General features: G+C 40.0%; 1 protein-coding gene across 1 annotated transcript; it reads left to right on the plus strand.

The window, feature by feature from the left end:
- Positions 1 to 41,522: 41,522 nt before the first annotated feature.
- Positions 41,523 to 56,707, plus strand: LOC109241164 (calcium uptake protein 1, mitochondrial-like). Its single transcript, XM_019407886.1, has 7 exons — positions 41,523 to 42,027; positions 42,130 to 42,197; positions 47,171 to 47,394; positions 55,143 to 55,226; positions 55,608 to 55,821; positions 55,955 to 56,251; positions 56,344 to 56,707. The coding sequence occupies exons 1-7, from the start codon at positions 41,706 to 41,708 to the stop codon at positions 56,557 to 56,559; spliced, it is 1,425 nt and encodes a 474-aa protein (XP_019263431.1). The 5' UTR covers positions 41,523 to 41,705; the 3' UTR covers positions 56,560 to 56,707.
- The last annotated feature ends 7,749 nt before the right edge of the window (positions 56,708 to 64,456 follow it).

Below are 64,456 nucleotides of genomic sequence, written 5' to 3' on the forward strand. Positions count from 1 at the left end.
GTCAAAGTTTTGCTACAGACTTATGGGTAGGTGGGGGCCCTGTCCCGACCATGTTATATCAGTAATATATTCTCAGAGGCTTTGTAGACATAGTTTTATTATGTACAGCATGTCAGAGGCCTTGACTTTTTGTATGTATTCATGTTTTGAGTATGATGGTTCAGTGATACAGCACTTCCAACTTACAGTATACGATACGAGTTGTGGCCATGCAGGCCCATGATATATACATAAAGAATGAGTTCATCTAAGTCGACCTATGTATATTCTAGTGTTCGTCAGACAATCGTGAGTAACAGAGTGGTTTGCTCGGGCTACTATGCCACGATGTGCCAGCCATGCCTCCCCAGTTTGGGGCGTGACAAAGTGGTATCGGAGTAGGTCGTTTCCTAAGGAGTCTAAAAAGTCGTGACTAGTAGAGTCTTGTAATAACCCGACCGGTTGTTTTGAGAATTAATGTCTCGTTTGGTAGCTTAAGGTGTCAATTAGATCCATACTGTGTATTATGACTTGCATGTGTTGTCGAGTTCAATTTTCAGATGATTCAAGATTGATTTGGAAGAATAATTCTTGTTCTAAAAGTTTAAGAGAAAAGAGTTAACTAGAGTTTTACTTCTATGAAGACGACTCCGGAATGGTACTTTTATGATTTTAAAAGCTTCGTATGGTTATTTTGTACTTAGGCATATGTCTGGATTTTGATTTGGATGTATGTAGGTTGATCTATACATTTTGGCAAAAGTATGAAAGTTGAAGGTTTAGAAGGTTGAGAGATTTGACCGGGAGTTGACTTTGTTGATATCGGGTTCGGATTTCATGTTATAGCTTTGTTGTGTCATTTGGGACTTGCATTCGAAATTTGACATCATTCCGATTTGATTTGATATGATTCAGCATGAGTTATAGAAGTTGAATATTCATAAGTTCATCAAGTTTGAGTTGAGGTGCACTTCGTAGTTTTGATGCTTTTCAATGTGATTTGAAGCCTCGAGCACGTCTGTGTTGTGTTATGGAACTAGTTGGTATGATTGGATGGGGTCCCAGGGGCCTCGAGCGTGTTTCGTATGGGCTACAAGCCATTTCTTCATGCTTTAGAGTTGTTGGTTTCTGGTGTTGCTGATTTCTGGTAAGCCTGTTGCTCTTCGCGGTCGTGAAGATGAAGCCGCCATCGCGAAGTGATTTTGGAAGCTCATCATTTCTTCATCGTGCTCGCGACTGTATGTACGTGATCGTGAAGTTCCAGTTGGCCGTTGGCCGTCGTCCGCTTTAGCGTAGCGATAGAGCTGGAAGGGGCACGAGGAGATTTGTTGTACGCGTTCGCACTTCCCACTTTTGTCCTAGTTTCCCAGCATTAACCGCTCGAGTACTTTGAGTTACTTTTCTCAAAACCAAATCTCCGACTTTGAAATATCAAATATTTGCTATGCGGTTGTAATATCTTTCCATTCTTTACTTTTTTTGCCACCATCCTCACATACACTAAATTTCGATGTTCTTCAAGAAAATCCAACTTAATCAGCATTGCTTCATTATTCACATCCTCATTTGCTCGGGAATACCTTACGGTCAGTTCCCCAATCTCCACCGGGATGAAAGCATCCGCACCGTACACAATCAAGATTCACCCGTGCTTGACTTCACCATTTTTTCGATATGTCCTTAGTACTCCTCAGTAGCTCTTCTGGCCAATTACATTTTGCGTCCACTGATTTCTTTTTAAGGTTTTTGGATTATAACTTAGTTGGTTGACTAATATTTTCCATTAGCACTTAGATGATATGGAGAAGATGTAATTCTTTTAGTCTTCAATCCTTCTAAAAACTTTGTGACTTAGGAGCCTATAAATAGCGGCCCATTGTCACAAACCAGCAAATGATGTGATCCCATATGAAATCAACCACTGCTCTCCAATACTTTTGTAAGCACCTGCTTCAACCCATTTCATAAAATAATCAGTTAAAATCAAAAGAACTTTACCTGTTCGGGCACCTGTGGTAAGGGACCAACTAAGTCCATTCCTCATTTCATGAATGGCCACGGTGACACCATCGAATACAAAACTTTGCCGGTTGATGCACTAACTACTCATGATGCTGATATTTATATTACATTTTTTCACAAATGCCTTAGTGTCTTGTTCCATTCGAGGCCAATGGTAGACAGCCTTATCAATTCGAGAACCAACGAGTATATACCGTAGTGATTTTCACATACCCCTTCGTGAACTTCTCTCATTACATAGTCAGACTCCGGTGTCTCTAGACACCGAGCCAATGGTCCTTGAAAGGACCTTTGTATAATTGACCATCAACAAGGCAAAAATGAGCAACCTTCATTCGTAAAGCTTGGGAAGCTTTAGGATCTTCATGCAGTTTTCTATGCCTTAAATAGTCTATAAACTCATTTCTCCAATCCCAAATTAGGTTGGTAGAATTAACTTCACAATAACCGTCAACGTCTAATACCGAGTGCAACAATTGAACGACTACACAAGAATCAGTTCCTTCCATTTCTGTGGATGACCCCAAGTTAACCGATGTGTCTTCCTCCATGTTTTCTTCCCTTGGAATGTAGATGATTGACCATTTCCTGAACTGAGAAAGCAATACCTAAACCTTATTCAAGTATTGTTGCATGTGATCCTCTTTGGCATCAAAGATTCCGTATACTTGGTTTACAACCAGCTAGGAATCACATTTTATTTCAATCACCTCGGAGCCTAGTCCCCGGGCTAATTCAAGTCACCAAAGCCTCATACTCGACTTCATTGTTAGTCAGTACAATTCTAATGGACTATCTCACGGTCTCTCCCGAAGGAGTGATTAACACTATCCCGAGACCGAATCCTTTTACATTGGAGGCCCCATCCGTAAACAAGGTCCATACACCAAAAATAATTTCCAATAATAAAACTGCTTCCTTACCAGCTAAAGGCATCATACCGGGACTAAAGTCAGCCAAAACATGTGACTTGATTGCAGTCTGGGGTTTATATTCAATGTCAAATTTACTAACTTCGACTATCCATTTAGCCAATCGACATGATAATTCAGGCTTATGAAAGATGAGTCATCACAACGGCTATGTGATGACATTGAAAATAAGGTCTATGTTTTCGAGACTCATCTACGATAGCTAATGCCAACTTTCTGAGGTGCGGATAACGTGTCTCTGCTCCTGACAAAACTTTAACAACATAACAAACAGGAAATCACATACCTTCCTCGTCTCGAATCACAACTACAGTCCCCGCAACCTAAAAGACTGCCAATTATTTTAACAACTACTCTCCTTCCTTCGATTTTGACAATGGCGGAGGGCTATACAAGTACCTTTTTAGGTCTTTTAATGTCTGTTGGCATTCCAGAGTCCACAAAAAATCATTCTTCTTTTTCAAGAGTGAAAAGAATTGATGGCACTTTTTCTAAGACTTCGGAATGAACCTACTAAGTGCCTCCAATCAGCCAGTCAACCTCTGAACTTCCTTTACATTTGTCATTTACACAGGGATCTTCTATGGACTTGATCCTGATATGATTCACTTCAATTGCTCGTCGTGAAACCAAAAAGCAAAGAAACTTCCCAGAACCAACACCAAAAATGCATTTTTCAGGATTGAGCTTCATGTAATATTTTATTAGAATATCAAATGTTTCTTATAGATGAGCCATATTATCTCCTACATTAAGAGACTTAACAAACATATCATCAATATAAACCTCCATAGCTTACTAATTTGTTGTTCAAACATTTTATTAACGAGTCTTTGATTAGTGCCTCTGGCATTTTTATGCCCGAAAGGCATCCCGTTATAGAAGTATGTGCCAAAATTTGTGATAAACGAGCTATTTTATCTTCTGTGTGCATCCTAATTTAATTATACCTAGAATATGAATCAAGAAAGCTCATTGACTCATGCCCAGGCATAGCATCAATCCTTTGATCAATGTTCGGCAACGGAAAAGAATCTTTAGGGCATGCCTTATTCAAATATTTATAATCTATACACATTCTAAATTTATTATTCTTTTTAGGAACAACCACTACGTTAGCTAACCAATAGAGATAATTTACCTCTCGAATTGAACCTATATTTAGTAACTGGTTACCTCTTCTTTGGCAAACCTACTTCTAACCTCTGCTATTGGTCGTTTTTTCTACCCTACTGGAGGGGAGTTATGGTCCAAACATAGCTTGTGCGCAGTCACTTCCAACGGAATACCTCTAATATCCGAATGAAACCATGAAAATGTTAGCTTTAAGAAAATCAATAATTTTAAGTCTTAATTTAGAGATCAACCCCGTTCCCAAGTGGAACTTCCTTTCGATGAACTTCATGAATAAGGCAACTTTTTAGAGCTCTTTTGCGGGTTGATTTGGTTTAATCCATTTAATCCGATACCTGAAAAGACCTCAGTACCTGATAGAAATCTAATGAATCCTCTTCTCTATTTTCTACAAACTTGATGGAAGAGGGTACCGGCTCCTGTAATAGCTATTTGCATGTTCTTTTTGCCTTGTACTAGACAAGGTAAGTGGATTCATTTCTCTTACAACTGGTTGATCACCTCTAATTTGTTTGACACCTTTCGGTGTGGGGAACTTCAGCAGTTGATTGTAAGTCGATGGCACAGCCCTCGTTTCATCAATTCATGGCCTTCCAAGGATCAGGTTGTATCCCATGTCGCCATCTACCACTTCGAACAAAGTGGTTTTCGTTACGCCTTCGGCATGCGTGGGTAACAACATCTCTCCTAGAGTCGTAACACTTATTAGGTTGAACCCAGCAAGAAACTTTATTGCTGGAACTATGTTCTTGGTTAACTTTGCTTGCTCCAAATCTCTCTACTGAATAAAATAGGTTGAACTAACTAGATCAACTAACACGTGTTTAATTTTATAATCTAAGCATTAAGCGATGTTACCAGATCATCATTATGTGGCAAATGAAGGCCACTAACATCCTCTTCCGTGAAGATGATTTCATCACTTTTCAATACTTCTCGGATCCTCTTACCATGAGTTACCGATATCTTTGTGTATACGGTAGAATCGGAGGGTCCGATTTCTCGTAATCAAGGCACTTCGGAAGATCATCGCGAAGGCTCGAGGTTCGTCGACGCTCGACATTGAGAGAATGTTGACCCCGGCTATGGTGGAAATGGGGAGTTCCCAAGATACACGACTAGGACTGACAAAGTCAAGTGGGTTGTTCTGAACCCAAATTAGGGCGTCATTAAGCTGTCCCATCCCCATATCTATGTAATTAATGTATTTTGTGCTATGTTGGGATTTCCCTCCTATATAAAGGGAGTCTTTGTCATTTTGTAAGGGCCCTGCTGTTGCGTCAGTTGCTCCACACGAAATATAAAAAGAACATTCTCTCTGCTCTCTTACATATTATCTTTATATTATTGCTTTCATTTACTATCTTCATTATTGTTCATCATTTATTGCTTACCATTGGCCATAAAGAGTTTGATTTTATCATAACTGTTAGTCATACTTTGATCACCTTCGATAGCTCATAGTTGAGCCCCGGAATCGACCTCGAGGCCCCTGAGTTGACATGCTCGAGGCCCCGATTGTCAACCTATCAGTTTGGTTATCACCCCATTCCCAACTCTTATTTCATTTCTAAGTAACACACATTGCTTCAACTGCTTAACAACTAGCATAAATATAGATCACGTATTTTTAGAGTCTCATAATCAAATTTAATTGTTATTACCATTTTCACGATAAATGGTTTGGCGCCCACCGTGGGGCTAAAAATATTAGTGAATATTTTCGTGCTGGTTCCATAACACAAAAAAGTTATCTTTAATGCTTTTTCTTGTCCAAAGATCTTTGATTTCAGGTCGGGATGTCTGATTCAGTAAACAATAACCTTGAGAACCACAGAGAGAATAGTGTGGCTGTTCCAGGTGTTAGTGAGCCACCACGTAACCTTGAGAATGCATCAGGACCAATTCCGGTGGATGAAGTCTCGCGCGACACTCAACACGTTGAAATAAGCTCCCACACTAACAGGAGCATACACCAAGGCGACCAACAAAAAGCCCAAAAAACCCCAGCTCGAGAAGAACGGAAGGTTAGCCTTCATGTTATTTTTGAAATTTGCAGGCACAACAGCTGGCTATTGCTCAGCGTCAAAGCCACCAGAAAACTCCAAGCACAGTAGCACCGGGGACAGCTCCCCCGGCCGAACAGGTACCGAAGAGATCGAGCAATAACGGGTCGACGGCCGATCCTATCATCGTAAAGATGCTCGAGGACCTCACCAGAAAGATCGAATCGGCGAGAAAATGATAGAAGCTAACGATACGAAGGTCAAGACTTACAACTCCAGGGTCGACCGAATTCCAGGAGAGCCCCCGATCTTGAAAGGTGTAGACTCAAAGAAGTTCGTACAGAAGTCGTTCCCATAGGAAGCAGCCCTAAAACCCATTCCAAAGAAGTTCAGAATGCCTGACCTCCCAAAGTATAACGAAACGTCAGACCCCAACAAGCACGTGACCCACTTGTGTAGTAAAGGGAAACGACCTAAGGGACGACGAGATCGAGTCCGTCCTGCTGAAAAAGTTCGAGCAAACACTCTCCAAAGGGTCAATGATGTGGTACATAACCTGGCCCCGAACTCTATAGACTCATTTGCCATGTTTGCAGATTCCTTCATTAAGGCACATGCTGATGCCATCAAAGTAGCAACAAGGAAATCCAACGTCTTCAAGATTAAGCAGAGGAATAATGAGATGTTACAAGAGTTCGTATCTCTCTTTCAGATAGAACGAATGGAACTACCACCGGTCTCTGATGACTGGGCGGTACAGGCCTTCACTCAAGGTCTGAACTTACGAAGCTTGGTAGCATCAAAACAGCTGAAGCAGAACCTAGTCGAGTACCCGACCATGACTTGGTCGGATGTGCATAACCGATACCAGTCAAAAATCAGGGTCGAGGACGACCAGCTGGGGGCCCCCTCGTGCTAGGTGTACCCAAGCAGGCTTCGGGAAAAGGAGCCAAAACCAAACAAAGAAAGATATTAGCCATACACCGAAGACAAAAGGAACGCCCCAAGGCGTAACCCACCTCGCAATGATCGAAGGATAGACCGGAGACAGAATCCTCGGGCAGATCAACAGAGCCAGGTTTGAAAGGATCGCGGGACCAGCAGAGGTACCTCGCTTATCTAAATACAACTTCAACGTCGATGTGTCAGACATCGTGTTCGCCATCAGCAAAATTAGAGACGCCAGATGGCACAGGCCTGTACAGTCGGATCCTTCACAAAGGACTCACAACTTAGTATGTTAATTTCACAACAAGCACGGCCACAGGATCGAGGATTGCCACCAGCTCCGAGAGGAAGTAGCCAGACTGCTCAATAAAGGTCACCTCTGAGAATTCTTAAGTGACCGGGCCAAAAATCAGTTCCGAGAAAGAGAGGTGGCCAAGAAGAACGAAATGAATGAGTCGCGGCTGTTATCACTTGATCTTGGGAGGCATCGATGCTCCACAGGAACCCGTGATGAGAAGGACGAAAATATCCATCACCGGAGAAAGCGAACCCCGGGGTACATACCCGAAGATGCCCTCACATTCAGTGAAGAGGACACTGAGATCTCTTCTCAACCTCACAATGACGCACTGGTAATCTCTTTCCTCGTAAATACATTTCAAATAAAATGAGTACTCGTGGATCCAGGTAGCTTGGCCAACATTATCAGGTCGAGGGTAATAGAGCAGGTCGGACTGCTTGACCAAATTGTGCCTGCCACTTGAGTCCTTAACGGATTCAACATGGCGAGTGAAACAACGAAACGAGAAATCACCCTCCCAGTCAACGTGGTCGGCATAACCCAAAATGTCGAATTCCATGTCATTGAAGGAGACATGAGGTACAATGCCTTGTTCGGGAGGCCATGGATACACTGCAAGAGGGCAGTACCATCCACCCTCCACCAAATGATGAAATTCTCAACAAAGGATGGGATTAAAACCATCTACGGGAAACAGCATGCGACAAGAGAATTGTTCGCAGTGCACGATGTGGCGCCGGCACAAATACCTCCACCCGTAAAAGAGCCTAAAGGCAATCAAACCACATCTTTGGTTAAGCCCAATAAGGCAAAGTAGAGGACCGTAGGTGACTAAGACATATTGGACCTCGAGCCTTCGGACCTCGAAACTTCGCCGACGCATCCCACACTAAGGTATAACCCTCTCCCTTTTCATTTTATATTTCACACTAACCCTTATGCAGGCGCCCGATCGAAGCAGTCGAAACGCTAACCCAGCTCGAAGACCTTAGGGTCTTAAAGCATCTGTTGCACTCTTTTCCTTCGAACGAGTTTTTATCCCAAAATGGGTTTTACCGACAAAGTTTTTAACGAGGCAGCATTCGAAATGCTACCTAAGTAAGAATCAACAAGTATTCATGGCTTATTTTGCAATCAACCTCGAACACTGGGGGGGCATCCCCCCGGAAGGCCACCGATCGAAAAAACCAAGAAACGCCAAATGGGGTCCCGATAGGAAAATGATGTACTGGGCCAAACGGTCGAACGAACCGTGTTCGTATAGCCGGACCCAACGGCGAAAACATGTATACTTGTACCAAGTAATCAAAGGATACCTTTTATCAAAGCATCTCACACTCCTGAAGAAGCTCAGCATTTTTCGCAAAAACATCCCCAAGGCCGAAAGTATCCCGAACACTCAGGGACTGGCATCAAAATCTCAAAAATCGCATGACCTCAAGGTCGGAATCGCCAAAATCGTAAGCCCTCAATGAAGAAATACCAAGTTTACATGTAACGGCTCACGAGCAATAATACCCTCGATGACTGGGGGACTGCCACCAATCACCATTCATCAAAAAAACCCGAGCCTATAAGACCCCGAGCGGGCAGACTCGGTCTCGTAAGACATACATAAGGCAGCAACAGCTTCTGTAAGACCTCAAGCAAGGCATGAACCATACTTGTACCATGTATCTAAAAACTTTAAGACCTCAAAGGCATGAAAATTTTGTAAGACCTTGCTAAAGGCATAAACCCGATCTCAAATTTTAGGCTATATATCGAACTTGTAAGACCCCTAAAAGGCATATCCTCGATCTAGACGCCCAAACTACTTCACTTAGGATCAAAAATGGCTCCAGCCAAGCGCAAATGACTATAGTCATAAGGCTGTACCAGCCAAACTAACGCGACACGGGGACGCCCGACCGTCGCTACAAAATCATAGGCCTTCAATTACTTCGAATCTACTTCGAAAAGAACCGGTTAAACAGGCTACCCTCGACATAGGCAAAAGAGCTTCGACCATGTCAGCTCCAAATCACAGGCTTCGAGATACTCAGCCTCCGAGCTAAACCTCCCGAGGTTCTCGATCATCGCCACACAATGACTTGTAATCGAGGTTCTTACCAAACCGTCGAGGAGTCGGGAAAAATTTACTTCAAAAGGTCCTTAACGAGGGAAAAATAAATCCAATAAAAGGTCGCTTCGACCCGAGGCGTAAGAGCCATTATCGCCAGCCCACATAAAAGGCCACATCGGCCCAACGCGTAAGAGCCATTGTCACCAGCCCACATAAAAGGCCGCATCGGCCTGAGGCGTAAGAGCCATTGTCGCCAGCCTGCACAAACACAGTAACTTGAGGGTCGAATGAGCTCGAGTCAAAACCCGACTCGGAGACTGAACCCAAAATGGTTAATTAAAAATGCCTAAGAGCAAAGCGTAAGAGCTTAAACGCCAGCTTACAATAAATGGTCACTTCGACCTAAGGCGTCAGGAGCCATTGTCGCCACCCTATGCAAACAAAAAAACTTGTGCGCCAAATGAGCTCGAGCCAAAACCTGTCGGAGACTAAACCCAAAACACTTGATCAAAACATGTCTAAAAACAAAAGCTGAAGAGCTCAAACGCCAGCTTATTCTAAAGGCTCGCATCGGCCGAGTACATAGAAACCTACGGGCCAGCCCGATGAGCCTTAGGGCCATATCGCAAATCTAAGGATTCCTATCGTTTGAAAATACCAGTTGACTCGACCAAATTCGAGATAGAAAGGGATACAGAAGAAGTAAAGCCACAAGGTTTTCTCTTATGCACATGTACAAAAAAAAATGCAATCTCCATCTACAAACATGCTTTGAAAATGCTACATACAGATGGCAAAATCTACGCCCCTCCCCTTGGGGCTATGGCCTGCCGGCCTCATCTTCGCTTTCTTCGGTGTCGGACAGAAATAACCGAGCATCACGCTCGACCGCCCTCGCTCGCGCCAACTCTTCTGAGAGGTCAAAACCCCTAGCACAGATCTCCTCGAGAGTCTTTCTTCGAAACTTGCAACGAGCATATTCTTTGATCCTCTCTTCGCGGTTGAGGATCCTTCTCAGCTCAGCTTGAGCATCGGTAGCGTCCTTTAAATCGATCTCCATCTCCTAGTTAGCCTTAGCTTGGCTCATTACGGCTTCATCTCGGGCATCAACGATCTCAGCCCTGACCTTTGAAAGCTCGGACTCGAGCTTCATAATCACATCTGTTTGGGCCAAAGCATTATCACGAGCTAAGCGGAGTTGAGCCTCCAAAGCGGGAACTTCAGCCAGGACACCCTCCCCCTCTAAGGCCTGAACCTCCGCCTGAGCTCTTAGCTCATCATGTTAACGTTTGGCTCGGCTAGCTTCATCTCGAAGATGCTCCAAGGCCTCCATTTTTTTCTGCAACTGAGATAAATGAAGTGTTAGCCACAAAATCTAGAAGGTAGAACGCACACTCACCCGGGACAGAAAACTACCTTCTCCTTCAAGTAACTCCCATAACTCAAGCTCCGGCTCACCTCATGCCGCAAGTGTGCCAGCTCGGCTTCCTTTTCATCGCAAAGGAGCCTAAGGGATCTCTCCTCATCCATAGCTTTCCACAGCTTGGCTTCACAATGAAGCAGCCCAGACTTAAGCTTGTCAAAGGCCTGCAAAGGAAAACTCAATAAGGAAGGGAAGACGTGAAACTCAAAAGAACTATGTCGAAACTCACCACGAAGTGAAGTCGCTGGGCTTCCTCAAAAGCCGAGCGCATATCTGCTAATATAGCTCCCTCAGCTCTAAAAGGATCGACTCCGGTCGAGGCAAGGTTGTTCGAAGTATGCGACCCCGAGTTCTAGTATCCCTCGATGTACTGTGAACTGATAAAGAAGGCGACAGCAATGGGGAAACCACCTTTCCCAAACCAGGAACCACGGGCGCGGCAGGCTCGGACGATGACTCCGCGCCGAAGCCCCGGTCCCATTTCACCTTGCTTTGAGCGCCATCGCCCTGTAAAGGCATCTCTCGCTTATTGTTGTCGTTCTTTAGCTAGAAGCTAGCGACCCTTCCCCCTCTACAAAGGAGCGCGGCCTCGCTTCGGAAGGCTCTCCGATGCCTACAACGGCAAGATTAATACGCAGAATGGAAAATGCCTCTCCAAATGAAGGAAGGGAAAGGAAAACATAGCACAACACGCACCGTGATGTTTCGCTTCCCATCTGCCCCAGGAAAAAGCTCGCCACTTGCGCTCATCACAAGTCGAGTGGGTCGCCAACTTCCGAACCCAATCCGGTAGATTTGTAACGTCGCCCGGTGCCCATGAAACCGCTGCAGAAAAAGAAAAGAAGGCACGGTTACGAAACCAGCTTTCGCCGTACACAAAACCAAGAGGCCACGAAGTGTTACACTTACGTGTGTAATTCCATTCCTCAGGAAATGGCATAAACTCTGCAGGGATAATGTCAACAGTCCAGACTCGAACGAATCGATTCATCCGCTCCCGGTCTCCATCTTCCTCATCGTCGACAACGAAGGGCCTGGTCAACCAGCATCGCAAGGTTAGCAGACCTCGATGGTGAAAGGGCCGATACAACCTAATAAGATGACTGAGCGTAAATTCAAGACCTGCCTTCTCCGCAAAAAATCTCATCATCAACACTATTCTCCAAAATGACGGGTGGATCTGCGCCAAGGTAACTCGATACTTTAAACAGAAGTCAAGCACAACCCTATCAAGGGGGCCCAGTGTGAAAGGATACGTATACATGTTCATGAATCCATCGGCATGATCCGTGATGCCCTCATCCGGGGAAAGTATCTGTAACACTACTTTCTCCCCCCAGCCGCAGTCTTTTCTCACTAACCTAAGATGCTCTTCTCCGATCAAAGAAGTAATCTTCAAGGTATGCTCGTGTTGGTCCTGAATACCGGAGGCGGAGCTCTCCCCTCTGCCTGACACACCCCGATGCAACAGTCATGGCGATGGCAAACTCAGAGAACTAAAGCAGGAATTGGTGCGAGTACAATTGGTACTGAAATGATGAAAGGCTTAATGCAGGAAAAGAAGGGTAGCTGCTTAGAATGATGAGATCTCTAGAAGAGCAAAAACAACCCTATATATATATATGGAAAAAATGGCGACGATCTGCCTACCTCAAAAGCCGATCAAAAAACACTGACCAATATCGCTTCGGGAAGATACGCTGGCGTAATCGCCTCGATAGCTTTGCAGCCATATCGTACATTAGGCAATGCCATGCAATGTTTCGGGAACAGAGATCCCTGTACCACTGTAAGTCTCGAGGTGGTACCCGACCTCGAGGACCTCGATCAAAAGGAATATAGGCTCCAAGAAGCCAAAGACATCCTCACCAGTCCCGAGGTGGTACCCGGCCTCAAGGACCTCCATCGAAAAGAAGTTAGGCTATAAGAACCCAACGGCTTCACTGCAAGTCCCGAGGTGGTACCCGACCTCGAGGACCTCCATCGAAAAGAAGTTAGGCTCTAAGAAGCCAACGGCTTCACCATAAGTCCCGAGATGGTACCCGACCTCGAAGACCTCTATCAAAAAGAAGTTAGGCTATAAGTAGCCAACGGCTTCAGTGCAAGTCCCGAGGTGGTACCCGACCTCGAGGACCTCCATCAAAAAGAAGTTAGGCTCTAAGAATCCAACGGCATCACTGCAAGTCCCGAAGTGGTACCCGACCTCGAGGATCTCCATCAAAAAAAATGTTAGGCTCCAAGGAAATAAGCATTTAAGCTCCACCCATATGGGCTTGATCACAGAGTACCACCTAAATTCAGGTAAAACCTCGTTCAGAATCTACCTGTAACGCCTTAGGGCTATCTACGCTAAGTCCAAAATAGGTTTCCAGGTGACCCGGGTTTGAACGAACGCCCGCTCGGTGACTGCACTCGAAAGCTTAAAGGCAGTCCCTATCCTCGGACCTCCGAGCAAATTTCCCCCTGAAGATTACCGCGAGGTCTGAATGATAAATCATGGTCTCAAGGCTCAAAACATTACTTTCATTTAACCCGAAGTAAGGGTCACGACGACCCAAGTTTATCGGTCCAATCCAGGCTTAGTCTGAGGAAAGTCAAAGGGTACCACGGGGAGCCATATTATTCAATCAAAAATCATGAAAAAATACTTATACCTGGGCTCTTTATCTACACCAAACGGTATAATCATGCATTCAGAGTCTCTATAAGCGCAAATAAAAGGAAACATAGCAAACACCACAGACAAAATTGGGGAAACATCTTTGTATTCATTAACACTTGATTACGAAAGCCCACGAGGGGTCCTTACATATGGTTACAAAAGCCCACGAAGGGTCCTTACACAGAAACAAAGAAACAAAAAGGTGTACATATATGATTAGAACTCAGAGCCTAGCCTATTCTCCAGGGAGCACCCTCAGCGGCAGAATACTCAAGCACCACTTCCTCAACGATCTCATCTCGGTCTCCCAAAGTAGCATCTTCAAAGGAGAAGATGAAGAAGAGGAAAGTTGGAGGAGTAGAAAGGGATGGAAAAAAAAAGCCATAGCCCGCCAAAAAGCAAAGGCTTTACCCAGGCCTGAAAGATCATGGCCCGATAGAAGACTTGGCGGGCGTCGGCCTCGCTTGCATGGCTACTTTGAATCAACTACTTGCTACATTGTGCCATGCAAGCTACCGGCCAGAGGCACCACTTTACCCCACAGAAAGCAAAGGGGGTGAAGTGCCATACCAGGCCGGGGTAGGAGGTGAGCAGCGGTGTATAGTCCGAGCACCCTCATAAGTAGCAGTGCATAGTCCAAACACATTCCCAAGACGGAAGAGATCGGCCTTCCTGTCTCACCATCTCGAGCCAGAAACGACAGCAGTAACAACAACAACAAATCGATGTAATTTCGCTCGGCAGGAGAAAGCCCTATGAAAGGGTCGCGACATGACTGATGAAAACGCCGCCATTCGGCCTTGAGACCGCAGGGCTCAAACATGGAAAATGACAATGGATGGGGATAAAGAGAAGAGAAGGGAGAAAGACTAATCTCAGAACACTTGAATAAAGAAGTGGCTCCAAGAGGTTCCCTTTTAGAGGGGATGGAAGCGTAACCGACGGCCCCATTAGTGTCATTGAAAGACGTATCGGCAGGAGAAATCAATGCATTTTTGAAAAATTGGCTGACGACGATATGATTGTTCTGAAGAATAAAGGTCGACAGTGCAGTGAATAATTCTGGAAAAGTGGACTGACGGGACGTTCTGATTATCACAAAGGCTTACACCATCAATATGGTATCGTCACGGGAAATTCGAAAAGATGGTTGTCAAAGTCATTTCTTGTCGCTCTACTCTAAGAAACGTGGGGACTATCTATATACGGTAGAATCGGAGGGTCCGATTTTTCGTAATCAAGGCACTTTAGAAGATCATCGCGAAGGCTCGAGGCTGCAAGGCTACGGTCGAGTTCTCCTTCCTCGAGGTTCGTCGATGCTCGACCTTGAGATAATGTTGACCCCGGCTATGGTAGAAATGGGGAGTTCCCAAGGCACACGACTAGCACTAACAAAGTCTAGTGGGTTGTTCTGAACCCAAATTAGGGCGTCATTAAGCTGTCCCATCCCCATATCTATGTAATTAATATATTTTGTACTATGTTGGGATTTCCCTCCTATATAAAGGGAGTCCTTGTCATTTTATAAGGGCCATGTTGTTGCTTCAGTTGCTCCACACGAAATATAAAAGAACATTCTCTCTGCTCTCTTACATATTCTCTTGTTATTATTGCTTCCATTTACTATCTTCATTATTGTTCATCATTTATTGCTTATCATTGGCCATAGAGAGCCTTCTGATTTTATCATAACTGTTAGTCATACTTCAATCACCTTCGATAATTCACAGCCGTGCCCCGGAATCGACCTCGAGGCCCCCGAATTGACAAGCTCGAGGCCTCGATTTTCAACCTATCGGTTTGGTTATCACCCCATTCCCAACTTTTATTTCATTTCTAAGTCTCACACATAGCATCAACAGCTTAACAACTAGCATAAAAATAGATCACGTATTTTTAGAGCCCCATAATCAAATTTAATTATTATTACCATTTTCACGGTAAACACTTTGTCTCTTTTGCCGCCGAAAATGTTTTCTTCGTCACCACGAAAGATCATGTTTGTCGTTAAGCGAGGTGGCCCTGCAGCCTGTTTGGTTAGCTCCCCAGCATCTCGATTATATCCATAATTATTTTTGGCCCAAATACTTAGAAACTCTCTAAGTTTATCATTATTCAATAATGTTGCAACCTCTTCACGAAGGTGCCAGCAGTCCCTAGTCTTGTGGCCATGCGTCCCATGGATTTCACACTATAGATTAGTTTCGGGAATCTAGCCTCCTTAATGTTTCTCATGGTCGACAGTAATTCTACTAAGTTTATTTAAATGTTGTAATTAGATGACTAGGGTTATGCTGAATCTCTAGACCTCAATAGTTCTTTATTGACCCCACCGCTTGTTTTAAAAATTTGAACTCCGTTCAGCTATTTGAAGTCTTGAGTAGTTTTGTATGATGTATTCTGACCTGTGTTAATAGTCAGTTTCGGTTTACATCTAATTCGGAATTGGTTTGGAAAAATGAATTTCATGTTTGAAGCTTTAAGTTGGAAGAGTTGACCAAGTTTGAATTTTGAGTATTTGACCTCGGATCAGAGTTTTGATGATTCTATTAGGTCCGAATGGTGATTTTGGACTCGGGCATATGTCGGGACTTGCATTTGGATATTTCTAGAAGGTTTCGGCACTAATTGACGAAAGTTTGAATTTTGGAGGTTTGGAATGTTCAAAATTTTAACCGGGAGTTGACGTTGATGATATTGGGTTTGGATTGTGGGTTCGGGAATTGGAATAGCTTCGTTATGTCTTTTGGGAATTGTGCACCAAATTTTGGTTTATTCCGGCTTGGTTTGATATTGTTCGGCACAAGGTTTGGAAGTTGAAAGTTCAAAAGATCATTAGGTTTGGTTTGAGGTATGATTCGTTGTTTAGATATTGTTATGTGTGAATTAGGGACTAGAGTGGATCTGTGTTATGGTATGTGACTTGTTGGCATGTTTGGACAGGGTCCCGAGAGGGCTCAGGTGTGTTTTGGACGAGTTTCGATTTATTTTTATCATGTTGGCAGTTCTAGTACTGGTTCATCGCACATGTACATAATTGGCCGCATGTGTGGACGCACTTATGCGATGGAATTCTCTCTACTGCGAATCAGAGGTATCTCGGTGAGTTCCGCTTCTGCAGAGGAATAAGCGTAGATCCATAAGCGCTTCTGCGGAGTCTGGAGTGCTTCTGTGAGGAAGGACGTTTGTTGGGTGGCCGCTTCTGCGTTAGTGCAAACGTTTCCGCGGAGTCACAGGCACGGAAGGTGTTTTGTAGGTGCAATCATGGTCCTTAAAGAGAAGTCACACATGCGATGTTTTAGCTCGCAAATGCGAGGCCACATGTGCGGCATTTTTTCTGCAAATGCGAACGTTCTGTGCACTCATTATATATCAAAGTTTGGTTCTTTTTGTCATATTTTGAGTTGGAGACTTTGGGTTTGGGTGATTTTGGAGGTGATTTTCACCACACAGATTGGGGTAAGTTTTCTCTACTCAGTTTTGATTATATTTCATGAATCTATCTTATTTTTTGGCATTTGGATTATGAATTTCAATGAGGAATTTCGGGATTTTGTCTAAAATTTCAAAAAGTGAATTTTGAGTTTTGAATATCAATTCGGAGTCGGGTCTGAGTGAAACTAGTATGGTTGGACTCGCAATTGAATGGGTTGTCGGAATTTTGCGAGTTTTGTCTGGTTCTGAGGTATGGTCCTGAGTTTAACTTTTTGGCTGACTTTGGGGCTTTTGATTGAAGATTCAACCTTTATCGATTGGGTTTGTTTCCTTTGGAATTGTTTAATGTTCTTGAGTTACTTTTGGCTAGTTTCGAGCCTTTTGGATATCGATACGTGCAGGATGGAATTTCTAGAGTATTGTTTGGCTTGCTCGGTATTGGATTTGACTTGTTTAGGGTAAGTATCTTATTTAAACTTTGTCGAGGCACTAGTTACATGTATTATTTTTGATAGATACATGCTATGGGTGCGCTCATGCGTGAGGTTTGAACCCATGTGATGACAATGGGGGGTAGTTATCCATGATTGGGTTGCGTTTAGGCTATGATAAGCCTAGAACTGGTTGTTAAGCATTAAGCTATGACATTTCTCATATTTGTAACATTGTGTGAACTATTTGAGCCGTGTTTGAGGCTACATAGAGGTTTAATCTTTGAATGAACTTGACAAATGTTATTTTGTGATGAAATTACCGATTTGAGCTATGATAGCACACTCTGCACATGCCTACACTTTAGCATGTCATTTATACCAATCCATGAGCATGAGATCTGTTATGCATTCATCACATACATGTATTCTTGTTTACTTCCTCCTGTGTGATATGATTGGACTGGTGCATGTGACCATGCTGGGCAAATTATGTTGCTATGCTTGTGACCATACCGGGCAAATTATGATATTGTGCATGTGACTATGTCGGGTGAATTGTATTGTCATGCCTCTGACCATGCCGGGCAAATTATGATATTGTGCATGTGACCATGTCGGGCGGATTGTGTTAATATGCCTGTGACCGTGCCTGGCGGATTGTGATATTGTTCGTGTGACCGCGCCGGGCGGATTAATATTATTAGCACATGAGTTGTCTGTGCAGCACGTGAGTTATCCATGCAGATCCAGATATTTATATTATAGCACGTGAGTTGTCCGTGCAACACGTGAGTTGTCCGTGCGGTTGATATTATGTGAGTGCAAGATATGTTCAGATGGATTTGATGGATGAGAAGAGTCTTTCTAGGATCTGAAAAGGACTATAGGGTGGTTGATTTTTGTCTTGATGTGTTGTACAATCTCGAGCTATGAGCGTGTTGAGGGAAGTTTCATGTTGTTCATTCGTGGGATGAAGTAGATTCTTATGTTTTGTTGACGAGCTTACACTCGGGAAGATTTAGTGAATGCTTAGTGGTTGTGGCTATGGTAGGACGTGGGAGATGCCAGTTTGATGCTAAGCAGGTGGGTTATCTCCTGTGGGGTGTCCTGCGGTTATGTGATCCCTATGATGTTTCTGTGGAGAGTTTTCTCTTACTCGTGGATTATATGTGTTGCAACTTGAGTTTGGATCGCTTGAGGAAGTTGGCTTGACTGTCACAAAGATGAATGCGAGCTTAGCAGATGATTTGAGGCATTATATGGTTTGTGTTACATGAGTTTATAAAGGATTTAGTTGAATCTCACTGGGATATTATGGCAGTAATAAAGTATGGGCATTATGAGTTATTGAGTGTTTTGGTCTATGGCCTTGATACAAGTGGGGGAGTCTGTTATCGACGATTTGATTGCATGGCTACGTGTTGTGTTGGTTTCATTCTGAGGCATACGTGTGGATCAATTATGACTTGTAGAGGTGGGTTTTGAGGATGACTTAAGTAGGGAAACAAAAAAAAAACATGGTGTATTGCACTTTATGGGTATATCGTAATCATAGAATAATTGAGTTGTTATTCATGAAGGATGTAGTGCACATGGAGTAGGAATTCGCTCGGTTGCATTAAGGTGGGGTTACTTCTTTGAGTGTTGTTGTGCTAAAGAAGCACAGGTCGTTCGGCCTGTTTTGGCGATGCAATTGAGATTTGGGCAGAGTGGATGACTCTCGAGAAGGTTCTAATGGGTTCAAGATTTATATGTAGCAATTGAGAATTTTCCGGAATCGTATATGGCTAGAATCTGATATTTGCATCGGATGGTGTCGAGGCTTGTGGTATTTCTGTATCACTATGGATTCAACATTTCAGTATCATAAAGGTAAAAGGAAAAGCTTTAAATTCATATAAGGTCTCTTCAGAGTGGGTGTCTCGGTTGTGGTACTTTTGGGGTGCTTGAGAGGGAATACAGTGGCTTATGAGACTTAGGGCAGTGTGGTTTCATGCTAGGATCTCCTGTGGTGAGCTTTGGGTAAGGATCATGGTGTTCTGGCAAGGAGAAGTTTCAACTTGAGAGTAATCCGGAAGGAACTCAGAGAATTAGGCCAGCTTGGTACTAGGTTGGATCAGCACGGTAATTCATAGGATCGGTTCTTTGGGTACTTATGATGTGGTGAGTCTGTACAGGTGTTTGGTGGCAATAATCTTGGGTTTGGTGACCCACATGACTTAGTTGAGTTAGAGGGATTCGGTTTTAATGGCTTCATTATGTACAAGTGGGTTTCGTATAGTTATCGATGATTTCTATCACGAGTTGACATGGATATTTTCTACCGACATGAGAAGTATGTTGTGTGTTATGATTTTCTACTAGATGGGACCAAGTGGAAAGTTTCTGACTCATGGGGTATGTATTCTACTTATGACTCAGAGTTGATTATGAGATTCTCGTGCTTTTCATATGATGGCTTGATAGATGCGGATCGTCCTCTGGGATTGAGATTTGCATGTACAACGTGGCAGTCCAGTTTCGAAGGGTAGGTCATGAGTTTATAGATAGCATGGATGGTTTCAGGTGATTAGATAAATGTTATTACTATGTGGTATTACTTGAGAAGAGTGCGCATTTCAGAAAGCGCGCTGTGTTTTGACTTAAGAATGCTTCATTGTTATTAGGGTACTTGCCGGGTTGACCGACTGCTGATATTCAGATTCTGTTATGAGGCATGGAAGAATTATAGAAGATGATCATGTATGAGTGATGTGTTAGTCATTCGAGTGATGGAGTTGGGATCCGATATGGTGCTTTATGTATTCTATAGATTTGGAGACTAGAGTTCTCAAAAGCAGATTGTTTCGGGTTTGCGAACTGTGAAGATGTGTCCAAAGTTAGCTAGATGGTAGTACGTGCCATGGTTAGATCATCGTGGATTTTGGAGGGCTATTTGCCCATTTGAGGATGACCGAAGTTGATTTGGGGGCCCATTGGTAATGAGGATGTGTATTATACATCGGGTCGGATTTGTGGACTCGGAACTATTAGATTTGAGGGGTGTGTCATTCGGTTAGAGTTGATCTTGTTCGTGTTCTGATATGTTCTATGTGTTACTCTTTTATGCTAAGATGGATTGTGATTCGTTGGTTATATACACACATGGTGCGGATCTATTTGAGCCATATAGCAGATTTCATGTGCTTTGGTGATTGGGCTGTGGAATGGTTGATTACGCATTTGTTATGGTCTTTCCTGTTTGTGATATATGGTATTATTTGCTTCACCGTGGTTATGGTCATGCACTTCGTGTACTTGATATCAAATTACGTGTAGTTGTTGATTTTGAGCATTGTTGCTTCAGTATTTCATATGGACCAGTGTGTGGATGGGTCACGCATTGCAGCGGGTGGATATGATCCTTTGTGTTAGATTCGTATGTTTTGGTTCTACGATGTGTAATGGGTTCGTAGCATTGCATCTAGGGCGGTACTTGTTGTTCTTGCGGGACGGTTCTCTTATTTGAGTCATTTTCCATGTTTGAGTACATTTGAATTGTGGCTTATTGGTGCACGGATTGCACTGAATGTGGCTTTAGGTCGTATTGGTGAGGCTTGTTGCAATAGTTTTGTTTGATGATATGATCTCATTGGACCTAGAATGGATACTATCGGAATTGATTACGTTATTCTTGGAAGAATAATATCAGAAGTCGACTTAGAATTTGACTTAGGTACTTGTCGGACGAGAGAGAGAATGAGCCCCATGACTTGTTGGTGTAATGGGTAGTTATGAGTTTTTGCTTGTTTCTTTTATCATCGGCAGCATAGGAAGGTGCTGAACGAGATTTTACTTGATATGAGGTCCATTACCTGCACCGAGTTTGTTTTTGAGCAGCTACTGTGATTGAAAATTATTGCTACGGGTATGCAATTTATGTGGTGCATCATCGTATTACATCTTGGGTTGTGGTTATGGCTTGATACAGTTTGTTCTGACTTATACAGTGTGTAGATGCGAGATTTGGGTCTTGTAAGGAATTTGGGATGTTGAAAATTAGGTTCTAAGGCTTATAGTTGAGGTTTAAGTAATGATCTTCAGTTACGTTATGTCGTCAGGCTTACAAGAATTAGGGTGACATGGGATCACCCTCGGGTATGTTCATGGTAAGGTTACACGGCGATTTGATGGCTTTGGAACGACTCTGGGCATGTTCGAGGATGAACATATGTTTAAGTGGGGGAGAATGTAACGACCCGACCGATCATTTTGATCATTTGCAATTCGTTCAGCTATTTGAAGTCTTGAGTAGCTTCGTATGATGTATTATGACCTGTTTGAATCGTCGGTTTTAGTTTTTAGGTGATTCAGAATTGGTTTGGAAGAATGAATTTCATGTTTGAAGCTTTAAGTTTGAAGAGTTGACAAAGTTTGACTTTTGAGTATTTGACCTCGGATCGGAGTTTCAATGATTCTGTTAGGTCCGAATGGTGATTTTGGACATGGAAATATGCCCGGATGCATTTTGTTATTTCTAGAAGGTTTTGGCACTAATTGGCGAAAGTTGAAAATTTGGAGGTTTGGAATGTTCATAAGTTTATTCTGGAGTTGACTTTGATGATATCGGGTTAAGATTTTGGTTCGGGGAATCAAAATAGCTTCTTTATGTCATTTAAGACTTGTGCGCAAAATTTGAGTTCATTCCGAGTTTATTCGATATGGTTCGGCACGAGGTTTGGAAGTTGAAAGTCCAAAAGTTTATTAAGTTTGGTTTGAGGTGTGATATGTCGTTTCGATGTGTTTATGTGTGAATTGGGGACTCGATTAGGTCCGTGTTATGTTATGTGACTTGTTGGCATGTTTGGACAGGCTCCCGAGGGGGCTCGGGTGTGTTTTGGATGAGTTTCTGATTATTTTGCTTATTTTTGCAGTACTAGTACTGGTTCATCGCACCGGCGCATAATTGGCCGCAAATGTGGAGGCGTTTATGCGATGGAGTTCTATCTTCTACAAATCAGAGATATCTTGGTGAGTTCCGCTTCTGCGGAGGAATAAGCATAGATGCGTAAGAGCTTTTGTGGGGTCTGGAGCGCTTCTGCGAGGATGGATGTGAGCTGGGTGTCCGCTTCTACGGTGGTGCATACGCTTCTGGAGAGTCGCAGGCGCAGAATGTGTTCCATAGGTGTCATCATGGTTCTTTCAGCTGAAGTCGCAGATGCGACGTATTAGCTCGCAAATGTGAGGCTGCAGGTGCTGCATTTTGTCCACAAATGGGGATGTTCTGGACAGACTCATTATATATCGAAGTTTGCATTCAGGCTATGATAAGCCTAGAATTGACTGTTAAGCTTTAAGTTATGATGTTTCTCATATTTGTAATATTGTGTGAACTATTTGAGCCGTGTTTGAGGCTACAGAGAGATTTAATCCATTAATTCACTTGATAAATGCTATTCTATGATGTAATTGCCTATTTCAGCTATGATAACACACTCTGCACATGCCTACACTTTAGCAGGTCATTTATACAAGTCCAGGAGCATGAGATTTGTTATTCACTCATCACATACATGTATTCTTGTTTTTTTGCTCCTGTGTGATATGATTGGACTGGATGCATGTGACCACGCTAGGCGGATTGTGTTTTTATGCCTGTGACCATGCCGGTCGAATTATGATATTATGCATGTGACCATGCGGGGAGGATTGTGTTGTTATGCATGTGACCATGCCGGTCGAATTATGATATTATGCATGTGACCATGTCGGGTGAATTATGATATTGTACCTATGACCATGCCGGGTGGATTGTGTTTTTATGACTATGACCATGTCCGGTGAATTGATATTATTAGCACGTGAGTTGTCCCTGCAGCACGTGAGTTATCCATGCAGATCCAGATATTGATATTATAGAACGTGAGTTGTCCATGCAGCATGTGAGTTGTTCGTGCGGTTGATATTATTAGCATGTGAATTGTTCGTGTAGCACGTGAGTTGTCCGTGCATCATGTTGATATGGATCCATCCCCCTAGGTTCACCCTCTCATGTTTCTCTCTTGATGGTGTACATGCGGATAGTGTGAAACCGACGGGTTTCTTGTTGATGTGAGCTCTGGGAGAGCTTGTTACTATATTTGGATTGGGTTGCGCGCCGCAACCGACTGATATTTTGTTATGGCATTTCATCTTTACTTGCAACTTTCTCGGTTTTTTTACCTTATATACTTGCATATCTTCCTTGTATACTAGATTTTTAACTGAGCAGTATACATTGAAACAAAGAATTATGAGTGTTAAAGTGGTTTTTCCTGATATTTCCTAATTTGATCAAATATCCGTTCTATACTTGTGGAAACTATGAATTGCACAGGAGTTAGTGAGTATCATCTATAGTTCTTGCTTCTTTTACCTCGCCGGGGTTAGTTAGGATACTTATTGAGCACATGGGGTCAGCTGTACCTATGCTACACTTTTGCACCTTGGGCGCAGATTTTGGAGTTGATGCTGTTGTGTACGGCGGGAGCTGGCATTGATGATGTACCTGTGTTCCAGTTATGGCTATCACTTGTCCTTCGGATTTTGTTCATTTACATTTCAAGCAGTTGTTGTAATTATTTCAATTCAGTTTTGTAAAAATCTAAGTCTTAGTGGCTCTTGACTAGTACTACCGGTCCTTGGGAAGTTGCAAAAATATTAAGCTGTTTCATTTTTGACTCTTATCATTATCATTGTATTGTGTTATATTGTTTATTGGCTTACCTAGTGGGTTGGGTTAGGTGTCATCACGACGGGTTGGATTTTGGACAGGTTCCTTTTCATGAAAAGCTCTGCTATTCCGACCACGATCCGCTCTTCTATTGATAGCAAACTTGTCCGATAACTGAAATCCTTTATTTCCACACCCATCAACCCTTTCATAAGGCTAAAAGCGACTCGTGGTAGACCTTCGATATGCATCAAAATATGTTTTGAACTTCTCCTGATTCTGATCACGATTACGTCCTTTAGAAGACACTGAAGACCTCAGTTGATCATCTTCTTTTCTAATTTTTATTCATAATGATTGTGGACATATGCCCATGTGGTTTCTTGAAATTCCAAAAAACATTCCTTCAGTTTCCTGGAGGCATCAAAACTCAGTGGATTGAGATCTTTGGTGAACGCTTCAATTGCCCACTCATCTGGTACTGCCGGCAACAACTTCCTCTCCTTCTAAAACCGGACCATGAACTCTCTTAATTGTTTGGATTCTCCTTGAGCGATTCTGAATATATCCTGTCACGACCCAAACCGATGGGCCATTACGAGTGTCCGAACCCTACCAGTAGAACACCCCTAGGCATACCTCTAAGATATAATCATGAAATAAGGGTAAGTCACGCATAACATCTGTTAATAAACTGCTGAATCATGTGAATAACATACTTGGGGAAACATGCCCAAAAGACATAGATACATATACATGCGTAATATGGTAGTGCAAACCGACAAGGCTGCTATGGATAACTATATATCAAAAAAATAGAAGCCGACAAGGCCACATACTATCCAACTATACGTGACTTTCTACAGACCTCTAGTAGAGTGTACAACTGTATAAAGGATGATACTGGGCCCTCGTACCCATATATGTATACAAAAATATCATCCCAAAACCCAATAGCAGCTCCGTATTAAGTGGAGCACACCAACTCTCGCTGAGCAAGGATCCTAAGAAGGGGAATTATCAGGCTTTCTACCTGCACATACGGGCATAAAACATAGGCCCCCGGGAAATAGGGGCATTAGTACGAATAATGTACCGAGTATGTAAGACATGAAAGTCAGTATGAAAGACATGAAAGAAACATGGAGTAAAGGACTCAACATGTAAGATTGAATAGCTCTGTGAATCATGAAACATTTATATGTAATGCATATGCGTATAAAATGTCATATCATGCATAGGTATATGCGTACAAAATATCATCAAGCCTCTGTCGGCATTCCATCATATCATCTTGGCCTCAGTGGGCAATATCATCAACGTATACTAGTTAATCAAGTGGTGGTGTGTATATAGTGTTGTAACTTTTCCCCATACCCCATGTACATAAAATATATGCGTATATAACGCCATCTGGTCATGGGTCAGTGTATATGTATAAATGAATGCAATGCATAATGAAGTAAAGATCTCTCGTAATTTCATAAGATCATTATGCCTTCAGTTAATATCACGAAATAAACTTTATCAACTTACGTATTTTCTGAGACCCATGAACAGACGATATAATAATAGGACACATGGGGAATCAAAAACATAGGCACCCCTAGTACTTCTCAGAATAATCATTTGAGAAAGTGACTACAACATAGGAAAAGATATAATACAAGACCCCAGAATGAAGTGGGGCTCAGCGAGTTCGCTGAGAAGATGATGCACCATTAGCTCCGATCCACACTGTCAGCTATGGAACCACCCACATCCATTTAAAGATGTAGTGCCCCGGCAAGAGGGACGTTAGTACTGTCGAATAGTACTAGTATGTAAATCTAAAACACCATCTCAATAGAATGAACAATAATATAAAGGGGGAGCAGTTAAGAGTTCAACAAGCACTTCAAACAATACTAAAACATCAAGTAAGGATCACACAAGTTCTCAAGTCAATTTCAATCGTATTAGTTGGGTAATCTTTAGTGCGATATGTCGCAATCCACGATACCACCGTGTTTGTACACAGAGTCCAATCTCGACCCGATTGGCTAGGTCATCTCATTTGAGACATCAACCATATCCACAGTTTCAATCAATCATTTCCAGCACAGTTACCACCATGTGTACGGCATGGCGTCTGATCACGCCCCGATTGCCTAGGCCATCTCACTTGAGACATCAACCTTTCAATCAATCATCTCACTTCATATTTCTTTCCAATCTTTCGATATAGTAGCACGAGTGGCCTCATTTATTAAGTCATTCTTGGCACTTGGCCTTATTTCACAATTCAAGTTTCCTTTTTACACAATAAAATAACATTATCATCAGCAACAATGAGGCCTATCATGTGAGCCATTTGTACACATAAGGGAAAAACTTGGAATATCCTAAGAACATAGGGCCTTTTCATACAAATTGTCATCACAACCTTTATTCGATTTTTTTGACATGAAATCTTAACCTTTCTTAACACATATTCCACATTTTTAAACACATCCTCAAAAGGGCAAGAAGACATGATAAGCATTTAGAACAAGTATTATATATACATACATACATACATACATAGATACATACATACATACATACATACATATATATATATATATATGTATGTTTGTATATATATATATATATATATATATATATATATATATATATATATATATATATAACACAACACATTAGGGATAATCAGTTCTAGTATGATCAATTTGGGGACTTACACCAACTACACGAATGCCAGGGATTGTGATTCTAAGAAGAAGGGGGTTTAGCCATACATACCTCAATAGAGCCTCGTAAAACTCTAAGATGTTCCGGAATATTAGGAACTTCAATCTATTTTATCAATATAGAAAAATTGAACCAAAAGTTAGGAAAACGATCATAATTCTAGCTCACTTGAGCATTCCATCAAACACTTTGTGTGCATTAAGGTTTTATGGCCCTTTTTATGAAAGACTCCACCAACCCATACCCTATTCTTTTTTTTCTTTAACTCAAAACCTCCCCACATACCTTAGGAACACATGCATACAATGTAATCATTCCCATCCCCATGAATTACCTTAATAATGTCCGATTCTAGTTACGTTTTAAAATTAAGAGTTTGGTGATAGAATCTTACCTCTTAGGAAGAAGACCTAGGTGCCTCTCTCGATAATCTTCAACGTGTTAAGCAAGAATTGAAGAGCAAATTTGATGAAGATCACTTTATCCCTCTAATACTCTCTTTCGCTTTTTAAAGATATCAAAAAATTAGCTCAAAATTGTCCCTTACATCTAATTTAACGAAGTTGGGTCGGTTTTTAGAACCCAAAAAATGATGCTCCGGAACTGGTTCTGTAGTCACATAATGGTTATGCGGTTCGCAAAATGACAGCGAAAAGTGTCCCTAGGAGTTGGGCTGGTCTGCTTCACTCTGCGGCCGTTATGCGGCCCGCAAACCTGTTCTGCGATCGCATGATGCGCTGCAGAACCTCCCTCCGCAAAAGTCCAAGGACGATTATGCATCCAAAGTGCGGCCCGCGAAATGGATATGCGGTCGCATAATTGGCTGCGAAACTGACCTCAAAATTTGCCAAATGGACTGCTTCACTCTGCGGCCATTCTACGGCCTGCAGAGTGATTATGCGACCGCATAATGGACCGTAGAAATGCCTACATCTAGGTGTTTAGGAAATGTTTTACGGGGCCTTACACATATGGATCATGCCAAAAGGAATGAAAGGGTAGACTTAGCATACCTCAAGTCGTCAATGCAACTCAACATATGACAACTAGCGTGCCAACACTATAACAAAGAAATACATGTACTAATTAGATGGCGTTAGTATATCACGTATCTCAAACGATAACTCAATTCTAAAATAAACCAGTCAGCATTTCCTTTACTTTGTCTTAACTACCCTACATTCGGCAACCAAAACAACAACAAGGACTTCAATTAATTCTTTTCTGAACTCAATCCATCAATATACATGAGTATACAAAGAAATAGTCCGATCTACGCTTGTATACGACATTCTTACACCCTTCCTTAATTATTATTCATGTAACACATACACAATCACATCACCACAACATTAAGTACTAGATACATACAACGAAACTCCTTCAAAAACACATCAATATGCTCCCACAAACAAAATTTTGTAATCATAACTTTCGACCTATACTTCACAAGTTCTTCATCAATAACCAAACTAAGATCCAAATGAACTCAATTACACAGAGAAGAGTATCATATCACCTTGAACAACAAGAACAACAACACATATACATATTTATAACTATATTTTCATCCCTTCAACACAACCAAATCCTCCTCAAATACACTATAAGAACCTTTATTTCTACATCAAGAAGAATATAAAGTGAATTTCTCCAAGTTGAAGATGAAATTATCTATAAATATTGTTGAATTATTACCTTAATTATTTGAAGAAAAGGAATAGAATGAACTGGAGATAAGCCTTCCCAACACCTGTACAAACAAAACCTCCAAACCAAGTAGAAAATTGCAATATAACTTCCTTAAAGAGGGTTGGTCGTATGGTGCAATTTTAAGGAGCTTCCTAATTTAATAAAAGGGTTCTTATATGTATTGTATAACATGCAGCAGCTCCTAAATGGCCTCCTTCACTTTGAAGATTTGATATATATCAATTTGTGATTGCTAAGGGGCCTTGGACGATGAAAGAGGCAGCATTTGTCTTTACTTGCTAATAGATAGTTTACAAAAAATACATATATACACACAAGAACCTGAATATATCTTTACTAATTATGGACCTATGTTATTCTAATCATGTGTATTATGCATATTTACATGCTACTATATGTTATTTTAACATCATAACCAATCCTCATTAACTTTCTAAATTACTCGGTTTCTAATCTCTTCCAACATGTACTTTGCACTTGTTAAACATGGCATAAATACTTATAAACTCAAGGATAATCTTGCTCTTTAAGCTTACATCGAGTATATATGACACAACTCAACGTACAAAGGTACGGGATGTAACATATCTGCCTTTCTAGCTTGGACTTTTCTTCATCAGCATGAGCTTTAATGAAAGAATCGACAAGCATTTCAAAAGAATCAGTTGAATGATTTAAGTAAAAGAGAATACCAAGTTAAAGCAACCTTCGTTAGGGTTTTGCCAAATTTCTTCAAAAGATAGATTCGATCTCATGTGGGTCCAAGTCATTTCCCTTTACAGCTGTAGTATAAGATGCAATATGTAGTTGTGGATCTGAAGTCTTATCATACTTCGAAATATCTGGCATCTTGAATCTTTTTGGAATCAGCTTCGAGGCCACACTTGACTTGAATGGCAATTGTGTATACTTTTCCGAATCCTGATTGTCACGACCAAACCGATAGGCCGTGACAGGCACCCGGTACCTTACTCAACCGACTACCAACATAACGTATCTTTTCATGTTATACTATCATAGATAACTAAGCCGGAAGGCTGCTGTGAGATAAGTAAAATACAACATGTGATACCAACTTATACATAAGACATATGACCTATTAGACAAAAATAATCACTCGTATACTGAACATAGACCGGCAAGGACATACAATCTTTTACGTACATGACATCTGTCTACAAGCCTCTAAGAATACGTAATTTTCAAAAAGGTCGGGACAGAGTCCCGCCATACCAAATAATACACGTTTAAATCATACTAACCAATCAAGCAACTCCAAAGCAAATGGAACGCACCAACATCTTCCGCTGAGCTGATACCTACTTGGAGGGCTCTCAACCTGTCTACCGGGGCCTGCAGGCATGAAACACAACGTCCCCAGGCAAAAGGGACGTCGGTACAAATAATGTACCGAATATGTAAGGCAAATAAATAAGTATATAACAGACATGGAAGAAATATAGAGTAAATGACTCAACCTGTAAGTCTGGATAACTCTATAAATCATGAAATAATTATAGTGTCATGCATATGCGTATGAATGTCATGTCGTGCATAGGTACATGATTCATAACATCATTAGGCCTCTTAGGGCATCCCATCATATCATCTCGACCACTATGGGCAAAATCATCAACGTATACCAGCTGATCAGGTGGTGGTGCGTATATAACGCCATAACCTTTTCCATATATATATATATATATATATATATATATATATATATGTATGTATATATATACACGCGTATATAAATTGATCTGGTTATCGGTCAATGTGCATGTATAAATGCATGAAATGCATATGAAATACGTTAATAAAATTTCTAGGTTCGTCACAAGACCATTATGCCTCTGATTAATACCATAAAATAAACTTTACCAACTTACGTATTTTTAAGACCCATGAACAGATGATAGAATAATATGACGCATAGGATAATATAAATATACACATCTCTAGCATTTCTACGAATAGAGTAATTTATGGAAGTTGTGCATTTGCTCGTTTCGCTTATGTCGTATAGATCATGCCAAAAATAAAGAAGGGATAGCCTTAACATACCTGGAGTAGGGAAAAATCCGTATGATTATTGTTGAGAAGAATTACACCGTAATCTCTTAGAATTATAAAATTCCGTTGTTATTAGGTAGTGCAATTTCGTACGAATTTCAAAAGTCCCTCACCTTCGTTCCTCGCTTTGTCTTTCTGTATGCTATATCATATTTTCTTAATAGAAATTCCACAGCCACTTCTTGATTTTAAGATTTAGTTGACATATGTACTTTATGTATTGAATAATTACACCATTAACGTCCTTGTGTAATTTTGTGGCTTAAATTCTATGCCTTTGTAATGTTGTCTAACCTTTGTCAAAGTGAATTTGATCTTCCTTGAAGATGAGTTAAAGATGACTCACATTTTCTACCTTTTACGTGTAAAATGGCTAAGGAATGATTTCCAAGTGCCTACTAACTATATTGTCCAGAGGCAAGAGTCAAGTAACTCTTTCCTTACTTGCTGCCACATGGGAGTTAGTTCATTTCCACAATTATCAACCTAGCTCTTTAATTAACTTGGTAATTCCCCACTAATCCAATAACTAATCAATTACTCATATAATTAAGAATTATCTCAAATTACATAAACTACTACTCACTTTTAACATACCTTGTACATCTTACTATCACGGTCTTGTAGTACCTTTTATGGCACTAGTCCACAAATACCGGGTATTATAGCTCGGACCATATTTTATCCCACATGTCAAACTTTGACAATAATTCATTTTCTTCGATTTTCTAACCCTCTCACTTTCACGAATTTACTCATCACTTGTTTGAAATAGCATAATAATTATAATCTCCAAATAATCTTGTCCTTGAACTGAGGTCAATTGTCTTACCACAATTTTACGTATAATACTACAGGGTGTAACATCATCGTAATAAAATACTGCGGAGCGTAACATCATCGTAATGTAATACTGCAGGGCGTAACATCATTCCCCCCTTTGGAACATTCGTCCTCGAATGTTGACTGATGCATTTATCATTCTCATAACTCATAGCTCTTGCGAATACTTTAATATTCTCCTTTCCATTTAAGCAACTGTTCTTTGAATAAGTCCAAAGGCCAGGGCATTCCCTCCTTTAAGCCTCTTTGTCACGCCACGACTGTGGTCGAAATCCTTCCAATCTCTTAACTGTTGCTACCTTCTGTCATGCGGCCTATACGACTCTGACCTTGTAAGTGCGCATATAAGACTCTTCTCTCTTTTTTCCTCCGGCTTTTATCCAATCTCTAGGCCCACTTTGTAGACATATAAAGATCTTAACAAGATGCCCCTCTAGGCATCTATGGGTATACTGAAATTCTTCGCTCGGTACTTTGTTGAACTTTACGAATATTGTTATGCCTTATTTCATAGATCCGTTTATCCATCTGTGTGACTTCACTGCCATAATTCTTATTTTGATTTATTGTTACTGAGACCTGCTACCAAGTTCTAGGTTACTCTCGTTGCTTATCTTATATGTATAAATCTATGTCCTCTAATGCTTCCTCATTACTGTTCATCTTCATACTTTATAACTCTTATCCATCCATTGTTGATTCACCTCAACATTGATCTATAATCTACCATTGATAACTTGAAACTCCTTAAGTGACACATTGCCACTAGGACTTACGTCTCATCGGGGAATATCTGAAATGATTAGATTTATCCACCTGGGGCGATACTATACTCCTATAACCGTATTTTATAGCATTCTAGTGTGATACCTTACGTGGGTATTTTAGTCCCGTACAATTCGTGAAATCCTCTTCAAGTCATTACTCAATTGAAGGCCCAAGCGTCATTCTTTATCCATCACAATTACACCCTCATTCTACTACCAGGGCAGCATTCCATTTCTTCTAAATGCCATTAGTCTTAGACTCCTTTTAGTTCATTCAGGCTATATTGAGCTTTGTATAACTTAGAGAAACCATCAGCTCTTCTTGGTTTCATAGGCTTAATTGTCAGGACTTATCCATCCTCGTCACCTTCTCACTCCCCCTTTCTTATCCTTATTCCTGACATCCTAAAACCTTGTCGCTTTTACCATACTTTAGTTTGCCACTTACACATATCTATTTATACTACTCGCAACCTCCTTTCAACTTGCTTGCTCCATAAATTTCCTTATGTTATTTCTGGAACATTGAGCGAGACATCGCATTGTCTCAAACTCTTCTTTACTTTTTTTAATTTAGACTTCTCGATACCTAGAACCCATAGGCTGGAAAATATGCCACTAAGGATGCCGCTATCATTCTTGGATACTGAATCCCAGTACTTCTAGCCTTTTGTTCAAAGTATGGGCAATTCACAACCTTCTGCATTTGAGTATCTCGTACGTTGTTCACCTTCACCTTACTTGCCTTAAAAATCTTACATCACATCTTCTATCTCTTTCATGACCTCCCTTCCACATAGGTATGATTCACATCCATGACTTGAAGCTCCATTATAATACTCGCACCTCCTTACACAATCCGGTGAGAGCTTCTTACTGACTTCTTATGAGGCTGGTACTTCTTCTAATTGGCTTTATCGTAGAGCTGTTATAGAATATAGTTGTCATGTTATCCCTCTTGCACCTCTAATATTAAGAGTGATTCTGCTATGTTCTCAATCATGATTCCTATAACTTCTGGGTCCAATAATTGTATTCCTGATGTACTTCGTTGAGGTAACTCTTTAGTTTCCTCATTCTTCTAATCAGCCTTTATGTCGGCTTAAGTTATCTCTCGATCTATGGTTTATGGTATTAGTTATTCTGTTTAGCCTTTCATGGGCAATGAGGAATATGCATGATACAATCCTTTAAAAATATAATCTTTCGTCTAAGTCCAGGGATTAATTCTTTCTTTTAACGTATACCATAATCTTCTGCGGCTATATATGATGTATGTATAAAACTCCGAACCCTTAAGTGCGTTGATAACGTCACCCACTCTGGATCACTGATCGAATAATTTCTTTCGTCCCATCTTAGCTTTCTTTCAATGTAAGCTATTACTTTTCCTGGTCCTTCTGCCCCCTTGATGCGTCAATACTTAGCTTATCTTAGTGCCCCCACATGCCAGAGTTTTCATACAACTCATATGATCTCGGATATTACTTTTAATTTTACTTCTCGCTCATTAGCCATGGTAGGTGCCACTTTCTTTTGGAGTGCATACAATTTTATAGCGAGACTGCTGTTACACAATCATTTCCTCCTTAGGTCAATGAGCTTAGGTTGAAGCCTTCTTCCTTACTTCCTCAACTAGTCTTTCATTGTAGTATTTAGGGAGGATCCTTTGACTCTTGAAAAGCTATGAGCTTGTTACGTACCTTTGATGTCCTTCCTTGCCTATAATCGTCCATAGTTGCTTACCTCCGCGCCCCTGTGCTTGTAGGGTTGCTTCTGAACTGATATTTTGATTGTCTTCCCAGTGGCACTTTCTTTTATCCCCGTAACACTCATACGGTACCTTTAACTACCCCGACTCCTATTTGAATATATCTCAAGTACTATAATGACATTACTGCGAGGCATAATTCTCCATGTTGGGGTTTACTGCATTTATCTTGCATGATCTGTTGATTTGTCTGTAGCTTCTTGTCTAGTCATGACTAGGCTCTTCCTGAATCAACCACTAACTACTCGTCGGCCCATTCTCATATTCGTATTCCGCATAATCTTTCTTGGGTTATTTCCTTATCTTAACTTACCTCACGTACTGGCTCCTTATCTATTAATAACATCTCGGGCAGGAATCCTTACTTCCTTTTTCTAACATCGTGCTTACATAACGTTCTGGAATCATAGCATATCTGTAACATTTGGATAAGTGCAATCTCATCCCTTTCTCATTTTTATCGTGTTCTTCCTTTATCATTCCATATTCCTCCCATTAGGGGAGTACTAAGACTTGGAGCTATGACGATCTTCCTAAAGATGTTTTTCCTTTTCATCTTTGGCGACCTTTCACATCATCAATGACCCTTACTTGCCTTGCGGTAATCCTTCTGTACCAAGGATATCAAAATTTCTCACTTGCAATGGTGACACTTGGTGTAGCTGGGACATACAGTCCCTTAAGCTTAATTTTTTTCATATTGCTTGCTTTTGGGAAATGTCTCCCAAATGACCATTCTCCAAATTTATCATAGATCTTCTTCTATTATCCATTCTATTGCCGGAATGCAACACAAAATTCTTATGATGCTGACGATTATCAAATCACTTAGTCCCTAATTAATGTTTAATTTATCTTGTTTCACCTATCCATACCGATTTCTATTACTTTGGGGTCTAACTTTTCCTTCTGTTAATCATGATAGAGTCGCGAACTTATTTCTTAAAATGAGGATGTGACCGTATGGCCTATACTATCTTGTTTCCTGAAGGCCCATCACCTCTCGTCTCTTTCTTCATTTGACTATGGATTCTATAATACTCTACTGTTTTTATCCATGTATCACATCTCACTCATAATGCTTCATTATCCCTCTTTATACTCCCCTGTTAATATTTCTATTTATCACTTTATCCTGAAAACATTAACAAGACATTCTTTCGCTTTTTACCTTCCCTTGCTCTATCTACTGGCTCTTCCGGCTACCTAACATTTTCCCTCTACTAGGACGGGAGCCATACTAAGGTAACATTTATCCCTTCCAAGTTTCCAATTCCTATCTTTGTAGTACTCATATCTAGCCGTACTATATTAGTGTACACCATCTGGATGTCTCACAAGGAGATCTATTAGCACATTTGCAATATCCTTCGAAAATGTCAACTAACGCAAACAATTCATCCACCGTTTTGGCTCACTCTAACCCCAGCCAGATCATGATATTATGTCCTTCTCTTAAACCATATTTGTTAGCTCCCATAGAGCATAACTCAGATCGGTGTGGCCAATTATACATACCTTTGTTACTGTTGAAGGTAACTCAAAATTCTTATATCTCTCTTCCTGAATGGTAAATAAGGATAATCTTTATTAACTGGGTACCTCGTACCCTTCTTTACCTTACTTCTTTTACTTGATGCAACTCGTGTCTAACTTTCGATTCCATTATTCCTTTTTACTGTAAGAGTGGATAAGTATTCTTTCCTAAAAGATCCTTATCAAGAACCGTACACCTTTTAGTACACGCATGATCTTCTGAAGGCCTCTCATTACTTATCATAAGCAAGATGCAAAATCGAGTTCCTCTAACTCAACACTCCCACAGCTATATCTCTTATCGATCGTCCTTCTGAATGTAGGCATCGTCTTATTACGAATAGAAGATCGGGTTTAGATTCTTATAAGTGAGCTCTACCAAACGATCTAGAGTAAGAAGAAAGAGTGACAGTCATAAATGCCCTGTAGCCTCTTGCTTATAAGTGTGGTGCACGACACACCCATAAACAAGACTCTACTAGACATGGCTTGTAGACTCCCTAGGACAAAACTGCTCTGATACCACTTTTGTCACGACCCAAACCGATGGACCGCGACAGGCATCCGATACTTTACTCAACCGAGTACCAACATACCATATCTTTTCATGTCATACTATCATAGATAACTAAGCCGGAAGGCTGCCGTGAGATAAGTAGAATACAACATGTGATACCAACTTATACATAAGACTACGGCCTATTAGACCAAAATAACCACTCTTATATTGAACATAGGCCGACAAGGCCATACAATCTTTTTACGAACATGACATCTTTCTACAAGCCTCTAAGAATACATAATTTTCATAAAGGTCGGGACAGAGTCCCGCCATACCAAACAATACACGTCTAAATCATACTAACCAATCAAGCAACTCCGAAGCAAATGGAGCGCACCAACATCTTCCGCTGAGCTGATAGCCTACTTGGAGGGCTCTCGACCTATCTATCGGAACCTGCGGGCATGAAACGTAGCGTCCCCAGGCAAAAGGGATGTTAGTACGAATAATGTAGCGAGTATGTAAGGCGAATAAATAAGTACATAATAGACATGGAATAAATATAGAGTAAATGGCTCAACCTATAAGTCTGGATAACTCTGTAAATCATGAAATAATTATAGTGTCATGCATATGCGTATGAATGTCATGTCAAGCATAGGTACATGTTTCATAACATCATCAGGCCTCTGAGGGCATCCCATCATATCATCTCGGCCACTTTGGGAAAAATCATCAATGTATACCAAGTTGATCAGGCGGTGGTGCGTATATAACGCCATAACCTTTCCCATATCCCATATACATACACATACATACATACATACATACATACAAACATATATATATATATATATATATATATATATATATATATATATATATGTATATGCATATATATATATATATATATAAAGCCATCTGGTCATGGGTCAATGTGCATGTATAAATGCATGAAATGCATATGAAATACGTTAATAAAATCTCTCGGTACGTCTAAGACCATTATGCCTCTGATTAATACCATGAAATAAAATTTACCAACTTACATATTTTTAATACCCATGAACAGATGATAGAATAATATGACGCATAGGAGAATAAGAATATACACATCTCTAGCATTTCTACGAATAGAGTAATTTATGAAAGTTGTGCACTTGCTCGTTTCACTTATGTCATATAGATCATGCCAAAAATAAAGAAGAGATAGCCTTAACATACCCGGAGTAGGGGAAAATCAGTATGATTATTCTAGAGAAGGGTTACACCATACTCCCTTAGAATTACAAAATCTCGTTGTTATTACACAGTGCAATTTCGTACGAATTTCAAAACTCCCTCACCTTTGTTCCTTGCTTTGTCTTTCTGTATGCTATATCATATTTTCCTAATAGAAATTCCACAACCACTTTTTGATTTTCAGATTTAGTAGACATATGTACTTTGTGTATTGAAAAATTACACCATTAACGTCCTTGTATAATTTTGTAGCTTAAATTCTATGCTTTGTAGTATTGTCTAACCTTTGTCAAAGTGAATTTGATCTTCCTTGAAGATGAGTTAAAGATGACTCACATTTTCTACCTTTTACGTGTAAAATGGCTAAGGAATAATTTCCAAGTGCCTACTAACTATATTGTCCAAAGGCAAGAGTCATGTAACTCTTTCCTTACTTGCTGTCACATGGGGAGTTAGTTCATATCCATAATTATCCACCTAGCTCTTTAATTAACTTGGTAATTCTCCATTAATTCAATAATTAACCAATTCCTCATATAATTAAGAATTATCTCAAATTACTTTAAATACTATGCACTTTTAACATACCTTGTACATCTTACTATCATGGTCCTGTAGTACCTTGTATGGCACTAGTCCATAAATACCGGGTATTATAGCTCGGACCGTATTTTATCCCACATGTCAAACTTTGACGAAAATTTATTTTCTTCGATTTGCTAACCCTCTCACCTTCACGAATTTACTCATCACTTGTTTGAAATAGCATAATGATTATAATTCCCAAATAATCTTGTCGTTGAACTAAAGTCAATTATCTTACCACAGTTTCACGTATAATACTACAGGGTGTAACATCGTCGTAATAAAATACTGTGGAGCGTAACATCATCGTAATGTAATACTGCGGGGCGTAACACAGATCCTTCAACACCGGCAATGCTCCCAAGATTTGATCCATCCTGGCATAGAATTCCTTAGCATTTTGGTCGATTCGTTCATTCATTTCTCTCATGAATCTCATGACCTTAGTTTTGAACCGATCATTAGCATTGTTGTCATTTCTGGATCCAATACCTGCACCACCTGCCTCAATTCATTAGCACCAAACTCTTCCCTCAAAGAGATGTTACAAGTTCTTTGCACCGTTTGATTTGCAGGCACGCTGGGAGGGACTCAAATTCCTTCATTGGAATTATTAGAAGCAATCGAAAGTGCCTGCTTCAACTCCGTCATTATCCGGTCTTGTCTTGAGAGATGCTTTATAATTTTCCTCTGTTGCTCCCTAAAAAGTTTGACCGTTTGAACAACATGCTCATCGTTCATATCATTAGGAGTTGGACTTGTGACATGTTGGGGATTTTGTTCTCATCGTTCATACCATCAAGAGTTTGACTTGTGACATGCCAAGGATTTTTTTTCTTCGCGGACTTGAGTTGTTTCGTTTCCTTTATTGCAAATTTTCCTAGTTGAATCGTCACGCTGGAACACATCCCTCACGCTTGTTGTATGCTCCAACATTATAGGAATTTTTCACATCGTTAGCTGTCATATCTTAATTTTCCTTTGCTAAAGAATACAATCAAACTGTGTCAGCAACAGATAAATGGATCAATGTAATTACATAATTGTCTATGCCCCACGGTGGGTGCTAAACTGTTTACTCGTAAAACAGTATAATTGAATTTGTAACATAATTTATATTCAAGTGAATTAATTTGATCCAAGCATATAAAATAAGTAAGGGCAGAAATAAGATGTTAAAATAACTTTAAGAAATACAAGCATCGTTGTGGACTTAATTTCTCTAGAAGCAGTAGTCAGTAACAAGAGCAATATTAAGAACAAAAGAAAGAGAATAATTTGATAGAATGAGAGCTGATTTTAGCTTTGAGTACAAAATACTTCATATCCCATAACGAATATAAATTTTCTTATTTATAGCTCTACTTTGGGAGACAAGATCCTCAAATCAAGCTCTTTTTTAATGTGGATAAACCACTTCTTGATGACTGCATAACGGTCGAGCATTAATATAGAGATTATTTGTACCGAATACTCATTGAATGTTGTCTTTTCCAACCGATGTCTTTCTTTCAAATGTTTGTTCTCTATTCCAATGTCTTTAGAACTCATTCAACATGTCATATGTTTGTATCAGGTGCCAACTATTTGCTAACTCATATCTTGCCTATCTTCAGTTCCACCTGTCATCTTGTCGTTTATCCACTTGTCGCTAATCAATTTTATCCCATACACCTTATACACGAGAACAACAATTTTGGTGTGGGTGGTTATTTTTGTAGTAACTTTTCTTGCTTATCTCTTCTAACCGGGCCGAGTTAGCAACATTGAGCGATACACAATCCAGTCCCATTTTCCAACACACAGAACACTAATAAATCTTTGATAAAATGCCAAAAGTTTAAGTTCTTGGCCAACTGATTCAAAATCCAATTTGAAGATATAAACAATGGGTAGGCATGGTAACATAGAAAATAGCAAAAAAAGAGAACTTTTTATATGATTAATTTAGAAAGATTATGACACAAATTACTTTTTAATCAAAACTGTTACTCCGTTTCAATTTAGATGAGGTAGTTCGACTTAGCACAGAGCTTAAGGAAAGAAAAGAAGATTTTTGAAACTTGTGGTCTTTAAAGCTTAAGGGTAAAAAAATTTTGGGGCCATAACATTTGTGTGGTTATAAAAGCTTTTCATTAAGAGTAAAATGGGTAAAATGAATAATTGAAAGTTAAATTATTTCTAATTATAGAAATGTGTCATTCTTTTTAGAACAGAATAATAAGGAAAATATGTCCTGACTTGGAACAGATGGAGTAGTTCTTACCATTGAGTTTGGGCCCGAGCTTAGCACGGGCTGCCTCTGCCACTAGTAATAAAAATTGCATGGGGTAATCACTTTTTAAAGTGGTATTTACTTTTTATCCAGCATTTTTAATGCTAGAATTTTTAATGCTGAGCAAAAGTAGCCACTAGTCTATTAAAATTAATATGAAAAGACAGTGTTACCCTTTCTTCCATCTTTTCTCCAGCTCGGTAGGAGGGTTCAACAAGTCGACATAAATACTCTGCAGTCAAGCACTTATAGATTCCCCAAGCTTGGATTAGAAAAGGTGATGTTACGAATTGACACATCAACACGATATGCTACCATAATATTTAATAAAAGATTAAGAAGGCATATTAAGAACGACATATTTTCTGCCGATGGATATTTGACCAAATCTTGATTTCTTAGTGTATATAATTTGCTTTATAATCTTCTGAATTAGATATCAAAGGAGGTTGTTTTACACTCAAGTCACAGTGTAGTCCTGAACTTAGAGTTACAAGTTCAAAAGTTAAGGACATGTAGTCCTAAACTTAGAGTTACAAGCTCAAAAACTAAGGACAAGTAGTCCTTAACTTAGACTTACAATCTCATAAATTAAGGACAGCTAGTCATGAACTTACAGTAACAAGCTCATAATTTAAGGACACTTGGTCCTGAACTTCGAGTTCCAAGTTCAAAAGTTAAGGACACATGGTCCTGAACTTAGAATTACAAGTTCAAAAGTTAAAGACACTTGGTCCTGAACTTAGACTAACAAGCTCAAAAGTTAAGGACAATAGGTCCTGAACTTACAGTTACAAGTTCAAAAGTCAAGGACAATAGGTCCTGAACTTAGGCTAAGAAGCCCAAAAGTTAAGGACAATAGGTCCTGAACTTAGACTAACAAGCTCAAAAGTTAAGGATAATAGGTCCTGAACTTAGACTAACAAGCTCAAAAGTTAAGGATAATAGGTCCTGAACTTAGACTAACAAGCTCAAAAGTTAAGGACACTTGGTCTTGAACTTACAGTTACAAGTTCAAAAGTTAAGGAGACTTGGTCCTGAACTTAGACTTACAAGTTCAAAAGTTAAGGACAAGTTGTCCTTAACTTAGAGCTACAAGCACAGAACTTAAGAATAGGTGGTCCTGAACTTCGAGTTCCAAGTTCAAAGTTAAGGACATGTAGTCCTGAAGCCCTGAACTTAGAATTGCAAGTTCAAAAGTTAAGGACATGTAGTTCTGAAGTCCTGAACTTAGAGTTGCAAGTTCAAAAGCAGAAGGGTGTTTTCGTCCGTGCAGGTAAAGTTTATTAAAGCAGTGGCTAAAGACTAAAAACATTTTAAACGGTGGCATAAAAGTAAATACATGTGTTGTTAGTGGCTAACCGTGCACTTCCCCGCCAATAGTATGCACATAATCGAGACTCATAAAAAGCATAACCAACTACCTTGGAGACCGTTATGAATAAAGCTGAGCCAAAAACTCAAGAAACATCCCACGCCTCTCTTTGTTGGTCAAATATACCCGTAATATTTTCACTTTCCTCATTCCAAGGATCAACCTTCTCTGTTTTCTTGAACAACTAAGTGATAATAATCTTTCAAAATTCTGATCCACTTTTGGGTTTCTGCTATCTCTTTACAGCTTGTAATTACTATGCATCCTTGGGCATTTTTTAGAACACCTAAGCCAGCAATCCGAGGGCTTGCCGCTCATAATCCAATATTTCGTTCCATCTTCATCAAATCGAGTGGCCACCAATTAAATGTTGGGTCCGGCGGTTCTAATGGATATAGAAAGAATGGAATAGTTGTGGAATCCCTTATGGGATCACTGTCTTCTGGCGTCATTATTGCTTGCTCAACCTTAGCGCTCTATTATATTTCATTCCCTTCTCATAATGAATCTCATATTTGTTATGCTAATTCTGAAAGTAGAAGTGAAGAGCTAGGGAAAAAGCCGACGTTTTTATTTGGAGGTATTGAAATTAACATATATCAAAGTAATAATTATTTTTATTCATTTTTTTAATTTTCTTGAACATTCATGGTTTTTTCTTTGCGTTATTCTGTATTTTCAGATTCATACCGAAAAAAAGTTTTCTTCAAGTATGAGAAACGGTTGAGAGTGCAAAGTCCTCCTGAAAAGGTAGAGATATTATTTATTTGGTACTGTGCATGCATCAATTATTACGGCACCATTGAACATGTAATGTTAATATGTAATAAGTACAAATATAATTGTTGATAAAGAATGGATGAAGTTATCCATCAAGAAGGGTTCTGATTCCTGACTAGTTTTGCTTCCCCCAAGGGTTAAAACTTGCATAGGAAGCGAGACAAGTATAGTAAAGCAAGATATTATTTAACTTAAAAGAGCTTGTTTGGAAAGCCACCTTGAAAATGGATTTGAATGTAATTGGGTGTAACTACACAGTTTGACATGTTTGTTTGCCAAGTATTTACTTGGTCAGCATGAAACTGGGTATAATTGGAAGTGTGTAATTACACTCTCCAATTCTCAAGAGGGAGGTGAGAATTGGTGGTAATTACACTATGTAATTACAAGGTTCTTTTTAGTTTCTTTCCTTTTTGTTTTTATTTTAATTTATTTTTTTTGTAACTTTTTTTTTCTATTATTAAATTTTTTAATTTTATTTTTACTATTAAATTTCTTTTGAAATTTTAAGATATATTTTTCCTTGTGCATTATTTATCTTTTATTTCTCTATCTTCACTTCTTGTGATCCCATGTAATTGCTTACTATATTTTATTTTTTATTTATTTTATTATTCTATATTTTTAAACTACACCTCCTAATATTAAAATTAATGAGTCATTAATAAATTTGGCATATAATGGTTGACGCAATTAAAGTGAATTTTCGTTGTTGAATGTGTTTATAAACTTATCATGTTTCCTAATTATTAAGTTGCACTGGAACTTACTACTATTATGTTGGAATTTGACATATGTTAAACTATTTTATTTTATTTTTTGAATTTTAAAATTGTGTTATATTCATGGTTCCAATTTAATTGTTTTAGTAGTACCGGCTCACATTGCATGTTGTTCATTTTTTAGTTAGAATTGATAGATTAGTTTTGTCAAACATTTGAATAATGTTATGACATTATATTTATAAATAACTAAATATTATCAATTTAAAAAATATATAAATTATTTAATATTAGTTATAAATATATGGTTACTAAATTAATGTATATTCACGAAAAAATATATATCTTAAATATATAATATAATATCATTTATACTTATAAAAATTTATAGGCATATATTTATTATATTAACTTTTAAGTTTTGATAATTACTTAATTCGAAATTTAATCTATTTTAACACTCCATGATAAAAATTCTGGCTCTGCCACTGATTACACAACTGTGTAATTACTAAGGTATCTAATTACTACCCTAGTAATTACACAATTACAATCCAAACGGACTCTTAGTGAAGATAAGCTATAATTAATGCTATATAGTGTAATGAATTTCCATTACCAAGTTCGTCTTGTCCTGAATTATTTTCAGTTCGAATCTAGCAATCCCTGCACGTGGATCAATCAACTTTCCTCTAAACTTTTCAAAATTCTAAACAAAGTAGAGTGGTTTCTTTTTGTATTGGGAAAAATTAAATTAATATATCGAATTAATTATGGGGTGACATGTCGTGATACGTGGATTGATAAAGGAATGTCAACTGGCGAAGAGTAGATGAAGAGGCACGAGCTTTAGCAGGCATGGGCAAAAATCCAAGGAAACCAAAAGGGATAGGTGCTCGAACCTCTTGATATTCTGAAAAGGCATCAGAAGAATGAACCTAAATAGCAAAAAAGGGTATAGATACGTATTATTGGAAATTAATAGGCATTAATTACAGAAAACGTTACAAAATTTGTACTAAATCAATTACGATTACCAATTATAACGTTACATTAAATGCCATTGGTTGTCCATAAAAACTCCATTATGAGAGGAGAAAAACGTATTACTTAGAAATAGCTATAAAAGGTGAGGAATGAATTTTTGTAAAGACTTGAAATACTATTGAAATATACTGATTTACTTTGCTTTCTATTCAGCTATTATTTACATCAGTTATTCCTATTTCTACTTGATTATCAGTAACCCGAGTTCTTCTAAAATAAAGCTTTGACCGAAATCCCAATTTTTGGTTAAACAAATTGGTTCCGTTACCGGGAATCTGATAATCTATTCCTTCCTAAATTAACCTTTTTGTCAAATCAATCATGTCAAATGTCAATGACAACAATCAAAGAGACCGTCAACTCCAGGAGAATCTGCAAGGTGATGGAACCCCGATCCCTTCCCCACAAAGTTCTCCTCAACAATCTCGAGAAGGAACTCCTGATGGATCTCAATCAAATGCAAATTATCAATTGGAAAATGATGAGGCTATCAACGAAGCTTTGCAAAGTTAATCGCTCAACAGGTCAACAAAGCTCTTGAGGCTTTCGCTAACCAGCTACCAGTTGTGCCACCAACATCAACTCCAAACAACAACGCCTTAGAAAATCCTCGCTCAGGACTCGTTAACTCAGGCAGCGGGGGAACTCCTAGTGAATCTCGTGATGGAGGGTCAGGTAACCCAATTAATTCTGATTTATAAAATTTAGTACTAACTCTGCAGAAACAGCTCAAGGAACAAAGCGATCGCATAGAGCAAATACCTGGAGTACCGCCGGTAATCAAAGGGATAGATATGGACAAATACTCACAACAACCTTGGAAGCCAAGTGCTGCTCCTTTACCAATTCCGAAGAAATTTAAGATGCCCGATATCCCAAAATACGATGGTACCACCGATCCACGAGATCACGTAACTGCTTTCACAACCGGTGTAAAAGGCAACGACTTGACCAAGCAGGAAATTGAATCAGTTTTGGTCAAAAAGTTCGGAGAAACACTTACTAAGGGAGCATTAACATGGTACTCTCTTTTACCTGAAAATTCTATAGATTCTTTTTTTGAACTTGCAGATTCATTCATCAAAGCACACTCGGGAGCTCAAAAAAGTTGAGAAAAGAATGGAGGACATCTTTAAAATAAAGCAAGGAGATACGGAGCTGCTCAGGGAATTCGTAGACAGGTTCCAGCGTGAAAGGATGATGTTGCCACGTGTACCTGATAACTGGGCAGCGATGGCATTCGCTAGCAATCTAAACGANGATAGATTAGTTTTGTCAAATATTTGAATAATGTTATGACATTATATTTGTAAATATTAATTTATTTTATCAAACATGAATTTCGTGATGTTGTTACAAAACGTATATTTTTTATTTTTGTAAGTATCTGAACTAAATATTACTAATTTAAAAAATATATATAAATTATTTTTACAATATTAGTTATAAATATATGATTACCAAATTAATTTATATTCATGAAAAATATACATCTTAAATACAAAATATAATATCATTTATGCTTATAAAAATTTATAGGCATATATTTATTATATTAGCTTTTAAGTTTTGATAAGTACTTAATTTGAAATTTAATCTAACTATGTAATTACACTTGTGCAACCAAACAATAAACTTGTAATTACACTATGACAAACAAGCAGGTTATCGTAATTATACAACTGTGTAATTACTAGACTGTGTAATTACTACCCTAGTAATTACACCAATTCCAATTACAGGGTTGCTTCCTAACAGACTCTAAAGAATTCCTCTTTCTATCAGTCAACAGAACATTCGAATTTGGATGGTACATAAACATATGGTATAGTTTCTTTTATATAAGATTTTTCCCTTTAACTATGTGTTTACCCTTAAAATCGTATAACAATCAAATTTATAAGTGGTTTTAAGAATATTTATTTTACCTAGCACCAATTGATAAATATGATGACTAATAGTAGAAATAAACGACAAAGTAAAGCAAACCAGTACTAAAATGCAATTCAGCCCTCGAGTTAGGTCGCCCTCGAACTGAGTGAGTGAGAGTAGACTTATGAAACCAACTGAAAAACAAGAGAGTATAAGAGAAAAGAGTATTGTATTGCTTTGATATGTGTCGATATAAGATGGTTACAAAATGATTAGAACCCTCTTTATGTAGTCGAGGAATCCTATTAATGGTGCAATTCTAATTACAGAAGGAAAATCCCATGATTAGCTAAACTACCGCCCTTGATTTGATTTGTTCCGAGATTTCCGCCATGATCTTCGACAAGTCACAGATATCTAGCATTTCCATTATTCGGTCTTGCTCGATGCCTGTCCTGTTCGACCTTGATCATTACTGGTCTCGATCTCAACAAGTACCTCGAATCCCGAACTCGGTACTCTATCCTCATGTCTCGGTTTGATATGCTATAGTGCTGATCCTCGATCCATTCCCCTAGTCTCGGTTAATCAGTAAAATCGGGTGGGTCCGGTTTTAAACGTATACACTGTGCATGGAGAGAAATTTTATCTTGTATCTCAAGCATACTATTACTAACGGGAACAGATCAATCAAGAGATAGTGGTAATTTTTTTCTAAGCAAGGACGGGCAAGTAACGATTAGCCGAGAGTCTTTTGGGCCCAAGGAAATAGATTGTATTTAGGTACAAATAAGTCGTGACGAGTAGGCAATGTACAACGAAGCCTGCGGGGTGAGTGGGATGGATGTAATTGCTCCAATCTTAATCATATGTCTCAAGTTCGAATTAGATGAATAGAGAAACTCTTGGTAGAGAATAATTTCTCCTTTAGCGGGCCTTATGCTGTACAAATCAGAATTAATTGGGCCAGTAGTTTGGGATACTAGATGCATAAAGAAGAAAAAGAAAGAAGACGAAAAACCTCTCAAGCATACTAATGATTCTTTAGGCAAGAATTTTCTACAAATTCTGCATTCTGAGCAGTGTTGACATATTACTCATGATACTTGGTGGAACTATACGGACGGTTTACCATAATAAATTAGTACCAATGTGATGTCAAAATGGATTATGTACCACGATTTACAGTGATATAACTGACTTTATTTTTAGAAATCACCCGTAATTAAGTCACTGAAACGTAAATATGTGTGAAATTATAATTCTAGTATCTATTTATTTTTCTTTTTATGTTGGTTCCAGGTATTTGAGTACTTTGCATCTTACCGAACTCCAAGTGGCGAAGTCTATATGACTCCAGTAGACTTAATGCGAGCGATTGTTCCAGTGTTTCCTCCATCAGAAACAAGTGGTGTTAGAGGGGGCTATCTGAAAGGAGAATCAGCTTCCAGCGAACTACATTGTGCTCCTTCACAATTTTTCATGCTCTTTGATACCAATAATGATGGACTTATATCCTTTCCAGAGTAAGCATTTACTGCTGTGGATTTGCTCCAATAGAAATAATCAGAAAGGCTACATGTCTATGGTATTTGTTAAAGGCTAGGATCCATCTTTATTGTCCATATTAATGATAAGAATAAAAAAAGTAAAATAAATAAATAATATAAAGAGAAAAAAATATGCAAATGTTGTATTGCTGAAATTTCGAACCATCCTAACCTTGGAAAAATACCCTGAACGCATGGCTTTAATTAAAAATAGCATTGAGATGTATCCAAGCATATTCTGGCTCGCCTAGAGTATCAGCCAAACTCCTGAATTCATGCAGAACTTTTTTTTATTGTTGAGTAGGATGAAGTGCGTGGTTCCTGGCTTTTAAAAGCTAATGAAATCAAATGGTTTTCTAATGAAAAAATAATTCCCCATCACCATTTTTTTTTCAATCTCCCCTATACCCTTCCCCCAACTCATTTCTTCTCTATCTTCCTTTCCCCTCCTCCCTTTCCCTTTATTTTCTTCTCTTGCTTCTGTCTCTAATGTTTAGACAAGAAAAGGAAAGTGACGATACAAACAAGGAAATAGGGTACAACAGAATTGGGAATTGGGTTGAGTCTTACTGGGCTTCACGTATTGGGCTTCAGAAGGAAGAGTATTGGGCCTTGGGGTCTTTATTCAATTAGTCCAATTAATAGTTAGGTCAGATAGTTAAATAACAGATTAGGAGAGAAATGGGTATCTTTTTTTGGCAATAACAGAATTCCTAACTACTTTTTCTCTCTACTTCTTCTCCTTTCTTCTTCTTCTTCTTCTTCCTCTTCTCTCTAATCTCCATTTCTACTTCTTTCTGAGTTCGTTCATGTCAGTTGAAGTGCAGATTGTAGCAATTGAATTGTTGATCAATAAAGCTTAGTTCCTTCTTGAATTTCATTTCTCAATTAAGTACATTACAAATTGGTATCAGAGCCTTTCCTGGCTACAATGACAGTTCCAGAAACTCGCTCGAAGTCTAATGAAGATTACGTGAAGAAATTAGATAATCAGTTACAAAATTACATGGCAGAGACGAATAAAAAATTGGAATCGCAAGATTCTAAGATCGATGATGTTGGAAGAAAGCTGGATGTCATGATGGACAGGCTCTTCACGAGCAAGGATGGCATCTTGGGAAGTGCTCCAGTCAAAGTCAATCACATTGAGGCCTCCAGTAGTCGACCCAGATTTGCGGAGCAGAATGAGTATTCTATTGGTAGAAGGCAAGGAAATAACCATGGACATAGGTTTGAAATTCCTTATTTTGAAGAAGGTGATTCCAGACCATGGCTCCGCAAGTGTGAAAGATACTTTCACTTTAATCAGATAACTGATCCTCAAGAGAAGTTGGAGGCTGGTGTCCTTCGTCTCAACGGGAGAGCTGAATCCTGGTACTTTTCTTATCATCTGAGCAGAGGTAGTGTGAGATGGCCTGAGTTTGTAGAAGAAATCAGCAAGAGATTTGAGGAGTCTGATAATAGCAATCTTAATCTCTTAGGAGAGTTCAAAAGAATTGAGCAGCAAGGATCAGTGAATGATTACCTGGCAAGATTTGAAGATTTGAAGGCTTGGGTCTTGATTAAACACCCCACTATCCCTGAAGAATTCTTCCTTGGATTCTTTATTGAGGGACTCAAGGATGAAATCAGGCACACAGTCAAGATGCTTGATCCTTTTTCCTTGAGCCAAGCAGTGGAGAAAGCTAGGCATAAAGAAAAGTTGTTAGAAGCAGTAGCTAAGAAGGGTAAAGTAAACATTACTAGGTAGTCAGTACAGTACAACAATAATAATAGTCAATCAGGAGTGAGAACATCTGGGTTCCAACAGAAGGAAGGGGGATCTACCTCCTACAATGTGGGCAACAAATTGTTTGAGGCAAGAAGAGCAAGAGGTGAATGTTATAAGTGTGGACAGAAGTATTTCCCTGGTCATCAATGTAAGAATAAGCAGCTAAATGTATTGTCTGGGTCTACTGACAAGAGAAGGTAGAAATGAATGCTGATGAAGAGGGGATAGTGGAGGAGCAAAGTCAGGAGACAATAATTGATGAGGCCATAAGTCTCAATGCCTTATCTGGGACAGTCACATCTACTACTATTAAATTGAAAGGAGTGTATGGTAAGCAAATCATGGTGCTATTGGCAGATAGTGGTAGCACCCATAGTTTTGTAGCAAGTGAAACTACAAAACAATTGGGGTGTGTGATTCAAGTAGATGCTCCAATGAGATTACAGCTGCCAATGGGAGTAACTTGATGAGTTATCACTCTTGCCCTCAGTTTAAATGGAAAATGTGGGGCATTGAATTTGAGCACAAGCTGAGAATGTTAGACATTGGGGGATGTGATATGGTATTAGAAGTGGATTGGACGAGAAAGCACAATCATATATTGTTTGATTTTATTGGATATAGATTACAGGTCAGTGTGAAGGGAAAGATAGTAGAACTGAAGGGTTTTTCTGAAGAGGGTAGCTTACAGAGTATGTCAGCTGCAGGGGTGAATCAGCTACTCAAGAAAGGCCAACTGTTATGGGCTCTTCTCTTCATAATTACTGCTCAGTCTACTACAGAAGGAAGAAGCATACCTGAACAAATTAGAAGGCTACTGACTGAATTTCCAAGAGTTTTTGCTGAGCCAAAGTCTCTGCCGCCACAGAGGAGTCATGATCACTTCATCCCTCTCAAATCAGATGCAGCTCCAGTCAGCATTAGACCCTACAGGTATAACCATTTTCAAAAGAATGAGACAGAAAAATAAGTGACTGACATGCTTAATAATGGTACCATTAAACCTAGTCACTCTCCCTTCTCCTCACCAGTGTTATTGGTTAAAAAATGGATGGTAGTTGGAGGTTTTGTATAGATTACAGAGAATTAAACTAAATGAATGTGAAAGACAAATTTCCTATACCTCTAGTAGATGATCTCATGGATGAATTAAATGGTTCATGCATTTATTCAAAAATTAACTTGAGGGCTGGTTATCACCAGATTAGAATGAAGGAATCTGACATATACTAGACTGCATTTAGGACTCACTTGGGACATTATGAGTTCAAGGTTATGCCATTTGGGTTAACTAATGCACCTGCTACTTTTCAAAGTTTAATGAATCATGTATTCAGGCCTTTCCTTAGGAAGTTTGTGCTGGTATTCTTTGATGATATATTGGTGTACAGTCCTTCAGTGGAGAGCCATGTTATGCATCTCAGGCAAGTATTAGAGGTGCTACAGAAAGAGCAACTTTATGCTAAGTTGTCTAAATGTGCTTTTGGTCAAAGTCAAGTGGAGTATTTGGGGCATATTATCTCAGGCCAAGGGGTAGCTACTGACCCTGCTAAGATTGAGGCCATGATCAATTGGCCTGTTCCCAGATCTGTTAAGGCTCTTAGAGGATTTTTGGGTCTCACTGGTTACTACAGGAGATTTGTCAAGTCTTATGGAATTATCAGCAGACCTCTCACCAATTTACTGAAGAAGAACTCATTTCAGTGGTCTGAGGAAGCTGAAAAAGCCTTCAATCAGCTAAAAACAGCCATGTCTTTAGCTCCTGTTTTAGCTTTGGCCGATTTTACTAAGCCATTCATTATAGAAACTGATGCTTGTTCTATAGGGATGGGGGCTGTTTTAATGCAAGAAGGTCGATCAATAGCTTACTTAAGCAAGGCTTTTTCAGTACAGAACAGGGGACTATCAACTTATGAGAAAGAATATATGGCAGTTTTAACTGCAGTGGAGAAATGGAGACACTATTTACAGGGAGATCATTTTATTGTAAGGACAAATCATCAAAGTCTTAAGTACTTGTTAGAACAAAAGATTACCACAACTCTACAACAAAAAGGATTGACTAAGCTTCTAGGCCTTGACTACGAGGTACAGTATAAGAAGGGCACTGAAAACAGGGTAGCTGATGCCTTGTCAAGAAGACAGAGTCCACCTTATTTGCAATCTCTACTGTTCAACCTACTTGGTTACAAGAGATTAGCCTCAACTATGAATAGGATCCTATTTCTTTAGCATTGTTGGGTGAACTAGTTGTCTCTTCAGGCAGTAATTCAGATTATTCATTACAATAAAGGGTCATCAGGTATAAGCACAAAATCTATGTGGGAAGAGGAACCAATCTAAGGAGTATGATTTTAGAAGCAATGCATCAATCACCTCTTGGTGGTCATTCTGGGCAGCAAGGTACTTATAGGAGGGTACAGTTGATTTTCTATTGGCCTAACATGAAATCAGAGATTTTAAATGGGTGAGTGAATGTGATATTTGTCAGAGGATCAAGTCTGAAAATGTGCACACCCTAGGGTTATTACAACCCCTTCCTATTCCAGAACAAGTGTGGCAGGATATATCTATGGATTTTGTAGAGGGCTTACCTTTCTCTACAGGAAAGAATGCTATGCTAGTTTTGGTGGATAGGCTGTCCAAGTATGGACATATCTTAGCCTTAAAATATCCATTTTCAGCACAAGAAGTGGCAGAACTATTCACGAAGGAGGTGTATAGGGGTTACATGGACTTCCCAGATCTATTGTTTTAGACAGATGATCTGTTTTCACTAGTCATTTTTGGCAGAATTTATTCAAAATAATGGGAACTAAGCTTAATATGAGTGCAGCCTATCACCCTCCGTCGGATGGGCAAACTGAAAGACTCAATCGATGTTTAGAGACCTACTTACGAGCTATGGTGTTTGAGAATCCTAAACACTGGGCTAGATGGCTACCATTGGCAGAGTGGTGGTATAACACTAATTTTCATAACTCTCTTAAAGTCACTCCCTTTGAAGCCCTTTATGGTCATCCCCCAACTCAACTACCATTGGGAGCTTTACCACATACACATCAAGGCCCGGCGGGGTTGAATCTAACCCAACGACAACATATGCTACAAGCACTGCGTGACAACCTTGTGCAGGCACAGTCACGGATGAAATTTTATGCAGATCGACTCCTTTCTGAACGAATCTTGGAGGTAGGGGACCAGGTGTACCTCAAACTACAGCCCTATCGACAGTCATCTATCGAAGTGAGAAGAAATGTCAAGCTTTGTGCTCGATTCTTTGGTCCTTATAAAGTTTTGCAGAAGATTGGTGAAGTGGCTTACCGTTTAGAGCTACCACCAGAATCGCGCCTCCACCCAGTCTTTCATGTGTCCCAGCTCAAACGATATATTGGACCATCAATATGTTCGCAGCAGCATCCACTAGCTTGTGATAGTGAGGATCATATTTTGATTCAGCCAGTTGCCATTGTACAGAGGCGTGTGGTTAAGGAGAACAATGTCGTTGCAGTCAAAATTTTGGTTTAGTGGGAAAATTTGCGCAAAGAAGATGCGACTTGGGAGGATTGGGGCTACATCAAAAGCTACTTTACGGCGTTTATAGCCCAACAACGACCTTGAGGAAAAGGTCTCTTTCGAAGGGGAAGGTATTGTAATGTTCAGACAAGAAAAGGAAAGTGACGATACAAACAAGGAAATAGGGTACAACAGAATTGGGAATTGGGTTGAGTCTTACTGGGCTTCACGTATTGGGCTTCAGAAGGAAGAGTATTGGGCCTTGGGGTCTTTATTCAATTAGTCCAATTAATAGTTAGGTCAGTTAGTTAAATAACAGATTAGGAGAGAAATGGGTATCTTTTTTTGGCAATAACAGAATTCCTAACTACTTTTTCTCTCTACTTCTTCTCCTTTCTTCTTCTTCTTCTTCTTCTTCCTCTTCTCTCTTATCTCTATTTATACTTCTTTCCGAGTTCGTTCATGTCAGTTGAAGTGCAGATTGTAACAATTGAATTGTTGATCAATAAAGCTTAGTTCCTTCTTGAATTTGATTTCTCAATTAAGTACATTACACTGTCCCGCCAATCCCTTTATATTAAAATGGGTCGTTTCGATTTGGGTCACAAGTGTGATGGGCTATTTATGAAAATGGTGTTGATGGAGTTTTGCATGTTCAGAATTTTTGGGTGCATTTTTATAGTTATTGCCGGTTTATTGTCTTGCAAGGCAGGTATTTTGATAAAATGGCCCAAAAGAGATATTGTCTCTTGGAACAAGATCGTGAATGGATATGTGAAAGTGGGTGAATTAGGGGTTAATTTCACTGATGGTCACTCAACTATGTTTCAATTTCACTAAAGTCACTCAACTATAATTTATCACTTAAAAGTAATTAAACTTTCACATTGTCACTTAAAAGTCATTTTGGCTCAAACCCCTACCATAAATATGACATGGCATAAAATTTAATGAGAAAAATTCAAAAATAAATGCCACATAAGCTTAAATGGATCATACCCACTTTAGATCCATTTCTTCCTTAATGTGATTTGACTCATAACCCAAATGTGTTCAATAAAAAAAATATTAAATTTCACATTAGTTTAAAATGAATATCCTATACTACAAAATTCTTGCCTCTTCTGTTACATAATGCCCATTTATAATTATTCCATACTAAAAATTGCTTATCTTGTTTGTATACCACATCCGAGTCATTTTATAACTCTATTGAAGTTAAAATAGTACTGTATCCAACTCACATAATATATTTATAATTTTCTAGTGAAATTAAAATAGTATTGTATTCATCTTACATAACATATTAATGTATCATAAGCATACGAGAATAATAATAAGGCTAATAAGAGCCTATTTTCACATTGAACATGCAATTACAGACAACCTATTGCAATTGTTTAGACAAAAAATTATTGTATTTGTACGATAAAAACCCCACAAAAAAATTACAGGACCTAATTTTATTAGGGGTGTGTCTTTTTTCCCCCTATTGAAATCCATTTGGGTTATGGGTCAAATCACATTAAAGGAGAAATGGATCTAAAGTGGGTATAGTCCATTTAAGCTTATGTGACATTTATTTTTGGATTTTTCTCATTAAATTTTATGCCATGTCATATTTATGGTAGGAGTTTTAGCCAAAATGACTTTTAAGTGCCAATGTGAAAGTTTAGTTACTTTTAAGTGACAAAAAATAGTTGAGTGACTTTAGTGAAATTCAAACATAGCTGAATGACCATTAGTGACTTTATTGCACAACAGATGTTTGTTTCAATACCACGGAGAATTTAGTTGGGTAAAAATATCATGATAGCTGGGTATTGAATTTGAATAACCCTCTAAAGTGCCTAAAGTCATTCCGGGAGATGGCACAGAGGGGATTGAATGAGAAAGATGCAACTGTAATCATTGTGCTTTAGTGCTTTGTCAGCTCGAATGAACAAGAGAAAATCTGGTCATGGGATCGAAAATTGGTTCGACATTCTCAAAAAGGTGCAAGAACGAACAATATGGGGGTGGGGGTATTGGTTAACATGGAGGGTGAAAAAGAGTATGAAAAAAGAGAGTCAAAAATAAAAGGGAAAAGACAAAAAGGTTATATTTTGGTTTTGTGCAAAAATAAAAAATGACATGCTCTATTTTTATTTGTTGTGGATATTCTGACATTAGGTGATTGAGGGATAATGTCGGAGGGATTTAAAAAACTAGTTTTGAACAAGTTCGTATCTAGCTAAAACTCTATGTGATAGGAGGCCAGGATGTCAAAACCCAACAAGTAGAAGTGTTTTGCCATCTTGGTTTAAACATACTTCAACAATTTTTAGTTCCGATCATGATCTCTAGATAAGGTGTAAGCAAGTTGCCGATTCCATTTGAATGCTAACTGAGCTTATTGAAATTCTCTCTTGAAACCATGTTTATCTTTTTGGATCAGGTACATCTTTTTTGTTACACTACTGAGCATCCCAGAATCGAGCTTTTCAGAGGCATTTCGAATGTTTGACCTTGACAATGATGGGTATGTCATTTTGCTAATACTCAACTCTGATTATCCTGTTGTCCTTTCGCTACTTTGACAAGCTGGTTTGCTATTGTGATACCCTTAGGATTTATATTGGAGAAGAAGATTATGTGTACTTCATTAGTAAACATTCACCTTTGTAACGGCTAAGCAATGAGCTTAAGGAAGCGACATAATTAGTAAGGATTCATATAGCCAATTGCTACTTCCTTGGGATTGAGCCCGTAGTTATTGTTATCGTCTAGAAAAACTTTCATGCATACATGATGGAGTCCAATTTATAATGACCCATGAAACGACATCAACAAATTTTTTATAAAAACCAAGATTCACCTGTCTTATAGTTGTTTTAGAACTTCTGACTAGTTTCATGAACAGAGGAGTTGACAAGGAAGAATTCAAGAAAATGATGGAACTCATGCGAACTGCTAATAGACAAGGTGCTCGCCATAGAAATGGACTTCGATTTGGACTAAAAGTTACTGGTTCCGTAGAGGAGGGAGGACTCTTGGAGTACTTCTTCAGCAAAGATGGAAATGGGCGCCTTGAGCAAGAAAGATTTGTGCAATTCTTAAGAGATTTACATGATGAAGTATGCCTTCCTTTTACTTTCTATCCCAAAAATACAATAATCTAAATTCATTTAATTCGCAATATCTTTCTGGATAGGATATCGTATGTTGTTTATTTGGTTCCAACCATCAATTCCCTCTTGTGAATTTCAGATACTGCGTTTGGAATTTGCCCATTATGACTACAAGTCACAAGGAAGCATTTCTGCCAAAGATTTTGCTTTATCAATGGTTGCATCTGCTGATATTAGTCACATCAATAAGTTTCTCGATCGAGTAGAAGATCTGGATGATGAACCACATCTTAGGGATTTACGCATTACATTCGAGGAATTCATGAGCCTCGCTAACCTACGGAAAGAACTGCAGTCATTTTCTCAGGTCATCTTAAGCTATGGGAAAGTAAATGGACTCTTGTCTAAGCAGGAGCTAAAAGGAGCTGCTAAGCAAGTATGGTCTATAAAGCTCTTCTATTCCTTATTATAAATTGAGTTGTTTCATATTTTGACCAACTTTACTAATAATGATTCATGTCCTACCAGGTTTGTGGCATATCCCTTGCTGATAACGTGGTAGATTTGATATTTTTCATGTTTGATTTAGATTGTGATGGGTCTTTAAGTTCAGATGAGTTCTTAAGAGTATTGCAAAGAAGAGAGCCAGAGTTTCCAGAACAAAGAGAGTCAGGTTTCGTGAGCTTCTTTTCTGGCTGGCTGGACTCGACAAAAAGTAGTTTTGCTTCCAAGACCACTGGCTAATTGATTTTGATTTACTAACACCTTTTGACCGTAGAGAGAATGATTCAAACACAACATAAACTGACAAAGATTGTTGGGAATCCAACCTTTTGTATTCGTCTTTTATTAATAGGAATATCAAAAAAAAAAAAAATGGGAGTTGAAATTTCAGATTTTTTTAATCTATGCATTGTAAAATAATTCATTGATACAATAGATAGTTCAATAAAGTTCATTGGTACTTTTCTGTGAATAAATCAATCTCAAGATCTAGAAAGTGCATAGAATAGATTTGGATTTAATAGGAAATATATTTTCATATTTCTTTCCTTTTCGTCAATTTGAATCTCACTAAAACTACTGATATGATGCATAGCTTTTCCAATGGCCAACTGAAAGGCCAGCGGATATAAGAAAACATATAGACTAGAGAAAACAAGGGTCACAACCATTTTCAGTTTTTCACCTTGTTGTAAAAAATCAAATTTCCTATCTAACTTTAAACGATATGCATTTTCCCTCCCACCAATATGAGCAATTTCTGTTTTGTCGTTTAAATTATCAAATCCTTCCTTATGTATCAAAGTCTTTAATCTAGGTGCCATTTTATCAACCTAGTGGGGACAGGATTCTTGTAGACTTTTCGATTTATTAGTAAGATCGACGCTAAAGTGTCTCTTCATCATTTCTACCGTGCTTGAATCAAAGTATTGAGGTACATTCAGCTCGATTGGAGGTATTGTAAATGTGACATAGTTGTCATTTGTAGGTTGAATTGCCCTTGCTGGAGTTGCCTACCTTATTGTTTGGGGCTAGAAATGTTATTGATTTGGAATCATCGAGTGACTCCTATCATTAGGTGGGAGAATCCACTATGCCTGCTCTGTTGCAAAATTTCCTCCTGTCTTATATAAAAACCCTGCAATATGAACGTTTGGAAATGGGAGAAGTTGGAGGAAAGCTACCAGACTGACACGTAGACATCTTTGTGTTGACTATGTCGTACTTTGCATTTGACTTAAGTACTACTCCCTCCGTTTGAAATTAAATGAGGTAGTTTGACTCGACACGGAGTTTAAGAAAAAAAAGAAAGACTTTTGAAATTTGTGGTGTTAAAAGGTTAAGGGGTAAAACTTTGTGGGGCCATGACTTTTGTGTGGTTATAAAAGCTTCTCATTAAGGGTAAAATGAGTAAAATAAGGAGTTTAAAGTTGAATGTTTTCTAAATTTAGAAATGCGTTATTATATTTTGGAATAGACTAAAAAGAAAAATACCTCATTTAATATGAAACGGATAGAGTATTAGATAATCTCCTTCGGTCGAACAACGTAGTCAACAAAAGCTAATGCTGGATTAGCTGAGTTGTTAAAGTAGGTGGAATTTTCCCTTCAATGCATACAGACTATTCGTCATAAGGTAGGGTTGCACCATGACAATTGGGCCTTGATAGGCCTGCCAACAGTTGCTGGTTGAAGTAGGCAATTAAAAGTCCCTCCTGCTATGTAGCAATGTGTATACGGCCAAAATCGGGGAGTTCAACTTTGGGGTTACTGTGGCACTCCACACCCGACCTAGAGAAGCTCGAAGCAGAATTCGAAGTGTGACCCCGAGGTGCGTCCCTCGAGAGAGCATATCGATAATCAATCTTGGAGCAGTACAAATCGATGATTGTCATGGAAAGGCGGGAAAGCTCCCAAGGGCACGCAGTTAGAGCTGACCAGGTCTGCAAGAATAGTACAAGTCTGTACTGAGCAATTATACAGCTGTACCAATAGCATTCCCTCATCATTATTAGACATACACTATATTGGGATTCCCCCTTCTATATAAAGGGGACCCTTATCATTTTGTAACGGACATTGAATATTGAATGCAATAAAACACTCTCTGCTTCTTTTGCCTAAATGTGCTCAACAATTATTTTATAGATTTATTGCTTGTTCATTAATTATTTATTAATTGTTCTTCTTTTATTGCCTATTATTAACCGCAAAAGGCTATCTTTGAGGCCTTCGTTATCATTGCTTCTCTATCAATTGTTGATCGCTAACTGGCCTAGCTAGGCCTCGAAGCCCTTGTTCCAGCCAACTCGAGGCTCAGTCTTGTGATAGCTTTGGTTTGCGTATTTCATTCTCTTTACTTACATTTAACATCTATTGCCTAACAACTAGTATTAAAATAAATCACGTATGTTTAGAACCACAAAATCAAATATAATTGTAAATACTATTTTAAAGGTAAACAGTTTGGCGCCCACCGTGGGGCTAAAAATAATAGTGATTGTTTTGGTGCTAGTTTTCTCAAAACACAAGTTGTTCTTCACACTTTCTCTTGTCCAGAATCTCTGATTTCAGGTCAAAAAATGTCTAACTCAGCAAATGCACACGAAAACAACGATATTGGGCTTCGTGGAGAGAACGGTGTAGATGCCGATGTACCACCACAAAACCCAGGGGTTTCCAGCACAAATCCCCATCGACATGAGCTCACGCAATGCTGTACATGTCGACGTAAGCTCTCATACCGACGGAAGTATGTGCGGGGAAAACCAACATGAAGCACAGGGGACTCCAGCTCAAGAGGAAAGAGAAGTTAGCCTTCAAGTCATTTTTGAGATGTTGCAAGCACAGCAAGTGGCTATTGCTCAGCTACAAAGTCACCAGAAAACTCCAAGCACAGCAGCACTGGAAACGGCTCCTCGAGTCGAGCAGGCACCAGAGAGATCGAGTAACAACGGATTAGCAGCAGACCCCGCTATTATGAAGATGCTCGAGGACCTCACCAAAAGGATTGAATCAGGAGAAGAGAAGATAGAGGCTAACGATAAAAAGGTGGAGACTTATAACTCGAGGGTTGATTAGATCCCGGGCGCACCCCCGATTCTGAAGGGCGTTGATTCAAAGAAGTTCATACAGAAACCATTCTGTTTACCGTGAAAATGGTAATAACAATTAAATTTGTTGATGGGACTCTAAAAATACGTGATCTATTTTTATGCTAGTTGTGAAGCAGTCGATGCTATGTATGTGAAGTTTAAGGACAAAACGCGAGCTAAAACAGCCGTTCAGGGCCTCGAGCTGATCAATTTGGGGCCTCGAGGTCGATTCCCGAGCTCGGGCTCGAGCTATTAGGGGTAGTCGTGAAAGGGTTAACAGTCGTGAAATAATTAAAAGAGGCTCTTTATGGCCAATGATAAGCAGTAAATGAAGAACAAGTATGAAGATAGTAAATAAGAGCAACAATATCGAGAGAGTGTGTTAGAGAGAAAAGAGCGAGAGAGCTATCATATATTTCGTGTAGAATAGTCGGAGCAACATCAGTCCTCTACAAAAATAGTAAAACCCCCCTTTATATAGAGGGGAAAACCTTATATGGTACGACATACATTAATTGTAAAGACATGGAGATGGGACAACTAGATGTGACACCCTGATCCGGGTTCAGAGTAGGCCGGCTATGCTTTGTCAGACTTAGCCGTGTGTCTTGGGAACCCCCCATTTTACTCCATCCTCGGTCGATATTCTACTTCAGGCCGGGTGTCGATGGGTTCCGAGGAAGGAGACTCGAGCGCATCTTTGCAGCCTCGAGGCTTTGAGGCGACCTTCCTAAATGGGAAATCGGACACGTTGATCGGGGCAACCCAATGACGGGGAAATCGGGCCCCCCGGTTTTACCGTACACAGATAGTCTCCGTGTTTCCTAGAACGGAGCGATAGGAAATAATTTTGATGCCCAACTCTCCGGGCTCCCTATGATAACGTCATACTGATGATGCAGTATGTGACATAAGCCTTTATGACCACCGAAACCGTTCCATCGTTTTGTTTTTCCAAGACCATTCAAAGCATTGCGGTTTCTTATTCTTCAAAGCCATAATTTCGCCGCCCATTCAACTCCCAAGGATGCATTAAACGTTCCTGCCGTTGCATTTTCCAAGGACGATAATGGCGCCGTCGGTTACATTGCCTCCTTTCCTATAAATGGGAGCTTCCTGGGATTAACCTTTCATCCAAGTGCCTTCCTATATTTCCCCTCATCTTCTTTTCTTGCCATCCTTATCCCTTGCTCGCCATGATTGAGGCCCATGGCCTCGCGATCGTCTGGCCGTGCTTATATCGCCCGTGCCGTGGCTTACCCCCTATACTTCTCTTAGTTGAGCGAGATTTTGCTGTTTCGTTGTTGTTGTTGCTCCGAGGTGATAATACGGGGGCGGCCGACTTCTTCCAACTTAGAAGGACGTTCGGACTCTACACCGCTGCTCATGAGGGTGCTCGTACTATACACTAATGCTCACCCTCCTTCCCCGACTCGGCTTATTACACCCCTTTTGGATTCCTTGGGGTGTGACGACACTATATACTAACTATTGCATCCCGTGCCGGGGCAACGTCCCAAGAAGTGGCTTCATAATAGTATTACTAGCAAATTTTGCACTAGCCAAATTTTTCACCCAGCCACTTCTTCGCTCCTTTCGGCTTCTCCTTCGTCATTTTGCTCTTCTCCCTCGCTTTCCCCTCCTACATATTCCCTTTTGAAGATGCCATTCGGGGGATCGAGACGAGGCTCCCGGTGGGATCACGCTTCGGACGATATTGTCTTTGAGGTCATGTGCCTGAGGGGATGATATCTGGAGATGCTGCTGCCGAAGTCACACCCTTAAGAATAGGCTAGGCTTTCAGTCTTTTACTATGTGTATCCTTTTGCTTCTTTGTTTCTGTGTAGGGACCCTTTGTAAGCTTTTGTAATCATATGTAAGGACCCCTCGCGGGCTGTTGTAACCAAACGTTTATAAATATAAGAATTTTTTCTCGACTTTCATCTTTGATGTTCGCCATTTCTTTAACACTCGTGGGGATTCTGAATGTATGCCTCTGCTGATGATTGCCAATATCTAACTCGGGTGCGAGTATTCTTCTCAGTCTTTGGTTGATTGAAACGGTTCTTCTCTGAGCCCACCATCGCTCCTCGGAACAAGCCCGAATTGGTCCGTTGACTCGGGCCATCGAGACTGTCGAGTCACATAAAAATAGTGCCCCGAGCCTTGGAATTCTTGGAGAGCGGTCTCTTAGTGGGGGTTATCTTTATGCATCTGAAAACCTGCTTTGAGCTTGGCGTAGATAGCCTTTTAAGGCGTTATAGACAGGTCCCAGATGAGGGGTTACCCAGATTTAGGCGGTGTCCTGAGGTCGAGCCTTTATGGGCGAAGCTCGAAGTGCTCGTTCTTCTTCTTGAGGGGAACCTTTGAGATTGGATACCATCTTGAACTCTATAATGGTGTTGAAGGCTTCCTGGAGCCTAATTCCTGCTGATGGAGGTCCTCGAGGTCGGGTACCACCTCGGGAACGGAGATGATGCCATCGGCTTCTTTAAGCCTAACTTCTTGTTGATGGAGGTCCTCGAGGTGGGGTACCACCTCGGGAATGGAGATGATGCCATTGGCTTCTTTAAGCCTAACTTCTTGTTGATGGAGGTCCTCGAGGTCGGGTACCACCTCGGGACTAGAGATGATGCCATTCGCTTCTTGAAGCCTAACTTCTTGTTGATGGAGGTCCTCGAGTTCGGGTACCACCTCGAGACTGGAGATGATGCCATTGACCTCTTTAAGCCTAACTTCTTGTTGATGGAGGTCCTCGAGGTCGGGTACCACCTCGGGACTCGCATCGAAGTCATTGGCCTCCTGGGGCCTATCTTGATCAGGCGGACCGTTACTGTTTCCCCACATATATATGGGGTTGCTTCGCTTCTTGGGAGACCCCACTGTTTTAGATAGCTATCCTTCCATTTCGGCGTCGAGTCCTTCGTTACCTTAGAACCAGAGTGTTTGTGTAGGTTCCCACTTCGATTCTCCAGTCTCGCCACAACCATGACTGCTACTTTGGGGTTTGCCCGGCAGAGAGGGGAAAGTTCCTCTCTCAGTGCTCAGGATCAACGAGAGTCTATTTTGAGGAATATGTCTTTGATAAGAGAGGAGCACCTTGAATTAGTAAGGAGAAACTGCGGATGGGGCGAGAAGGTAGCGCTATAGGTGTTTCCCCCGGGTGAGGGTATCACGGACCTTGCCGATGGATTCCTAAATGTGTATACGTATCCTTCACACTGGGACCTCTCGACAGGGTTGTGCTTGACTTCTATGTGAAGTATCGGGTTACCTTGGCGCAGATACACCCTTCGTTTTGGCGAATAGTGTTGATGATGAGGTTTTTTGCAGAGAAGGCGGGGCTTGAATTCACGCTCAGCCATCTCGTCAGGCTGTATCGGCCCTTTCACCGAGGTCTGCTAACCTTGCGGTGCCGTTCGTCTATGCCCTTTGTTGTTCATGATGAGGGAGATGGAGATCGGGAGTGGATTAGTCGGTTCGTCCGGGTCCGGACTATCCCCACGGAACTTATGCCATTCCCCGAAGAATGGAACTATATGGTGACTGGAGCACCCCGTGCTTTCTCAAATTTGCTCATGGTGAAAGCTAGTTTCGTAACCGTGTTTTCTCCTTTTCTGCAGCAACTTCATGGGTGCCAGGCAACGTTCCTGATCTTCCTGGTTGGGTCGGGGAGCTGGCGATCCACTCGACTTGTGACGAGCGTAGGTGGCGAGCTATGTCCCGGGATAGATGGGAAGCAAAACATCACGGTATGTGCGTGTACTACTTTTTCCTTATCCTTTGTTCATTAGGAGAGACATTTCACCCTTTTTACGTATTGATCTTGCTGCCATAGGTGTCAGAGAGCCTCTAGAGGTGAGGCCGTGCTCCTCCGGAGAAGGGAGGGGTTGCCAGTTACCGAGCTAGAGGGTGACCATAATAAGCCGGAGATGTACTTGCAGGGTGATGACGCTTACGGCAAGGCAAAACGGGGCCGGGCCTCTGAGACGGAAACATCGTCCGAGCCCGCTGCACCCGAGGTTTTTGGTTCTGGAAAGATGGCCTCTCCGAGCGATCGTGCTTTGACCGGGGTCGATTCTTTCAGGGCTGAGGAGACTGGATCAATAGATGTGTGCTCGACCTTCGAGGAAGTCCGCCAGCTTCATTTTGTGGTGACTTTCGACATAGGCCTTCAAAACTCCGCGTCTTCCCTTCCTTACCGAGTTTTTTATTTGCAGGCCTTTGACAGGCTTAGGTTTGAGCTGCTCTGTCGCAAAGTCAGGCTCCGGAAATCTCTGGATGAGGATAGATCCCTTAGGCTCCTTTGTGGGGAAAAGGAAGTCGATCTGGCATACTGGCGATATGAGGCATACCGTAGCTCGAATTACGAGAGCTACTTGATGGAGCAGGTAACTTTCCGTCCCTGGTGAGTATCTGTTCTGCCTTTTGGCTTCTAAGGCTAACACTTATTTATCCCAGCTACAAAAAAAGACAGAGGCCCCAGAACATCTTCGGGATGAAGCTAACCGTGTCAAGAGTGACTGCGACGAGCTAAAAGCTCGGGCGGAGGTTCTGGCTTCGGTGGAGAAAAACGCCTTGGCTAAAGCTCCTGACTTCGAGGTCCAACTTCGCTTAGCTCTTGATAATGCTTCAATTCAAGCGGATATGATCACGAAGCTTGAATCCGAACTTTCGAAAGTTAGGGCTGAGATCGTTGATGCTCGGACCGAAGCGGCACTGAACCGTACTAAGGCCGATCAGGAGATGGTGATTTATCTGAAGGACGCCACCGATGCCCAAGCCGAGTTAAAGAGGGTCGTTGATCGTGGAGAGAGGATCGAAGAATATGCTCGTTGCAAATCTCGAAGAAAGTTTCTCGAGGAGATCAGTTCCAGGGGTTTTGTTCTCTCGGAAGAGTTGGCGCGAGCGAGGGCGGACGAGCGTGATGCTCGGTTACTCCTGTCCGACGCCGAGGGGAGTGAAGATGAGGCCGGTAGGTCATAACTCGTCAGGGGATGGGGGCGCGAAACCTCGACCAGTCCCCGTAGTGTAAAGTATCG

Source organism: Nicotiana attenuata, unplaced genomic scaffold, assembly GCF_001879085.1.
Source record: "Nicotiana attenuata strain UT unplaced genomic scaffold, NIATTr2, whole genome shotgun sequence".
Lineage (NCBI taxonomy): Eukaryota > Viridiplantae > Streptophyta > Magnoliopsida > Solanales > Solanaceae > Nicotiana > Nicotiana attenuata.

Excerpts from the sequence above, each read along its gene's own strand:
- LOC109241164 (XM_019407886.1), top strand. The coding sequence starts at position 41,706 with ATGCATCCTTGGGCATTTTTTAGAACACCTAAGCCAGCAATCCGAGGG. Across the intron at positions 42,028-42,129 it reads GCCGACGTTTTTATTTGGAG|ATTCATACCGAAAAAAAGTT; the intron begins GTATTGAAATTA and ends CTGTATTTTCAG. Across the intron at positions 55,822-55,954 it reads TAAGAGATTTACATGATGAA|ATACTGCGTTTGGAATTTGC; the intron begins GTATGCCTTCCT and ends TGTGAATTTCAG.